Source organism: Eretmochelys imbricata, chromosome 4, assembly GCF_965152235.1.
Source record: "Eretmochelys imbricata isolate rEreImb1 chromosome 4, rEreImb1.hap1, whole genome shotgun sequence".
In the NCBI taxonomy this organism is placed as follows: Eukaryota; Metazoa; Chordata; order Testudines; family Cheloniidae; genus Eretmochelys; species Eretmochelys imbricata.
Genome location: NC_135575.1, coordinates 99,024,776 through 99,095,138, shown reverse-complemented (window position 1 = coordinate 99,095,138; position 70,363 = coordinate 99,024,776). Strand labels below are relative to the sequence as shown.

General features: G+C 41.4%; 1 protein-coding gene across 1 annotated transcript; it reads right to left on the bottom strand.

The window, feature by feature from the left end:
* Positions 1 to 10,662: 10,662 nt before the first annotated feature.
* BEND4 (BEN domain containing 4) lies at positions 10,663 to 45,622 on the bottom strand. The gene is made up of 5 exons (XM_077815718.1): positions 45,143 to 45,622; positions 36,686 to 37,252; positions 22,644 to 22,735; positions 18,223 to 18,463; positions 10,663 to 14,494 (listed from the first exon to the last, which is right to left on the bottom strand). Exons 1-5 carry the CDS (start codon positions 45,555 to 45,557, stop codon positions 14,277 to 14,279), a joined length of 1,533 nt encoding a protein of 510 aa, XP_077671844.1. The 5' UTR covers positions 45,558 to 45,622; the 3' UTR covers positions 10,663 to 14,276.
* Between the last annotated feature and the right edge of the window lie 24,741 nt (positions 45,623 to 70,363).

Genomic DNA, 70,363 nt, shown 5'->3' with positions numbered 1-70,363 from the left:
TACTTATAAATTGCTATTCTGGAAAAAATAAGCAGTTTATTTAATTTAGAAATGTATTGCTTTAAACAATTCCTCTCCCCATCCTGCCATCAACTACATAGTACTAACTTCATGCAGATGTCTGAGATCATTCCAGACAGAAACAGCACCCAAAGAAGTCCATTTGGGTTTTTTTATTAGAGAGGAGCACAGAAGCATGTATGAAGTGACGTGTCTGCTGGTTCTGCAGTATGTGCACGCTTGTAATATAAATAGGAGAGAGTGCTCATTCCGCAAAATCGGGACGGATTCTTTTTATTTAAATTTTTTTGCCTCTGTCTTGGAAATATATTTTTTTCTAAGTGGGGAGAAGTAAATAGCTTAATCAGGGGCTTTGAGTGCTTTGCTTTTTATAGGGTCTTTTGTGCAAGGAAAAGATGCTGCTTAATGGCACTGATGGTGATGTGACTGCTTGCTTTTGAAGGCTGAATTTTCTTATTGTTTTTTATAATGCTTATAATAAAGGAGGCTCATTTTTTCCCCCAAATACTTTTTTTCCTCCTCCTTCAGGTAGACCTTAGATATTGTCTTCTGGGAGTCCATTTTATGTTGAAATTAAATTGTGGATATTATCTATTATTTTTGTATTAGTGTCATTTTAATACAACCTAATGCACAAACCTTCTATCTAGGTACTTACCTGGTGCCCATCACGGTAGTATCGGAGAATTTCCAGTATTTACAAATAGAAATAACACTTTTGATCCCTACTTTTGATCCCAGCCTGTAAGATAAATACATGGTTTGTGTGGGGCGGGGGAGGAGAGAGAAGAAATTATTGAGGGAAAGCTAAATTGAATGGAAGTAGATGCAAAGTTCATTTCTTCAGGTTCCATACTATCTCCTTCACTGAGATACCAGCATGCCTTCTTCAAGTGCATTAAGCAATGTGATTAGCGGTAACACACGTGGATCTGAATGCAGTGAGGCCTGTGGTCATTCTTATTTCTTGCATGAGTGAATTCTATAGTTCAGGTCCAGCTCCTTTGAAAGTTCTGTCTCCTGCACTTGCAAGCCTCCCTGTGTTGTTCAATGGTTCTGTTACACCAGTGGGATGCAACTGTTGCAGGAGGACATTTGCAGAGGGACTGGTGGTCTCTTGAACACAGAGGGCCAGTTCCATGGAAAGTTATTTTAGGGCACTGAATTTTAACTCAAGGGGGAGCCAGTGCAGAGAGCAGAGCACTGAGGTGATGTGTTCACAAGGACCTGTGGTGCTAAACAGAGAGGCTGTTGCATTTTGTACCAGTTGGCGCTTTATTGGGATTTGTTGCTTCATTTCTAAGTCCAAGTTGTAATAACCAAGCCGGGGGGGGGGGGGGGGTCATAAATGCATGGATCACCATGGTGACATCTGTGCCTGATAGGATGGGAGTGACATTTTCCAAGCAGTTACAGATGGAAGTGGGCATCTTTTGATGCCGGGTCTACTTGGGCATCCAATGGCATTGAGGAATCCAAAGGGAGGCTGTAGACTGACCTAACAATCTGAGGGCAGATGCTCTTGATAATGGGGGGAGGTTATAGAGGAGGCAAATTCTTCAAATTGTGTTCCCTCTTCCTGCCTATGTCCCCTTAGCCTTGCCCAAATTCAGCTTTGGCCGGCTGCTGATTTTGGCTCTGCATTGGGAGAGCTGGAAGATATATGGATGATGTCTGCATAGTGTTGGCACTGCAGCCTGTGTTCTCTCACCACCCTTCCTGGTGACTTCTTGTAGATGTTGGGTACTATGGGGCTATTGTTTTTTGCTAGCTTGTTCATCTTTAATGGCACTCATTAGTTGTCAGCATTCTGATTCTGCTAGTGATCCCATCCTTTAGAGCATTGGATGAATTATACCACGTGTTGTGACAGGCGAGTGTAGGATCCAGGGATCTTGAAAGGTGTGTTGTGGGGGGTATTGATCATGTTTTGAATAGACAAGTAAACGAGTTTCTAATTTTCTTGGGGCATCCCTACAGAGACAGTTAAAGTAGCCTGGCTGACTTATTATTTCATTTCCATACTTTAAAAGGTTTGGGATTCTTGTAAATTTAAAATTGATTTGAAGTGCCTGGATTTCTTTCTCTCCTTCTCGTTCTGTTGCCCGAGTACCCCAAATAAGAATTTAGAGCCAATTTGTGCTACGTGGTGTATAAACAAGTAACACAAATTAGTTGCTGCCTCCAAGAGCTCACAGTCTACATGATAGGCAACATATAAAAGATGAATAAACTAACAAATTGGGGTGAGCTGTAAAGAGATGAAGGGATTGTCAGATAAGGAAATAGGTAACAGTAGAGACAGGTAAGAGTAGAGGCCCAGTTGTGTCTGTAGTGATTGCCAGCCTAAATAATGCCAGACAGTGGTGATTTGTAGATCTCCCAGCAAAGGTAGGTTTTAAGGAGAGATTCTTTCAAAGCATAGGGGGCAGAATGGAGAAAAGGTTCTTGAAATTTGCCCCACACTGTACTCTAAAGGCTTTTGTGTGAGAATATCCTAATGTGTGGTGCCCAGCACCCAGAGCGGGACCGAGCTTAGATGTTTCCATTTTAGGGCTTGTCTACACTACAAAATTAAGTCAACTTTACCTAATTCAACCTCAAACCTCTGAATTAATTAAGTCGATTGTGCATGGCCACACCATGCTCATTGTCTCAATGGAGTGCGTTCTCACTAGCAATGCCTGCATCGATGCACAAAGCAGTGCATTGTGGGTAGCTGTCCCAAATTGCAACTTGCAGCAGTGTGTTTTGGGAAGTTTGTGCAATGCTTCGTGGGACCAAAACATTGTCACAGGGGAGAATGGGAATATTGCATCGGCATCCCATGATGCACTGTGCTCCCTCCCTCATATCAACGGCAAACAACCCAGTGGTTTTCATGCTTCTGATCAGTGAAAGTCTGCTGAAAGTCACGCTGAGGGACGCATTTCCAGCTGTCAGTCATGGAAAAAAAAATAAAGGAGTCATTGTACATGAATAAAATGTTTCTATAAAAAAACCAAGCCCCTTATTACACTAGAATCATAGAATCATAGAATATCAGGGTTGGAAGGGACCTCAGGAGGTCATCTAGTCCAACCCCCTGCTCAAAAGCAGGACCAATTCCCCAATTAAATCATCCCAGCCAGGGCTTTGTCAAGCCTGACCTTAAAAACTTCTAAGGAAGGAGATTCCATCACCTCCCTAGGCAACGCATTCCAGTGTTTCACCACCCTCCTAGTGAAAAAGTTTTTCCTAATATCCAACCTAAACCTCCCCCACTGCAACTTGAGACCATTACTCCTTGTCCTGTCCTCTTCTACCACTGAGAATAGTCTAGAACCATCCTCTCTGGAACCACCTCTCAGGTAGTTGAAAGCAGCTATCAAATCCCCCCTCATTCTTCTCTTCTGAAGACTAAACAATCCCAGTTCCCTCAGCCTCTCCTCATAAGTCATGTGTTCCAGACCCCTAATAATTTTTGTTGCCCTTCGCTGGACTCTTTCCAATTTATCCACATCCTTCTTGTAGTGTGGGGCCCAAAACTGGACACAGTACTCCAGATGAGGCCTCACCAATGTCGAATAGAGGGGGACGATCACGTCCCTCGATCTGCTGGCTATGCCCCTACTTATACATCCCAAAATGCCATTGGCCTTCTTGGCAACAAGGGCACACAGCTTCTCGTCCACTGTCACCCCTAGGTCCTTTTCCGCAGAACTGCTGCCTAGCCATTCGGTCCCTAGTCCGTAGCTGTGCATTGGGTTCTTCCGTCCTAAGTGCAGGACCCTGCACTTATCTTTATTGAACCTCATCAGATTTCTTTTGGCCCAATCCTCCAATTTGTCCAGGTCCCTCTGTATCCTATCCCTGCCCTCCAGCGTATCTACCACTCCTCCCAGTTTAGTATCATCCGCAAATTTGCTGAGAGTGCAATCCACACCATCCTCCAGATCATTTATGAAGATATTGAACAAAACCGGCCCCAGGACCGACCCCTGGGGCACTCCACTTGACACCGGCTGCCAACTAGACATGGAGCCATTGATCACTACCCGTTGAGCCCGACAATCTAGCCAACTTTCTACCCACCTTATAGTGCATTCATCCAGCCTGTACTTCTTTAACTTGCTGACAAGAATACTGTGGGAGACCGGTGTCAAACACTTTGCTAAAGTCAAGATACAATACATCCACTGCTTTCCCTTCATCCACAGAACCAGTAATCTCATCATAGAAGGTGAGTAGATTAGTCAGGCACGACCTTCCCTTGGTGAATCCATGCTGACTGTTCCTGATCACTTTCCTCTCATGTAAGTGCTTCAGGATTGATTCTTTGAGGACCTGCTCCATGATTTTTCCGGGGACTGAGGTGAGGCTGACTGGCCTGTAGTTCCCAGGATCCTCCTCCTTCCCTTTTTTTAAAGATTGGCACTACATTAGCCTTTTTCCAGTCATCCGGGACTTCCCCCGTTTGCCACGAGTTTTCAAAGATAATGGCCAATGGCTCTGCAATCACAGCCGCCAGTTCCTTTAGCACTCTCGGATGCAACTTGTCCGGCCCCATGGACTTGTGCACGTCCAGCTTTTCTAAATAATCCCTGACCACCTCTTTCTCCACAGAGGGCTGGCCATCTATTCCCCATGTTGTGATGCCCAGCGCAGCAGTCTGGGAGCTGACCTTGTTCGTGAAGACAGAGGCAAAAAAAAGCATTGAGTACATTAGCTTTTTCCACATCCTCTGTCACTAGGTTGCCTCCCTCATTCATTAAGGGGCCCACACTTTCCTTGGCTTTCTTCTTGTTGCCAACATACCTGAAGAAACCCTTCTTGTTACTCTTAACATCTCTCACTAGCTGCAGCTCCAGGTGCGATTTGGCCCTCCTAATTTCATTCCTACATGCCCGAGCAATATTTTTATACTCTTCCCTGGTCATATGTCCAACCTTCCACTTCTTGTAAGCTTCTTTTTTATGCTTAAGATCCACTAGGATTTCACCGTTAAGCCAAGCTGGTCGCCTGCCATATTTACTATTCTTTCGACATATCGGGATGGTTTGTCCCTGTAACCTCAACAGGGATTCCTTGAAATACAGCCAGCTCTCCTGGACTCTTTCCCCTTCATGTTAGTCCCCCAGGGGATCCTACCCATCCGTTCCCTGAGGGAGTTGAAGTCTGCTTTCCTGAAGTCCAGGGTCCGTATCCTGCTGCTTACCTTTCTTCCCTGTGTCAGGATCCTGAACTCAACCAACTCATGGTCACTGCCTCCCAGATTCCCATCCACTTTTGCTTCCCATACTAATTCTTCCTGGTTTGTGAGCAGCAGGTCAAGAAAAGCTCCCCCTAAGTTGGCTCCTCTAGCACTTGCACCAGGAAATTGTCCCCTACGCTTTCCAAAAACTTCCTGGATTGTCTATGCACCGCTGTATTGCTCTCCCAGCAGATATCAGGAAAATTAAAGTCACCCATGAGAACCAGGGTATGCGATCTAGTAGCTTCCGCGAGCTGCCGGAAGAAAGCCTCATCCACCTCATCCCCCTGGTCCGGTGGTCTATAGCAGACTCCCACCACTACATCACTCTTGTTGCTCACACTTCTAAACTTAATACAGAGACACTCAGGTTTTTCTGCAGTTTCATACCGGAGCTCTGAGCAGTCATTCTGCTCCCTTACATACAGTGCAACTCCCCCACCTTTTCTGCCCTGCCTGTCCTTCCTGAACAGTTTATAACCATCCATGACAGTACTCCAGTCATGTGAGTTATCCCACCAAGTCTCTGTTATTCCAATCACGTCATAATTCCTTGACATCACCAGGACCTCCAGTTCTCTCTGCTTGTTTCCAAGGCTTTGTGCATTCGTATATAAGCACTTGAGATAACCTGCTGATCGCACCTCATTCTCAGTATGAGGCAGGAGCCCTCCCCTCACAGACATTCCTGCCTGTGCTTCCTCCCGGTATCCCGCTTTCCCACTTACCTCAGGGCTTTGGTCTCCTTCCCCCGGTGAACCTAGTTTAAAGCCCTCCTCACTAGGCTAGCCAGCCTGCTCGCAAAGATGCTCTTCCCTCTCTTCGTAAGGTGGAGCCCGTCTCTGCCCAGCACTCCTCCTTCATGGAAGACCATCCCATGGTCAAAGAATCCAAAGCCTTCTCTCCGACACCACCTGCGTAGCCATTCGTTGACTTCCCCGATTCGACGGTCCCTACCCAGGCCTTTTCCTTCCATGGGGAGGATGGACAAGAACACCACTTGCGCCTCAAACTCCTTTATCCTTCTTCCCAGAGCCACGTAGTCCGCAGTGATCCGCTCAAGGTCATTCTTGGCAGTATCATTGGTGCCCACGTGGAGAAGCAGGAAGGGGTAGTGATCCGAGGGCTTGATGAGTCTCGGCAGTCTCTCCATCACAGTCTCTCCGTCACATGCTTATCTAATGGCATGTGCAGTTTCTCTGTAGACATGAACTCTCTTCGCTTCCCCTCCACTCGAAAATTTTAAACACATTTAAAATCACATTTTCATGTAGGCACTCATGGAAATTTTATCCAACCTCTAACTTCAAAAATAAGGACTATGGCTAGAGAGAGGAAAGGGGGTATGTACATAAAGGAAGTGGGATAAAAATTACACTTACATGTTTTACCAAGGGCCAGTGATAAATCAGCATGTTTGTTCAGTTCTCAGATACTCAATCTCCTGCTTCACACAGTATCTTTTGACCATATCAGTCATTTCAAAACCACTGTCGTGTGAATGCATTTTTAGACCTGTCTGCCCATTTAAAGTCCCAAGAGGCAAAAGGAAGCAGTTTACACTTCTGGCTAACAAAGGTTAGGCAAGTGGGAGAGTCTGACCAATGGGCTTAGATTGCCTCATTTAACAGTTAACTTATTCCCCATTTGTGGTTTTTTTTCTACCTCCTCTGTTCCATTATAAGCTAAATTGTCTGCTCTTTGGGGCATGGACTGTCTTTCCAATGGGTGTTTGTACACTGCCTGCTACAATAAAGCCTTAGGCGCTAGCATAGTACAAATAATATCCATCTGCCGAAAATATAAGTATTTGTGATTCAGTCCATATTTTGTTCTTTCTAGATAACAGCTCAAACGTTTATATGAAGACAAGTAAAACAATGCCTGTATACCAATGCAGGGAGTACGGGGAACAAGAAGGATGAACTGGAAGTCATGGTACATGAAGAAAATTATGACTTAATTGGCATTACAGAGACTTGGTGGGACAACTCCCATGACTGGAGTACCAGCGCCGAGGGATATACCTTGTTCCAGAAGGATGAGTATGGGGACAAAGTAGGATGCTCTGCATGGCAAGAATGTATACACCTTCTCCGAAGTTCCAAGAGGCTGTGAGCAGCAGACCTCCTGTGAGTCTCTGGGTGAGGATAATAAGGGAACAGAATAGTAGCGATGTTAGGGTGGAGGTCTATTATAGCCCACCCAATCAAGAAGAGGAAGTGGATGAGGCATACTACAAACAGGTAACAATATTAGTTAACACAACCGAGCTAAAAGAACAGGAGTGCTTGTGGCACCTTAGAGACTAACCAATTTATTTGAACATAAGCTTTCGTGAGCTACAGCTCACTTCATCGGATGCATTATTAATGGGGGATTTTAACTTCCCTGATATCTGTTGGAAGACTATTACAGACTGCCTAGGGAGGTCATAGAAGCTCCTTTGCTGGAGGTTTAAAAAAGGAGGTTGGCTAGCCATCTGTCTTTGATGGTTTAGACTCAACAAATTCTGCCTCTTGGCTGGGGCTTAGACTAGATGATCTTTGCAGTCCCTTCTAACTCTATGGTTCTATGATCTAGGGACTAAGGTCTTGGCTTGGATACCAGCAGCAGAGTCTCATCAGCATAAAGCAGAAATGTATGTTGCTGCTTTCCCCCTTCAATTCTGTGGATGCTGTAATGGCCTCATGTTACTGCAGCAAATGGTTTCACAGCTATATAAAGTAATCACACATACACACATGCAAAAAAAAAAAAACTATGTTAAAAGAAAATTATTAAGGGTGCAAAGTCAAAGTCCAGCACTCACAATTAGGAAATGTCAGGCTTAAGGTTACCTAACTTGTGAGTCCTTGACTTTACAATGTTGATAATGTTAACAGTTTTTTGATGTGTAGAAAACGCAAAGTTAAGGCAGAAATTCCCTTATGTAGCATCATATTGACACCCACATGGGTCGTCAGCAGGGCTGGAACCTTTAGCTGCGCTGCACAGACTCTTTCACTTGAGCCAACGGAGTAACTCACAGCAGTAGTAGGTTGCCATCCTCTGTGGACCAGCACTAGAGGCAGATGAGACACACTTTAGCAGTGGGTTGTACAGATATTTGCTGAAAGCAGAGGGGGAATGGTGAGACTCCGGAATCTTGGATTCCGTTCCAGGCTTTGGAGGGGAATGTGATCTAATGGGAGCAGACTTTTCTGCTGGTTTTCCCTAAGCCTGTTCTTCCTTCTCCCCCATCACCTCCAACCTATCACTGCCCTCATTCTGTCTCTTCCTCAGTCCTGGCTCCTGGACCAATCCCAGGCTCCTTGCCTGTCTGGTCCCAGGCTGCTGCTGTTCTCTTCCAAGTCCCAATCTCTTTGTTTAGCCAGTCCTACTCTCCCCCTCTTAGCTCTTTATCTGAGTCCCAGTCTCCCATCCCATGCCAGTTTCTCTTCCTCCCCCCACAAAGTCCATCTCCTTGCCCAACTGCCAGCCAATCCAAGTGACCTCCTCACAGTTTCTCATCTGATCTCTCTCTTTCTCATTGTCCCCCTTACTGGCTCCCTGTCCTTGGCTCCCTCTCTGGGCTCTCTGTCCTACCCCAATCCCATCTTTGGCTCCCTGTTCCAGACTCTCTGCCCAGCCAGTCCTACTTATTCCCCTGCCCCGCAGCTCCTTCTCAGTTGTCTTCCACCTCTCCCTCACGGATTCCTAGCCCCAGGCTTGTCTACACAGCATGGCAATGGGCACTAGAGGGGTATGTTTTCTAAAGCACACCAACGTGTTGCACGCTAACTGGCTCATGTCGACTCTGCTAGCGCACACCAAAAATTCCCCAGTGTGCATTAGTGTAGTGTGGTCTCCTTGTCCACCAGTTCTAGTCTGTGGCACAAAGCTCCTCATCCAATCTGTTTCCTCCCTGGCCAAATAGCTTCCAGTCCCATTTTCTCTCCCCCGCCCACAGTCCCACTCTTACCAGACTACTTGTCCCAATCTACTCTTTTCTCTCTCCTCGTTCAGCTACTGTCTTCCCTGTATTCAACTCACAGGGCTTCCTCCTCCACACACTGCCTGGATGCCAGCAGGGCGTCACTGAAAACACAGGAAGGAGAGGCTCCCTGTTGCAGGGGCCAGCCTCACCCCAGCCTGAGCCATCATTCCTGAGAAAATCTTTGAGCCCCTCTAGCTCTGGTGTGGAGGGAGCATGCTCAGTTGCTCTGTGGTAATAGTGCAGGTAGAATCTATGAGCGGATGGCGTATGCCCAATCACTTTGTGTGGATGGCACATGCACAGTCCAGTCACCCTTAGGAGCTCTGAAGGGATGGTGCATGCATATGCAGTCTGGTCAACATTAGGAAATCAGAGAGGCTTGAGCATCGCAGGGGAGGGCAAAATCTGGAGATTTAGCGGCTAAAAATTGAAGATGTCTCTATTGAGCATGTCTGAACTGGCTTATAACTTGGCCAAAAGCCTTATAACTGCCAAATTTGGTCAGACTTTCATGGGAACAGCAAAAAATACATCTCCGATACAAATCCCCTGCCAGATTTCAAGTGCTTGCTCCAAAGCATGGGGGTGCTAGAGCTGTTCAAAGAAAAGGTTGCCAGATTTTTTTTAACATGGGCAAAATAATGTATTTCCCCTAATGTCATTCTCTGAAATGGCTGAACTGTGTTAGCTGAACATTTCCAAACAAATTCAGCCTGAAGTAGGCACTTGGCATGGAAAATTTCAGCCCATGCTGTTAAAGCTTGGCAAAGTCATAAGAAACTAAAAATGTGGCACTACAATGGGAAGTTGTTTGGCAATCTTACTCATAAGCTGTGTGCCCAGCCTTGTCTATAATGGCGCAGGTCTCTTCCCCTTCCCCAGTTCAATAGAAGTGTTTGGAGATGTGACCATTTGTTGTCATCAAGGCTGTAACTCCCTTACAGAAAGTAACTTAGGCTGTGATTTTCAAAGGCACATAAGGAGTGACACACCCAACTTCCACTGAACATAAATGCAATTTGGGCTCCTTCTTTTGAAAATCACAGCCTTAATCGAAGAACCAGTTTGCAGTCAGGTTCTCTCTCTACGTTTTCTTCCAACATACAGCGGAGAATAAATGTAAAACGTTTTATGTCATGGTGAATTTTGGCTTTATATTGTACTTGCCTTTGTACTGTTTTCCTATTTAATTGTATTTATTTGTGCTCCCCCACCATGCTTCAAACTATAAAAACACTTAATCAAAAAGACAGCAACACAGCCCTTCATCTATTAATATATTAATATTTACACCAAATAGTGAATACAGTTGTTTTGACTCAATGACCTGTTCAGAAAACCCAGCAAACCATTAACTGACAAATTTTTATTGTGCATTGTTATGCAACAGAACAAATGAAACTAGAAGTACATAATAATAAAACCAATATTCAAATTAGGGATAACACCTGAAATAGCAAACTCTAGTAACAAATGTTTTTTATAATTAAAAATATTGACTTTAAAAAATTGTCTCACATTTTAAAGTTTTTAAAAGAAATGTGTGTTGCCACATAGAAAACAATTCACACATCCTATAGAAATTGTCACAAAAACTTACTAGTCTATATTACACTATGCACTTTGTTGTACAGTATCTGGTATTAGGCTATCCCTAACTTGTATTTACTTTACACAGTACAATCATCAATAGAAAGTATTCATAGAATGAACTACACCTTAACAATAAAAATATTAGGATTAATGGGTTTTTAATCACAGTTTCTCCACAATTATTTGTCATAGAAAATAGAGCAAAGGCAGATTGGCACTAATGGGTATGCAGTACTGCTACACAAAGTTTCAGAGAGGGTAGATACATAAAGGACAGCAAGATTAAAGAATATATAAGACAAAGGATCTATCTTCCAGAACCATTTTAGGACTATTTTCTGAGTGAGGCGACATAACTTCCTTCTGTTCTAATTTTTCCATGTACGTATAGCACTGTAAATTAATACAATACTTTTCAAAACACAGTGCTTTAACATGAATATATAGTTGTGCAATGGCTTATATGCTGTTACTTCTGATCCCTAGTGTTCCCCAGAATTTATTCCTAGTTTCTTGCAGATGTGTTCTCAGTAATACACATGGATTTACAATGCAATGAGAATACATGTCTTGGACTGGTTAGAATAAGTAGCTGTGAAAGGTTATAAATGAAGTGAGTTTGGCCAAGGGGACCATAGTTCATCATAAACCCTGGACTGATTTTGTAATCTGAAACTTTAAAAAATAAAACAAACATCTAAATTCTGTCCTCTGCACATCTGTGTGCTTCAGTGGTAGGTGCACACATGCAGCTGAGGGCAGAATTTTGGCATATATAGGTCTGATCCTGAAAACTCATTTACATAGATAAATAGTCTTTACATACATAAATAGATCAGGCCACAGTTTGGTTTTTTGCACAACAGGAGAGGGCAGTATTGTGAAGTTATACCAGCATTTTAGGACAGAAGACTGACTATCCTTTACACTAAAAATAAAGCTAGGCTTACTGGTTGCTTTACCAAAATCCCTACATTATTATTTGAGAGCGGCCTGCTAATGAAGTGATATTTTTCTCTGTTATTCAAAGTGAAATGTTTTCATTTTTAATTTCATACAATTCAACATTGGAAAGAAGCCATCATAATGTTTACAAAAATACATCATGATACATAATGTCAACAAATTTACAGTACAATGCTGACTCAGGCTGTAAATATTCATTTACAGTATAATGCTGACATGTTTTACAGTTCTGGTAAGTGACACCACATTAAAGACATACCTGCGAGACTTGCACTGTCTGACCAACGTACTATTTTCTACTAATTTTTTTTAAAGTATAAGTTCAATAGTGAAAAGCTGCAACAGAATATTTGTACTGCGGAAGGACACACATGCTGAGCTTCTTCCAAAGGAGACCATCTTGTGCCATTGATCTATCAGCAGAATCTTCTCATGACTAGAGTAAGGGATTCTGTTTAAAAACCGATGGCATGGTTACACCAAATGCAATTAAATTACTACTTAGTTTTTAGAAATTAAATTTGTTATTCTAAGTCAAATGAAGATTTAAAAAACCCTTTAAAAACATTAGAAAAAATAAAATTAAGAGGTATTGGATGTTGATGGGCCTAAAGCCTATATTGTATTAGACTGTATCTACAAAGGTATGTACAGAAGACTGTTTCCTGAAACACCATCCAGGTACAGCCTGTTAGTAGCTTCAAGGACAGCATGATCTTGCTCTATAGATGCACTGTGCTGATGATGTGCTAATTCTGACCGACTGACAGGAGGGACACTACATACAGCAGAAACCATTCACAATGGCAGACAAAGAGGAGACAGATAAGAGGAGGAAATTATTGCATGGGGAATTAGTATTTGAGCAGGTGCCTCACTACTTCACCCTTTGGTCCAGCAGGAGTTATATAGGAGCACCTTGGATCAGAGAGACCCCTGGTGGCTGTTATGGAGAGTGTTGCGTCTAGCTTTCCCCATCCAGTAGTCACCCGTATGGTGGGGAGAAGTGAAGAAATTAGTTGGTAGATCCTCTATAGGCCCACACCCTCTGGTGAGGGATGGGGTGGAAAATATTTAGGAAAACAGGCAAAGATGAGGTAGAGATAAAGGCAATCAGAGATGGAGAAGATTCATCCACGTAGAAAGAGTTCAATATGTCTGTCAAACAGGAAGTGCTGTCTCAGGAAAAAGCTGATTCAAGAATCTAGGAGTGATGGGGAAGGCCTGACTCACCTAAAGCAGGAGGACTTAAATATGCTGAAAATGAGAGGGGAGGGTGTTGTTTCTTTGGTGTTAAATGTTTCTAGAGTGCATCAGTTTTTCAAAACTTTCCTACAGTGACAATGTACCCTAATCCTACTACTGAAAATCTCCAGTAAATTGAGTTTTTTACCTCGGCATCTGCTTCCAATATTGTATTCCATTGTGAATCAGCTTCATTTCTAGCACAAATATCTGTTTACGACTCTCAATCAGTTCTGGAGCCCATGCTTAAGTGCCCAATAGCCAAAAGGATAAATTGGACTTTTATTATAGAATCCCTCCCTCCATGCACCATTGAGTATCTGAGTATTAGGACCAGCTCATTCCTTGAAACAGATCAGGCAATGAGCATAAAACACAAACAATAGCACAAACAAATGCAAATGTAAACCTTTAAAGCCATAAAATACTGCAGCAAAATAAACTCTCCTGAAATGGAAATTCATGGTATAGCAAACTCATTTTTAGGGAAACTGCAGTGATTAGCTCAATACTTTAGATAAACATAGTATCTATCACTTATACACAGAAATTTTTAATGGTTTAGAAAAACCTGTTACTGTTTTGATACCTCCTAACTTAAGGATTTTGTTGCCAATGAGCACTGCCATTTTAGCACGGAAGTTTAATTTCCTGGTATTGCTGGACAAAGGAAGTACTGTTCAGGACTTGAGTACATAACATGAAATGGAATATTCCACATTTTAAGGTAACTTTTATAATTTTTCTATATTACTTTCTAGTAAAAAATAGAAGACTTCTTCCTTTGTCACAAGCCTCTGGGTTTGATTCTAAATCCCTTACTCAGGCAAAACTAATAGTAGTCAGGAATTTTGCCAGAGTTCAGTTCTGCCCAGGAATTCAGAACTGGACCCAGTATCAGCCAGCAGACAAGACAGTGACTTTTTGTTTCTTTAGTCATTTGATACCTTTTTTAAAAATTAACTTTTCTTTAGAACTAGATGAATGGAATTGCAGTTTTCCTTTGAAGATTCTATGAAAGGCTTGCAATTTATACACACCAAGGAATCCCATAGGCAGGCCTTGAAATGAATCATTCTCTGTTAAGTGGAGCACTAGGACAGGCTGGAAAACCTGGAATGTTTACAGTATGAGTTCAAACATGCTTTGGATTCTTAAATGACTTCAAGGAAAGTATTTCTAGTAAAGTATCTTCTAATTAACTGGTTGCTATTGTAGTATGGATTTCCTTCATTGACATCAATCTCCAGAGCCATCTTGGATACCCCTATTGAAGATTTCTTCTTGTGAACCTTGATGGTCTATCCCCTCATAATATGAGTTACCATTATGAAGGAAAGTTCCCACTGCACGTCCTTGACGAGCATGTCCTACTGCATCGCTGAAAACCTTGTTTATCTGTTCTTCAGATGGCATCCACCAATCAGGGTTGGAAGTACAATGCATCCTAATGAACTCTGTGGAAAACAGACAGTGATAAGAAACAGATTATCTTTGTAGCATACATTGTTATTGCCCAACTAGCAAGCGCTTATAGCAAGTAATAAATAGAGCATTATTATGATGACTTAAACAGGAATAAGACCTTATAGGAAATGCCATGATAATGCCAGTTGAACCTATTTTATTTCTAGGCACACTTATTTCACCATATGCAATTGTGTGTGTGTGTGTGTAGGTGTAGTTACAGAGCAATTTCTGCTTGCTGAAATAAAACAATACATTTCATAGATTTTTACGATATTGAACGTGCAATGCATGTAAAGGTTGGTATGAAATAGGAAATGCATTTTATCTGAAACCTGTAATCCTTATACACTTCAATTTTATTGTGCTTACATTCATGAGTCTTTATGGTCTTCCTCTGCTACCTAGTTTAATATATGCAGATTTCAGCAATTTATAACTTAATGTTTCAAACACTATTTCAGATTGGTATCTTTTTTCCTTTCTGGGCTGTCTTAATTTTAAGTTCTAAACTTATGTTGTGTGTTTCTGGATATGATGTTGGTGTTCTAGAGACTATACTGGCCATTGAAATAGCTAAATGAGACAGCAGGGACTAACTTGCCCTTTCACAGCCTAGCACTGGGTTTATCCATGAATGAGAAACCAAGTTGTGCCATGTTTAAGCTGGCTATTTAAATGGGTAATGCTTATGTCGAATGGCTATGTTTGTGTCACATTCTTATTGTCAAAACTACTATTCTTCTTTCACTTTTTTGTATGTGTGAAGTATTTGATTGTTAGAATTACAGAAGTGGTTTTGACAGGTTTTTAACTCTTAATGCTAGTCAGATCTCAAAACCAGAGTACATAGACTTTAAAATGACAAAATATAATTTTAAAAGTGGAAGCACTTTATTTAGTGGATGCACTACATCTTAGTCAGCGGTAGACTTTTATTTATTCTCCACAATTATTTTTTCCCCCAAGCAGCAGGATATTTCTTATTTTACTTTCTAATACTGACAAGCTATTGATACAACAGGCGGTATAAGTTAATTTCATTACTGTCACAACATCCTGAGACCAGGGAATGCTGTTATCAATAGTTGCAAGCTGATCTTTTGTAAAATGGCGACATATGATTTTTGCATCGCTACTCCAGCAATGCCCCTTCAAAAGTGGAATCTATTTCTGTTTTAAATTCCTCTTCCTGTAAATCTGTGCAAGCAATACTGTCCCTGCAGTCTAGTTATGATTGCATGAGGTTTCATAAACTGGGATGTTGCTCAAGATAATGGTTACTTGTGTAGAAACAGTGCTACAGTTTAGGCCTGCTGGGCTTTTTTAAAACTTAAAGATGGTTCCAGAGATCTTTCAATAGAAGAAATAAATCTTTAAAACTTTTATAGATGTTAATGTAAGCTTTCAGTAGTTACCACTTACGAAAGGGACAACCTTTTTAAGGAAAAATATTATTGTTTTCCACTCTTGCTCTCCAAAATGTTCATCTAATCTATTTCAGTAGGGCTACAAGCAGATCTATCCATTTTCTTCCTCCCAAACCCTTATTAATCTCTTTCAAGAAGAAGCATCTACACTGGACTTCTACAGAAGAGATTATCAAGGGATGTGCCATGTAACTTCAGAAGGCTACACTCCCCTGTGCTACAGAATTATGGGCTCAGACTGACTGAAAACATATCTTTCTCTTGGGTGGGTGGAGGAAGAATGACAAACAAGTAATAGTTATAGAATACTAACACTTTTGTTTAGGAATAATCATTTCTTTACCCCCCACCAAAAAGAAACCCTTCAATTCCTCAAGCACTCTTCTGAGCTCTCACAGGTCCTCCCCTTGTGCTGTCAGTAAGGCAGGTTAGAAATGGCTCTCTGAAATCAGTCCCTCTGGCTGCAGACAGATAAGTAGTTCTCACTTCCTGCCATGACCCCTGAGGACAGTCCAACATTATGCAATGCCAAGGATCACTAATACTACCTTCCTTTTAAATGGGTAAGGGCTAGAGAGGCTCAACTGGATCCCTGGCATTGCAGAATGTTGCACTGCCCATACACTGCCTGGCCAACCCGTGGGCATACTAATTTATAAATCTCTACCAAGCAGTTTAACAGGCAAAATGGACCCCAGACATTTTGACCTCCTGTGCAAGATTCTAAATTATTTATGGAAATGCCACTTTTTCCACAGAGGACTACAGGGTACACACATCTATAGCACATGTCTAGTGGTTCAAAAATGATAAAGTTCCAGAGGGCAAAGTCTTGCGCATTGGCTGCCTTGGGACTGGAGAGAGTGCAGTGACAGAAGGGGTGGCCATTAGGTGTATGTGAGATGCCTTTTAAAGCCAATAGGTATAACTGAAGGTGACACCACGGATGCCCCATTGTCTCCTGGTCCTGTCCCTGCTCAAAATCTGGCTTGGCAACTGAGGAAGCATAGAGTGGTGGTAGGGTTTGTATTATATTTCTGCTCCTGTATAAATTACAATTGAATTTAATAAATCTTAGTAAAGCCTGATGCACTTCTGTTCAACTTTTAAGTCCTTAACTTCCAGAGAACTTGACACCTTGAGTCCAGCTCCAAACCTCTCTGCAGCACGCTGCATACACTGAAATGCATTGTCCCCACTTCTTTTAAGCTCTGATAATTCATTTTATGTTGCTTTAACATCTGGTGAATCTTTTGTGTAGCAGAAAATACCATGCCTCAGTCTGAGTTTATGTAAAAATAATACTTTAAATGTATTATGTGATTATGTAAGTATATTACAATTAAAAGTCTGCTCTGCCAGGCCTTGTTAGTTACTTCTAATCTAAATGGATAGAAGTTCAGTCTCAAATGTAACCATTTCTGCTGCTGGTGTTTTCCCTGTATTTTCCTTTTCATTGCTTACTAATAACTTCATAGGTTTTATGTTGTCAATCGCTTTGGAATGACTTTTTGCACATGTAGTGCTATGAAAGTTAGGCTAATTTAAAAGAATGAAATAGATATTATATTTGTGAAGTGGACACATTAAGACTAATGCCAAGGGCTTTTTTTAAACCAAGCTAGTTAAAAAGTTTTATGTGAATCATTATAAACGCTGACAACAAGCCTTAATAAAATATCAGAAAAACAAAATAGGAATTGCCATAGCAGATCAGAGCAGTGGTCCAACTTGTTAGCAACAAACCCCACAGTGAACAATTATGAAATAACCTGCCACAAGAGGAATTTCCTCCTAACCCCTCTGAGTTAATGTTGGCTTACATCCTGAAGAATGATCCCTTATAAAATGTATACACATATACTGTATAAAAATTCTAATTTACATGTGGATGTTCTCTTTATCCATATAAAATGTCCAGTCCTGTTTTGAATGCTACTAAGCTTTTGGCTTAAATGGTATATTGAGGCATTGAGTTCCATGGTTAATTATGTCTTGTGAATGTCCCCCTGTTCTTGTATTATAAGAGGATAAATAGGAGTATTTGATTTACCTTCTCTACACCTTATCATGTAGCCTCTTATTTGACCCCTCTCTAAATTAAACAACCCCAGTCTCTTCAATTTCTCCTCTCATGGAAGTTTTTCCATGTCTCTAACCACTTTTGTCATCTGTCTCGAAAACCCTCTCTATTTCTGCTGCAGTAAGCTGAAAGCTTATATTTAGCCAGAGCCAATGTGGTGAAATGAGATCACATATGGTGGACACTGAGCGAAAAGATGCAGTACCTCTGAGACATGTTACTTTTACTGGATCCAGAGGACGTCTTTCAGGACCTGTCTCTCCTGACTGCACTGACCTTTTCCTTTTTCCAAGGCCGCATGAGTACTTAAGCTCATCAGTTGTGAAAACAAATCTGATGAGATATCGAAGTAGCCGCCTTCCATCTTTCTTTGAAGAATTTACAGCCTCATCCCACTGTTTACTAGTGATGTAGACAGGATAGTTGTTCAGCAACTGCTTGCTTCCCTGGAAAAGTTAAATATTTCTATTATTTATTTTACAAGGCAAATAAGTAAAGACTATGTCAGTTGCAAAGAAAAATGCTTTTAACTAGCTGAGATGCTGACAATGAGATACCTACAGAATGAACAATTGCTCATACTGAGAATGGGGACTTCTAAAATTACATTTGCATTTTCTATAACAAGACCCAGTGAGGTATGAAGGATGCTTTTTGAGAGAGTGCTATTTATATCTTGAACTTTAACAGGTAAGCTAAAAAGTGTGAAGCTCCAATGATTGGGGATACATTTAAATATAACCTTTCCTTCTTAATCTATTAAAATGTGCAAAAATGTCTTTGAAGAGTGTGATCAAACAGGTCTCTTTATGGCAGCCGACAGTTCACTACTTCAGAAGTGACTTTTTACAGTCTATTTTTATAATAAATGTATTACTTTTTGTTGAACACACCTAAAACCTGACATCAGTTGTGTTACTGTGAAAAATATAAGGAAAATAAATAAACCTGAACTGTAAAAAACTAAAAGCTTCATTACTATTAATGAATGCCACATTAACTCAAATGATAGCTTTACACAAATGCCACTATGTCAACTGGAAACAAATCTGACTTTTAGTCTTCATAATTTATTTGCGCTTTAAAATTCCAATTCTAAATAGATGCAGAGGGACTAATTATGGGAATTTCTGTAACCCATACAACATTTATAAGCCAACTTTGGTCAATTGCACCTAAACAAATTTACTTTAGTTCTTGTTGCCTGTAAAATTCTACAGCATAGAACAAATTAATTAACCCAAGATCTCAGTTTTAATGTACTTGTTCAAAAGTAATTAAGCTATTTAAAAAACAATTTCCTAGAGACTCATTCACTTTTACCGCTACATACATTTATTGCAACTTATAAATCTAGCACAGTTTCACCAAATTAGGCCTGCTTCATAAAAGCATTGTTAGAGTAAATACTTTCAATGAGAGTTCATTAAGAAAATGAGTTCAGTGAAATACTGTCTTTTGAATTAGTGGAATCTGGGGTACTCTACTGCAGGTGTCACTTGTGGCCCCTCTCTCCTAATGCAACACTATTTGTTTACAAACAGCTAGTGCACAATGTGAATTTAAGAAAAAATAGTATAAAATTCCCTCCCCTCTCCCCAGCATCACCCACATGTTTATAAAGCCTACTGGGAGATGGTTTGGGGGGTATGTGCCTCAGACACCCATTACTTTTCATTTTTTATAAGTTTGGTAAATCTGTGAAAACCCAGCAAAAGCTCAGAGGGGTCCTGGTGTATGGCCGATCCACACAAATCATAGCTCGGGGTGAGTGTGCAAAGGTAGTTGAAAACTAACCTTGGCATTTTATTAATCCTATTGCTACATGTGATGGGGTGGATTAGGCCCAGAGGCCCCCTGCTGGAGGCCTCAGGGCCCTACCACACCCCATTCCAGAAAGGAACTGTAAAGAAGTCCTCCAGTCTGCCTAGAGTGGCTGTGGGGGAAGCAGCCAATCAGAGAGGCTGCAGGGAAGAAGCCAATCAGGGTCCAGCAGGCTAGTATAAAAAGAGCTGCTGGGGCAGATTAAGGTTAGTTGCTGCCTAGAGCTGGAGGAGTGTGAATGGTATTCCTGGCTGGCTGAAGGAGCTACAGGGCCTCTGACAAGAGCAATTGCTGGCAGGAGAGCAGGACAGAACTCTTGGGTGGCTGCTGGGACTGAGTACAAGACTTCAGCACTATGGGGTTTGTGTTTGTTTTCACAGACAGACTGTGTGTGACTCAGCTAGGGGGCTGAGTTGCTGAAGACCTACTACAATTGTAGAGAAAAAGAGTGCAGGTGCGTGCCCTCAGCCAGGGGCTGCTACCTCTAGTCAGGGCCCTCTGCACCATGTTGCAGCAGCCTGCATTAACTTATGCCATCGGCAAATTGCTCTGAGGGGCTGATATCCTAGTCAAGGAGCTCTGTGGTGCAAGGGCATCCTGGCCACAACCTCTGTTCCCAAGCCTCACTCCCTCTCCTCTGCTCTGCTGGCAGTAGGGAGGGGGAATGGTCTAAGAGTCACTGTGCTAGCTCTGTGTAACTAGAGGATCACTCTTCCTCTGAGATGATCCTCCCTGGGCCAGATCCAACACTGAATGGCCACAGGAGTATCTGACCCACTGTTTTTTTATCAGTAACTTGCTTCTAATCTTTCATGTATAAAGCTAGTTATCCTCCATTTCTAGGCTATTGGAATTTCCTTGTTAAACTATTAGGTGTATATAAAAAATTCTGATAAACTAGAAAGAAAATAAACATTCGGTGTTTGTACTAGCAAAATATACAAACTCAAAGTATGACCTCTGAACCAGAGCAGTGCCCGTTAGGACTGTGGTCTTGTCATCTCTCTCAAGCTAAGCAAGATCTGGCCTGGTTAGTAATTGGATCTGGTCCCACTATGTTCATTGTGGATTAAGCACTTTGCTGAATTGGGGCCTCATTAGGCAGCAAGTTGCCCTAAAAAGTTAGTGTGGAAAGCATTGTGCCGATAGAAGTGCAGCCTTTTCAATGCAATGTAAAAAGGCCCTGATTGCATGTGGTCCTCTAAGAGTTCATGACACTGTACTTGACTTAATTCCAGCTATCCCTAACTATATCCCCTCCCCCCCTGAAAATACAGTCTGTTAGGATATTTTTCTTCATTGCCTGTCTAAAGAGACTGTAGTATTGAGGTGCTCTCTTAAACAGTTGCTATATTTTAATCCAGACATAGCTACGTTAATTCCTGTGTATTTAAAACCCTTTGGGGCAAAAGACTCTTGATAAATGTAAGATGCATTTTGGTGCATCTGACCATAGTTAAAACAAAATAACTAAAAAACAACATCCTAAAGAAATATAACAAGCATATCCTGGAGGAAAGATTCAGAGTACAAATGAATTCATGCTTATACCTATACATGAGTAATCTTTTATTCATAAGTTTAAACTCTTCATATTTTTTTAATTCAATCAAAAATCCTCTCCCATCATAACCCATTATCTCCAATGGATAGTTACAGAACAACCAGTTTTTACAATGGCTTCAAAACTGTGGTTAAGCAAAAAAAGGAGAGAGAAAGGAAAATGAGAGCTTGCAATTCTTACTGTGAATGATCTCTGATAAATACAGCTTTCAATAAAATCAAACCACATGGAATAAAATAAGGTGAGAAGCAAAGTGACACACAGTCTTGGAGGCAGATCCTCAGATAGTGAAATCTGCTATAGCTCCACTTAAGTCAGTTTGGACCAGCTGAGCATCCACTCCTTGCACTGTATCCTCCATGTATATGGGAGAAATCAAAGTCTGAATGGCAGAAGATCAGAATAACTAAGTATCTTCCCTGTAAGTTGCATGGGTGGTGGATAGTCGGTGGAGGTATTTGAAAATATTTACAGGAAGAGAGAGCTGTCAACTTCAGATCTGGACATTCTAAAAAGGCTTACACACCAAAAGCCATCTTCCCCAGACATGTTCTTTCTAGGTCTGGGTTGCAGCATTTTGGGGGAAATATTAGGGAAAATTGCTCTAGAGCTGATACACAAGCCATACTTATTCTTTGGATAAGTGGAGGTTTTAGTCTCCAGGGTTTTCAATACAGTACCTTTCAACACCAAAAACCTTATTTTAACTCCCCCTCTCCCCCCAAACTTAGTGACAAGCATTTATAATGTCCATCCTTTTGTTTTGAATCTATCAGAAACACTAGAGACACTCTAGAGAACAAAGTCTGTAATTGGGATTGTGGGATTGTTTGAGATATGACCCCAAAGTGGGATTGTTTGAGATATGAAGGAAGTCTGATAACCACCTTTCAATTTCAACCATCTTAAGTCTGACTTTAATGGAGATATCTCCGCCTGAGGAAAGATCAGAGAAAACCAATCCATTATGTTACAAGTGTAGTGTGTATGGGGGGAAGGGAACATCGCTGGATGGAGCAGGTTTGGATTAAATTAGTAGTGGCACTATTCCATCATTCTTAGGGTTATGTAAATCCAAAAACTTGTTGCATGTTGGAAATGAGTTTAATGCTGGATTTTATATATATTTTTACTAGTAAATGTAATCTTCCAGTACCTACTGATTTATTGACCTATACATTTCTTTTGAATGAAATTTCAAACGGAAGTATATATATCTCATGTTCATCATATACTACCTCTGATGGATGGTCTGTTGGCTGTGGTATCATAAGTTGGTTGTGATGCTGAAGTACAGTCTTCAAATAATCTAAAACAGTCTGGCAGGGCACTGCATGAAACAAATTGCAATTACTGTATATTAGCTGTCTAGCACAAAATAAAACAGCAAGCTTAAGTTAAGCAGTGGTCTCTCTCCGTTGTGAATGCCTATAATATTTATTTACAATTGGAAATGTCCCTCCTTTTGGTTTGTGCAGCCATTTCATTCAACAAATATATAACAGCTGATGTATTTTTGCGTGTGTTGAGGTATCTGAGGATTCTTTTCTTTTTCTGCCCACTACTTTTCAAAGGTTTTCCATTTAAAGAATATAACGCTTACAAGTCTGAATTAGGTCAGCAGCAATGACAATGGAAAAAAAACTCTGCACCCTGTAAACAGCCCAAACCACATCAGGGAGAAAACATTTCTTGGACTTAAATCATACATTCAGTATTAACATGTAAACATGCTGGAATATGTCTGAAACCGCAGACTCGTTACAGTATGCACATTTAATAATACATAAACATTGGGTTTTTTCTTTCCTAAATTTGTCACAAAACCAGGCATTATGGAAACAGTCTGATCTCTCTTCCCTCCCCCCACCAAACACACTCATCCATTTCAGTTGTGGTATCACCATCCTAATCTCTTCTCCAGAGGTGATGGGTTAATTAGGTCTGATTCAATTATGGGTCTCTCTTAAGCAGATTCTGCCACATCCCTGATTAACTCTGAAGTATTTTTGAGATACAATGCTTTATTCCTGACCTTGAATCATTGTAGGAGAATTAAACTAATAGCATTATGCTTGACTTCTGTAACACTAAATACATACAAAATGGTATGTATTTAATCAGTTTTGTCGGGATTGTTCTTATAACAGTGGTAAAATACTTAAGTCTTTGTAGCTTTGGCTAACAGTCCAAAGCAAGATTTTCAGAAGTTACGAGTGATTTTGTATGGCTCTATTTTTGGTTGTCCAACGTGAGACAAGTGTACTTAGCACTTTCTTAAAATCAGGTCCTTTCAAAGTGTCACAAGCCAGACACCCCAGAACTGAAGCTCTGATGTCCTTGTTCATTCCTGAAGATCTTGGGCCCAGTTTGATGTCTCTGTGGGCTCTGACCTTCTGAAGGAAGACATAATTGTACTTTGTGCTGGGTTTCTTAGAGCTCCCACACACTTACTCGAGCTTCAATTTGTCTTACCTACCCCATATTTTCTTATAAAGTTATGTGATATAGCGGCAATTTTAGAAAGCTAGCTTTCTATCGGCTCAATTTCTGACTTCACTACTCTCTGTTAGCACACCAGCATAGTACCTCGGAAGGGAGTGTGGTGACTACAGATCAATATTGTTGAAGTAACTGAACAAGAAAAGGTGGATGATTATTTATGAGGAAATTTCTACTGGTCCATTCTTGCTAGTTACCAAGATCTTTGTAAGAAATTAAAGTAACTACATGACACTTAGTTGACATGCAAATAACTTTATGAAATTGTTTCAACTTTGGTAATATGCTGAATGCCCCCACCATAGCTAGGCTCCAAAGGGCTTTTGAGAATATTAATTTAACAAATGTGCTGAAGGACCTTTTCAGTCTGGCTACTGGAGTGTAGCATATTGATGAAGCTGAGAAAAAATTGTTACGAAAACATTGTAGTTGATCTTTAAATGCACTCTAAATAGTCCACTCATCACCTCAGAACTGAACAAGGAAGTCTGATGTTAACTTGAGAGAATTAGGAGGCTCTGGATATCTGGAGGACAAAGTGGTAGAGAAGGTTTATTTTTGTGTATGTGAAGGCTAGTTGCAGGGGAAGGGAAAATGACACGGGGTGACTGTTTTTAAAAAGGTGGTTGGGTTGCTTGGAGGGATGAGGTGGTTTCTGGGGATCTCTTCTTACATTATTTGTGAATTCCCAACACAACCTGCTTGGCAAGGGAAAAGGGAGGTTCAGCAACCTCCCTATCTGACTGGGATGAAGCACTGACTCTATGGCAATTGGAGATGTGTGAGTTAGACACACTATTTGGGTGTGGGTTTGATGGGCACTGTAAGGGAAGCCCCCTCTATGGGATTTTATTTTTACCTAGGTGAGGCTTCCAGGTTTAATGTGGTGATCTTTTGGGACTGGTTTGTTTGTATTGTTAGAAAGGGTCTGGTGTTTAGGGTCTGGTGTTTCCTTTTAGGGAAGGAGGGAGGAAGAGAGATGGTGATTTATGGAGCATTTGCACTCTGCCCGTGGAGTTCCTACACCCCTGCTAAGGTGGCTGAGATGGTTGTGCATTGCTGCCAGAGGTTGGGTAAGGAAAAAGGGAGGACTCGTGTTCTCCAATCCCTGTGGGATGGGCCTGAGGAGCTGAGACATGAGGAATCCTTTCTTTAGACCAGCGTTTCTTAAATGCGGCCACCGTGGCTGCATGTGGCCACTGGGGGCTTTTCTGGCAACCACAGCCTCCTGGACTGTGATTGATGGAGTAAAGTAGGGGCATCTCCCCCTCCCTGTTGCTCCTGGATGCACCGCCTTGGTGTTGGTTGCTGGGGCCACCAGCAGGGGTTGGGCCCTGCCCCCCTCTGGAGACACCAGGGGCACAACACTGGAGAAGCAGGCAGTCCGTGAGTTCCCCACCTTCCCAGGGTGGTGGGGCTCAGGCTTTGGGCTTCAGCCCTGGGCTGGCAGGGTGGAAGGCTCTGTCCGTGGGGCTTTGGGCTCCATCCCTAGGCCCCGTCCCCTGGCCATGGGGCTTCAGGCTCTGGGGCTTCAGGCTCCAGCCCCCTGCTGCTTCCCTGGCCCCTGCTGCCTCCCCCAACCTCCTATCTGGGGCTTAATTTGTCCCTACGCTTGTCAGGGCTGAGTATGTCTGCTGTGAAAAGTGATACTTGTATGTTTGTTAATATCACTTTTCACCACAGACTTACACACATCGAAATCATTGTAATTTATTCATTGCTAGCTAGTATGTGCATATTTATTTGTTTTTTCCTAAAGGTAATTAAGTACTTTGGGAAAAAGTGAGAGCAGCCACCAACTCTTGCTGGTGGCTACTGAGGCCACCAAAAAATTTGTTCTGAGAACCCCTGTTCTAGACAATAGCAAAGTGGATTACATTTCTCTATCCTAAAGGCCTTGTTTGGGGTCTTATCTTAGAAGGACAGGCTTCAGTTGATGGGGACTTACTCCTTCAGCTCATACCATTCCATGCAAACTAAATGGCTAATAAAGCCACCATCATCCATGATGTAATCCTGTATAAGGCCTGAAATCCTGGCCGGACAATGTAGCAAGGCCTGGATGGTTTAAAAAAAGTGCTTTCCAAATGGACATTTTGGTTTAGCATGAGTGGAGAGAATAAGGGAGATGCTGTATCTGTGCTACTTCCATCTGACTGCAAGCAGAAAATGTTTCACTCCAAAAATATTTATTTTGTATCTGTTCATTTCATTAGATTCTCAGGACAGGGTTAAATTGGGAACAGCTGTGCAGAGCTGCCCTGCTGAGTTCCTAGACAAGATGAACAAATTATCTAGACTGTTGCTGAAATCACTGAGAATAACTGTCCTGGGCAACTTTAATATCCATGAAGATGACAACTCTCTGGCACTCAGATGCTCTGGTGATGGGATCAGTGTAAATATCTAGATAGAGCTCTTCAACATTGATTGGAAATCTCATGTGACTTGTCTGTTGGGCCTATGATTCTGACAGGAGGTGAAATCAAGCAGGAAGAGGTCAATTATTGCTGATTGCCAGTATTTTATAAAGGAGAAGGTAGATGCTACCTGGATCCAGCTGAATAACTGTTCGGAGCCCCTACTCAAATGACCGTCTCTTGCTACTGAAGATCTTGGTAAATATTGCCCAATCTTATTTTGCAAGCTTACTGAGGAGGTGGTGTTGACAAAGCCAGTGTGGCATTTGGAAGTCATGGAAATTCTTGATACTTATACATTAGGATTCCGGATTGGATGGAGAATGGAGACTGAATTTATTTCTCTGGCTTATTATCTCCTGTTAGCAAAGGGAAAGGATCAGGTGGTCCTGTTGAATCTCTTAGAGCAGTTAGCAGCATTTGATACCATTGAGTGAATTTATGTAGAACCAATGTGGGACCTTAGCAAGGTGGACGGGATCTCATTTGAGTTTCCATTTCTATTTATTGGAGGGAGGGTGTGTGTGTGTGTGTGTGTGTGTGTGTACACGCATGCATGTGCAGTGCTGGATTGCACATCTCTTCTGAGGGATCTCTCCGGAAGTTATGTAGGGTTGTATTTATGCCTCTTATTTAGTGTGTGTATGTATGTAAGGCTATGGGGGCAGCCAGTGAACCCGTTTGGACTGTGGTGTCATCAGTAGGCTGATAATATGCAGTTCTAGATCTTTTTAATGAAACTCAGCTGATGCTATGCTGGTGCTTTCCCATTACCTGCCAGAAATATGAAAGCAAGTGGCTGAAGCTCATGTTTATAAACACACACAAATTCTTCATTTTTCATAAAGGTGGAACTGCTTTTGGTCCCAAATTGGACGTTAATATTGTTAAAATGGTTGGGGCATATTATAACTACTAAAACCATCCTATATCTTGCTGGTACTGTGGGACAAACAGCCTTTCACTTCCCTGACTTCTCAACTGCCAGATGGTACTCCCAAAGCCAAGGTTCCTTGCTTAGTTATGCTGGTTCAGAAAGCAAAGCCCAAAGGTTAACAAAGCTCTAAAAAGCACAGTAGCGCAGTGGGAACACCAAAATTCAAAGCTTTAGTTTTGCATCCACAGTTCAATTTTAAGTTATCTGGGCATTCTATTAGGACTCTAATGGTATGCCTTTAACCACTCCCTTTGCTGAAAGTGGAGCCATTTTCTCTAAACTCCCCACACCAAGAGTTACTTTACTAAGGCTTGGGGTTTCCAACTGAGAGTGTAAAGAATCACTTAAATCAGTCTAATTAAAAATAATTAGATCTCTGGGAGTTAAAAAAGTCATAACCTAAAGATATGATCTTTTGCAGGTTTAAGAAACTATCCACTATGAATGATGGATTAACAGCAGGGACCCCTACTTACTATACCCAATGGGAGAGAAGCTACCATAGAAGCTACAGTTGGTTGCCATGATTTAACATCTGCAATGAATATGTGGGCTGGGATGAATTCCCATTTAAAGGAGACACTGGGGGGGTCTGCTAGCTTCTGCGATGTTGTAATTCTAATTTTCTTGCTCATTAGGAAGATGAAAGATCAACTGTCTTTATTTACCAGCTTGATGTAATGTGCAATGTCAATGATATGGAGGAAGTCCTAAAGGTGGCAAGGCAACCCAGAGAAATAAACTCTCTGGTAAATATCCGACTTCTTCCTGACTATGGGCCAGACCTAGTAGAAGAGCAGAAGGATTTTTGAAGAAACTAAATGTAAATTGAGAGAACTGGGTGATGCATATATTTTTAGTATCTTCAGCAAAACTCCCAGGATGACCGAGAAGTAGACAAGCTTTGTGGAAACAGGATATGCAAAAGGTGATGTTGGAACTTCACTGTTTATTGATCAAAGTAATAAGACTTTGCTGCTACTCTAAGGAACTAGCTGTATTAGTTTGTTTTCTTATGTTGCACAAAATGTTTTGGGCACCGCTTATGATGGTTTTGACTATGTTGTTTTCACATTTTTAAAGAGTGGTTGGCTGGCCCATTGACCACAGGATGAGAGTAATTGGGGGAAAAAAAATCTACTCTAAAAAGATTTTGTGCACACATGCACATATACGCATCATTGATGCCTATTGGTGAAGACTTGTTTCAGCTACAATGAGTATTACAGTGCTGAACATTTAACTGGTGTTCCTCTGCCATTCAGGTTCAAATGATATATGGCATTATTGCCATTTTATGCCTCCCATCATATGGTACTGTCTCTTTTTAAATACTGCCGACACAAAATCAACAGTACCTTCATTTAGATCTTATTCCCAAAAGAGATTTCTCTATTCCATCTTTGGATTCAAATGTATTTTGCAAGTGACTGGTGTCCTTGTTTGCTGGACTTAGAGAGAGTCTTCATTTTAAGACATTTTAAGTTTATTTTAGGGTATGTCTGAATTGGGACTTGACTGTCAAAGATGTAATGAACAATGTTTATAACCCCCCTATTTAGAAAGTACATGGTAGTACAGATTTTTGGTCCTATAAACTGAGTTGCTTTTCACCCTGATATATTTGGACAAATACTCTGAATAACATGGATTGTATTATTTTTGTCCAAAAACACATTTCACTAACAACTTGAATTCACAGAATAATGCAGATCTTGGAGCTGAGATTCAAAGGGGTCTGGGGTAGACAGGAAAGGGCCCATGAAGCAGAGAGAAGCTGAAAGATGGCTGGAGCTGCATGTGTCAGCTTGTGAAGAAAAGTGATGGGGTGCAGTGAGGTGGAGAAAAGGTGATGAGAGGACCCAGAGGTTACAGCAGTAGAGGGAAAAAAGCTGTATATCTGCCAGGAATTTGTGGTTTTCATGTTTGTTTTCAAAACTGCTGACAATTTGGTATTTTTGCAATTTGATGGATGAATGAATAAGAAAACAGCACACTTTACTGAGAACAGCATGTAGAAAGTTTAATACAGAGTAGGGGAATCAACATCAACAGGAAAGGGGCAGAAGATCAGACTAATTGACCTACAGTGGCAGTCAAAAGCCCTATGCTACCAGAGAGACCCAGGAGGACTGGTGGCAAAGCGTCCCCTAACTTGAAATGTCCATGTCCTACTGTTGCTTTCTAGGTGGCTCCTGTATCTGAAAACCCCTTCTTGCTCTTGTTGTCATTCTTGTCCTCTTCTTTTTTTCCCTACTGACTGGTTGTCCCCTCCCCTTAGCCTTTACATCTCCATTTAGACTGTAAGATCTTCAGGGCAGGAGCACTCTCTATAAACCTCCTTACACATTTATATTGCTAATGAATAATAAGGAACCTTGAGCTGATAAAGATGACTAGGTAGAGAGGGGAAGTAGCTACTATAAGTTTAACTAGAAGATTAGGAATTATACCTCAAATTTACTTTTTGGGGGGGCAATTCTCCAAAGGGACTTTATTCTAGCAAGGTTGATCCATCACTTTTTTTTTTTTTTTTTTTTTTTTTTTTACAAATTTTGCTCTGATTTCCATGGCTTGCAACAAAAACTCTCCCACAGCAACTTTCCATAGAATTTACCATGCAAACAAAGGTTAATAAGGCCCACAGCAGCAGAAGTTACTGTAGCATGTATAGTAATAGGAGTATATGGTGTAAGAACTTGTGTATTTAGAACAGATTGTTTTGGTAAACTAAAACAACCATGAAGTTGCAAAGCAAAGCTGAGAGCAGCTATACCCCACAAAGTCAAAGGATATTCTGACACACTAGTCCTTGCAAAACACTCATTAATTTAAATCAAGGTTTGCTTAGTAAAATGACTTCACACTTTGAAGCTGGAAAGCTGATCAGGAGTGGAGAGATCAGATTAAAATGTTCAAAGCGTCAACAGAAACTGAGACAGTGGTTCAAAGTGAACATCAAGGCTTTAAAAAAAAACAGCAATGAAAAAACTTATTTTTCATATCTTCTGTGGCTGCCCAATCTACCCTGCTCACCCTCTGGCTTTTGCGCACAACTTCTCTTGTTAGTCCCCAACCTTTTTAAATTTTTTCATCCACTCCCCCATGAAGAAATAACTGGAGTATTTTCTGTGGCTGGGCAAAAGAAGATGGTTATCACTGTGGTGCCTCCCGAAAACTCTCTGCCCATAAATTGCCTTGTATCACTTTCACACATGCGCATGCTGAGTGGTTTGCCCCAGGTCACACAGCAAGCCAAAGCCAGGAAGAGAACCCTGATCTCTTGACTCCCAGACCTCTTCTTTAACCACTTAGTAATGCCACCTCCCTTTTGGTCACAGTTAGAATGGAAGCAGTGTGTGGATTATTATTAAAGCTGTGAGGCATTCACAATTTGTGAAACTCTATGTAAGAACTGAATCGCTGGGGCACTTAATGTATATCGTGCCTCAGATCCAGGTTGTACATGGATCTATTCTAGTCTGACCTCCTGCATAACATAGGCCACAGGACTTCCCTGAATTAATTCCTGACTCAAATCCAGTAGCTGTGATTGGACTAGAGCACATCTTTTAGATAAAACATCCAATTTTGCTTTAAAACTTGCCAATGATCCATCACAACTCTTGGTACATTGTTCCTGTGGTTAATTACTCTCTGTTAATGTCTTATTTTTCAGTCCTGAATTTGCCTAACTTCAACTTCCACCCATTGGATTGTGTTATGCCTTTGCTAGATTAAGTACCTACATGGGAACAAATATTTGATAATAGGCTTTTCAGAGCTTCACAAATAAGTTGTCCATTTTACCATTGTAATCGTCTCAGTTTTAGCCATATACATGAGTAAATCTTACCTACAGGTAGTACCTTGCCCCATTCTGTATGCCCTCAACTACTTGGTGAACAAATAGCATGTTTCATAACATGCTTTCAGGCAGTCTACCCATGACTGACTCTCTTGGGCACACCACAAGGTGAAAGGATGCCACTAGACTGGGGACCTCTGAAACAACAATGTAGGACCTTAGTGGGTGGAGGAGAGGAGTTGGTGGCAGAAAGTCTTAATTTTTTCCCATCTGTATATAAATGTTCCAGATATAGTTTTTCCTCTGTAAAAATTCTACCAAAGTAACCACTTCATTGCTTTTGTATATCTCCAGAAAACCCGCCCCCACCCCTGTTTTTTGTCAGCAGTGCAAATGTTGTTAACAATGTGCTGCCGCATCCATTTTCACAATGCAAACTCTCCTTGATGCTACATGGGGGAGGTGGAGGTTGCATACCAAAAAGTAGAAAATACTCACTATCTGAAAGAAAGGGAGAGAATTGTTCTGAGACTGCTATAGAAGAGGAGAAGGAGCAGACTGTTGCATTTATCGTTTATTTATAATGTTGCCACCAGGAGTGTCATAGTCCATTTTGAGGACAGACCATTCAAGCCTACTTCAAAAAAATGTATTGTATTGGTCTGTCTTTGGAGGTTAACAGAACCAGTTCGGCTCCATAAAGCATTGAAGGAATAAAGTGTGCAGTCGGATAAGCACTCTTTTAGTGATCTGATAGGACATTATAATGGCCCCTGTCCTGACATAGTGTCCCCTTAAACCACCTCTTCATCTGCGTTACTCTAACAGGTCACCATGGTACACAGACTGCCTGCAACAGATGAAACAGTAAAGAAAAAATTTGGAGCACTGGTGGGGGCGGAGGGTTGTTACAGTATGATACTGTCACAAAGAATTATTGAATCTTGCGATGGTTTCCTAATAAACCCTGCAAAGTCTTGATTCACCACCCAAAAAACTTCTGCTGATCAGAGTTGTCTGCTCAGATACACAGATGAGTGTCTCATGCTGTGAATTTGCTAACTAGTCTGTGGATAAGATCACACTGATTCAGACTAGTCAGTCAGCCTCTGTGCTGGCAGAACCACACTGGAGTGAAGTCAGAATGTGGGACAACAAATGAGACATCCTCTCTATTTGATCTCTAAGCAGACTCATTCCTTGGCGCTTTTGGAACTTTTGAGGCGCTTTGGCCTACAATGTGGACTCGTGTCCTCCATGGTAGCAAAGCAACTGTAGCAGTACCCAAAGTCCTTGGATTTCACTGACTCTTGTCATTTTGATTTTAGGCCTATGTATGTTCTGCAGACAGTGCTGGTTTTATCTGTTGATTAAATGCTAATGATCTATCCATGCACATTTATTCTAGATTCAGTAGCCTTTGATAGATCCTAGATAAGGTGTTTCTGATATGCCTACCATCTCTGGTAGGACTATAAAGAACTACACTTGAGTGACTCTAATTATTTTTTAAAATAAGAAAAGCAAGCCAGATGACTCAGGTAACTATAGGCAAGTTAGCCTGACACCAATCCAGGACAAAATAATGGAAAATTAAATGAGATTTAATTAAGAACTAAGGATAGGAAAAAATTAAAGCCAGCCAACATGGTTTTATGGAAAATAGGTGTTGTCAAAACAAATCTGATTTCAACATTTGATAAGATTACAAGTTTTTGGTTGATAAAGGTAACTTTGTCAATGTAATATGCTTGGATATTTGTAGAGAATTTGACTTAGTACCATACAACATTCCAATTAAAAAATAGTCTTTATAAAATATCCGAGCTCACAAGAAATGGATTAAGAACTGATAAGTGACAGATCTCAAAAAGTAGTTATCAATGAGGAATCCTCATCGAAGGGCATGTTTCTAATGACTTCTGCAGGAATCAATACGAGGCCTGACACTATTCAATATTTTCTTCAATAATTTGGAAGTAAATATAAAATCAAGGCTGATAACATTTGTGGATGACATCATTTACCACTCTGCCAAATTTTTATGAGGGCAGGGCAGTCATACAGTGATCTGGATCACTTAATAACTTGGTCCCATTCAAACAAAATGTGTTTTTAATACAGTCAAATGCAAAGTTATATCTAGGAACAAGGAATGCAGATCACATCTGCAGAATGAGAGAGAGGGGGCCTGTATATTGGAAAGCAATGACTCTCAAAAGGATTTAGGGGTCATGGTAGACAAGCAACTCAACATGAGTGCCGAGTGCAATGCTTTGGCAAAAAGGGCTAATGCAATTCTTGGTGGTATAGACAGGGGAGTAGGGAGGTTATTTTACTGTGTGTGTGTGACACTGGAATACTGTGTCCAGTTCTGGTGTCAACATTTTAAAAAGGATGTTGAAAAATGGAGAGGGTGCAGACAAGAGCCACAGAAATATTTTGAGGGCTGAAGAAACTGCCTTTCAGTGAGATTTAAAGTGATCCATCTGTTTAGCTTCTCAAAAAGAAGAGTGAGAGGTGGAGAGGAGAGTTTGATGCTTGGGGAAGAAAATACTGGGTACTGAAGGGCATAGCAATAACTAATGTCTGGCAGCGGAAGCCACGCAAATTCAAGTAAATTAGGCACATTTTTTAAACAGTGAGGGTGATTAACCTACAAGAAACTATCAAGGGAGGCGGTAGATTCTGTCTCTTGACGTCTTTGGATCCGGACGAGATGCCTCTCTGTAAAATATGCTTTAGCCAAATGCAAGTTATGCTTTAGTCAAAGACAAGAATTTATTAGGCTCAATGCTGAGGTAACTGAATGAAATGTAATAGCCTCTGTGATACACAGGAGATCAGACTAAATGATCTGATCTTTTTCTAGCCTTAAACTCTATGAATCTATGACCTTACAGGTAGTATTGTGAGCTTTGCAGTGAGGATTCTCTCATGTTGTGTACCTGAGTTCAATCTTGTCATCCCTCCTACCCAATGTGGCATATGAAGCTGTTACTAGATATTGAGAGACCGTGTAAGCTGCATTGCCTTTGGAATTTCTCCTGTACTACTGTTTCTGGCTCATCCAACCTGGAGAGTGTAGCTCAGGGGTGGCCAACCTGAGCCTGAGAAGGAGCCAGAATTTAACAATGTGCATTGCCAAAGAGCCACCGTAACACATCAGCAGCCCCCCGTCAGCTTCTCTTTCCACCCCCAGTGTCTCCTACCTGCCAGCAGCACTGCCGATCAGCACCTGACCCTCCATCCCTGCACCTCCCGCCCACCATGATCGGCTGTTTTGTGGTGTGCAGGAGGCTTGGGGGGAGGAGGGGGAAGCAAGGGCTTCCCCCTGGGGGAAGGAGTGGAGTGGGGCTGGGGCCTGGGGCAGAGCCAGGGGTTGAGCAGTGAGCACCCTGTAGCACATTGGAAAGTTGGCGTCTGTAGCTCCAGCCCCGGAGTTGGTGCTTATGCAAGAAGCCGCATATTAACCTCTGAAGAGCCGCATGTGGCTCTGGAGCCACAGGTTGGCCACCCCTGATGTAGCTGATCAGATTTGCCAGTAACTAGCTGCAACGCTGAGCCAGTGAGGGTTAAGCAACCAGCAGGCTGGGTGACCTGGAAGCAACACTTACAGATATATTAGAACATTGAAATGGTGACTATCGGCAAGGAATGGCCCTGTTTATCAAAATCATGTTAAATAGACTAGGGATCCTTAATATGTATGCCTGTATTGTTAGAGAATCAAAGGGTAGATATTAAGTATATTTTGTTAAACTTCTAACAAGATATAGGTAAACACAGACAATGTGATCTAATTACCTTGTAGATGCTAAAATTCTGTTCCTGTCTCACAGTGTTTGATTACTGTATTCTATTGATTCAGAAATCAAAAGGGGATATCCTTTAGATGGGACTTAGGTGTTAATAATATTATTGTCCTTCATTTCCCTTTGAACCTCATAATTCCACATAGCAAACCTCCTGTGACCTGTTTGAATGGTTAATTGTCTTATGCTAAAGAATACAAATAGTTAGCAGTGTATGCCTAGGAAACAGAGATTCGCTTCAAAGCAACAATATGCATTATCCATTCTTCATCTAAGGAAGGCCTGCTAGGACCATTGCTGTCGAGAGGCTTTTATCCATTGGCCTTAAAGTACAAAAGAAGCTTCAGGCCTGATCCTTTTCATCCCAGATCTGCTTAAACTTTGACAGAGAAAGTCCAAGTCTCAAGCCTGAGGTCTCCAGGTTTAAAGGGAACTGTATTTTGGCTTGTTGATAACAAGTGTGGTATTACAGAAGCTGTTTTGTTGCTGAGTTGGTGAATCTAATTATAGAATAGACCACCTGTTTTTGGAATTGTCTGCCCTATTCCTTGCAATTTGTCTTGAGTAGGCATTCTCAGTGTGGCCCCTCCAGGCAGTATGGTCACACTTGCTGAGAGCTCACTGACCTTGAGAGCTTGTTCAGATTTGTAACTTGGAGTCTTGGATCTTCATCAGGATGTTCAAACAACCGGAGGCCAAAGGTACTTTTTTCATTTGTGCTTGGCTAGCAGGTTGTGATATTTTTTTCTTCAGGTGCAGCCCTCTACAGTTATCCATGCCTTTCTCATGTCTGTGGTGGATTACTGTTATGTGCTCTATATGGGGCTACACCTGAAGAACTTTCAAAACCTTTAGCAAATGCAGAATGCTGCAATTCACTAGTTTTATGTGTGTCCAAAAAGGAGCATGTTACATGTGTCCTTTAGTCTTCACTAGCTTCCTATTTGTTTCTGGTACTACTCAAGGTTTTGGTTTTTAACCTATATTTAAGGTCTAAAGGGCTTGGATTCAAGATACTATATTCTTATGTGATACCACAGCTCAAACACCTCAGCTGATCTCAAGTGCTAATAGCCCCAAGGTTTAAAAAAGCGTGGGGAGTGTCTTCAGTGAGGGATTTTCTACTGTGGAACATATATTGGCCTCTTTCTCCCTGCTTTGGTCTGACAGAGTTCAACTTTCAGGGCATATTGCAAAGACACTCTCTTTTCCCATGCTCTTCCTGGAGAAGTGTGGGAAGAGTTGGGGGGAATGTTTAAGTTTGATGGCTTGGGTGTGTTTTTAGGAGGATAAAGATCAACTTAAATTTTGTATCCACTTTGTTGAAAAGATGGGCATGTGTGACCTTTGAATATGTCCTTTTAAGAAAAGAGGAAAATAGGTTTGCAAATTATAATCGCCATTTAAATAACAGCAGAGGCCAGCAATATGAAAGCATGTATTTTAAAGTACCACGACAACCTACTTACAATGACTTAAATACCCCCAAACTAAGCAAATTCAGAGTTATGATTACATTCTATCTAGAACTCACAACGTGTCAAATGTCCATATGAACTGCCAGACTTAATCAGCAGATAATATAGTATATGATGCAAAATTAAGTGTAATAGCTGGCACAACTGTGGAAGTTACGGTTGGAGCCTTAACACGAGTTCCTCTCTTTTGGTAAGTGCTAATGAAACCCCTAATATACCCTTTTAAAAACTAGTTTTAATACTATAATCTAGGTACAGTATATTACATAAAGTAAATTGGATAACATAAATAAAATAGTACATGGCCTGGGAATATTTACCTGGAATGCTTTCCAGTTTTCTCCGGAGTTCCTCATTTTCTTGTTGTAGTGAAATTACCTCCTGCTCTAGCTCTTGACATCGGGGACAGTATCCCTCCTCCTCCTCATCCTCTTCCTCCTCTGGAAGTGTAGATGATGATGGGTGACCATGGGACTCGGAAGTTGCTGGGGATGTCCATCCACCTAAAGTGTGTACTGGAGAGGTTGAAAGTGGATCCACATCTGCCAAATGGCCAAAATCATTTACTGATGAGGTGTTCTGGGATGCAAAGCTCCCAGAAAGCAAATAGTTTTGAAGGGAATCAGTAAAAACCCTCAGAAAGGCTGAGGTTTGTTGTTTCTTTTGAATATACTGCATTTCTACATCTAAATTGTCTGACGTCTGACTATGGACCATTTTCCCCAGCTGACACTGCTCTTGTCTTTCACTATAGCTTGTGCTTTCCTGCTTTACACAAGAAATCATGGACTGAGAGTGATTGTTGTCCAGTAGTTTTCCACCACAATTTAAAAGATTAAGAACCCGGCTGCATTGTTGGGCAAAGGCATCCAGAATCATACGACTCTCTGAAACAGAAGAAAAGATGGATCACAGCAAACTCAAGCAAAAGATGTCAGACAGTACTAGCTAGTCTTTGTCTCTCTCTCTCTCTCTCTCACACACACACACACACACACACACACACACACACACACACACACACACACACACTAATGATTTAGAGCTGTTTACATTGTATTTTGAACATATTAAAATTGTTTCCCACTCTAATACTTTGGTAACATTTGTGATTTAAAATCATCCTTACTTTGCTTCTATTCTGAGAGTACCCTGGTGACCTTGCTGTTAATCAGGAGTGCATTGGGATGATAATCCCTTTGAAAGAGTACTACACTAAACAGTGACTAAGACAAGAAAATGAGGAAGAAAACACATTTCATACAATTTGTTACAGGTGTAAGGCCAAATAAATATTTGTCTTGTAGCAAAACAAGCTGTGAGACAGGGTGAAAGTAAGATAAGACTTACCAGTACAGGGGCCTGGCTCTGCCCCCCCCCTCAGAAAAGGCGGGGCTGGGAGTCAGTTTCCCCAAGCCAGCCCTTCCGTGCTGCCCAGCCTGCGCTGCCTGCGGCTCCGGCAGTGATTAAAAGGACCTGGGGCTACAGCTGCTGCTGTGGTAGCAGCAGTGGCCAGGAGCCCCACGCTCTTTTAAATTGCCACACCCCGGGGCAGCTGCCCCTTTTGCCCCTCTTGTCGGTAGCTTTGGCCGGGGAGTGGGGGGCAGCGATGTTAAAGCACTTCTGTGGCAGCGCTTTAATGTCAGCTATGTACGGGCCGGTACCGGCGGCCACTCCTTACTGGTATGCTGTACCAGCTCACTTTCACCTCTGCCATTAGATGTAGATACTTACTTAATTTTTGTGCTCTATGCTCCCCACTTCCCACCAAACCTTCCAAGCATGAGTTGTTCCTTGCTGTGTTTAGTTTTGTGCTTAGACCTTGCATCTCCTCCTCCCACTCTAGACTCTGAATATGTCCAGATTCCACTGATTCAAGCGTGAGCACTTAACTCATTCCTGAATCTAGAGATGTTAGTCTCCCTTAAATACTACGATGTGTGTCTGTGTTTTGGGAGTCCAGCTTGACACCTTGAAAGTAGCCTGATTTTCAGAAAGTGATGAACACAGCAGGCCCCTTGAAAATCAAGCACCTTTAAGGTGTCTCAAGGTAGGCACCTAACATCCTTAGTTGCTTTTAAAAATCTTGGTCATAATTTTTAAAGAAGGTGACAGGGCCTAACACCACACAGTTAGCATGAAAATACAGACTCCCCCACATGCTTTCAAGAGCTGGTGCGTCTGTTAGCTCCACAAGGCTGTTTATTCGTGGAAAAATCTACTTGCTCCTCATGAGCTTAGTACAACTCTCCCTGAAGAGCATTTGAAATGACATGGGTTAAGATTCTCTTCACCATTCTGACCCCTTTACACAAGGTAAAAGGGACAAGCCAGCATAAGTCTTTAAAATTCCTGGATCCAACTGAGGGAGAAATCTCCTGGCACAGGAACGAGGATGACAGCCATAGGCTGGCTTCTGAGGACCCACAAACAAGCTTCTGTATAGGCTGTGCGCCAGAGGCAGGGCTAGACTAAAACATATATAGTAGCTTTCTCCTACCACCCTTTCTTTATTTTAAAAAGGTAGGAAAACCTCCCACCCCCAGCAACTAATAAAATCAACATTACAAAAGTGCTATTACATACAGGAACACCTGCCCTCTTAAGTCATGGAAGGCACCATGCACTCAGCCTTGTACCCCAGTAGCAACGCTACATAATACTTATATAGGTTTCAGAGTAGCAGCTGTGTTAGTCTGTATTCGCAAAAAGAAAAGGAGTACTTGTGGCACCTTGGAGACTAACCAATTTATTTGAGCGTGAGCTTTCGTGAGCTACGGCTCACTTCATCGGATATACATCACCTATATACTTCAGTGTAATCTCACATTCAGTGTTGTTTACTATCTCTATTAAAACCTTATGTAAGTACTGCTGTCTTTAACCCTTAGAATGATGAACCAGAAACCATATGGTATAGCTCACCAGATACAATGTAAACAAATACCGAGATAAATTCCAGAAATGATAGTGATACTAGTGATACTGGAGCTTTCTAAATATAACTCTTTTATTTTATGTCAGTCAGAATGTAAGCACTAACAGTCTCAAGATGTGGAATCTCTCTAATTTCTTCACTTCCCTTAGCAAAAAAGAAAAAAAATCAAAGGATAATATTGATTGGAATTTTGCAATCCTAATACACAGCAATTTTTTCATTCATTTTAATCCTATAATCCGATTCCAGACCTGAAGTTGTATTTACTGTTTGCATTTTAATCACCATGGTCCCAATTGACGAAGCAGTTACTCACACTTTATGCATCCTTGTTGCAAGGGGACAAAATATGAAAACAACTGAAACAGGATTAAACACGGTACAATTTTTTTCCTAAAAGATAGGAAAATATAAATATAAATGTTGGAATACCGTATTGTACATTAAAATCAGTAAAGATCAAATCTACAATATACTCAAAAACAACAAATTTTTATGAAATTATAGTGCATTTGCCACACTCAATATGACAATTGCTCAAAGTGTAAAGGAAATAAGAGTATTGGCTTAATTTTGAATTTAGTATCTGATCTAGTACAATTTAACACCAAGTATGGAAAAATATTTAAAATTTTCATCCATTCTTAATATTATAAAAATGAAAGTTTAGAAGAGATGAATGAATAATAATGAGTTTTCATTCTAGTATTTTATGATGGAAAAACACACAGGTCTGCCCATTTAGCACATATTGCAGCAATCAGTATTTTAGCTTTTGCAGACTGCAGTTAGAAATGAAAGCACTGTGCAAAGTTTATCATCACTTAGAAATGGATAAGTTTTTTGTTTTTTATATGAACGCTATTGAATAACACCGATCCGTGATTCTTAATTGATGTAATGTGAAATATATATGTATTTCCCAAGAAGTGTTCTGCTGAAATGATTGCACAGAATTAAAATTGGATCAATAGTTATCCTAGTATTACTTTAGCTCTACCTTAAGCCTCACTAACCCTGTAATTCTATTACACCAGATTCTCCCAGTCTTTACTCTTGCAAAGCTCCCTTTGTACTTCAACAGGAGTTTTGTCCACGGTGAGGATATGCCAGATCAGGCCCATAAAATACTAATAGATCATGATCAGACAATTAAAAGAATGACAGTTCCTAGCTGAACTATTTCACTTACGAGTGAGGTGTCTGAAACTCAACAAGACCAGACAGTTCCTTAGACACATAAGCATAACTACTATCTAGATGAGAAGGTGGATGTAATATCTGCTTCCTCTACACCAGAAGTTCCCAAACTTCATTGGTTCATATACCACCTTAAAATTTTTTGTGAAGTGAGTTGGTGGAATATCACTGTCATCACATCCCAAATTGTGTTATGTTTACCCCTAGTGGTAACTTCTGGGGTTTTTCTTCAGTGTAGAGGATGGATGGTCTTAGGATCAAAATACTGAACTGTGACTAAGAAGATCTGGATTTAGTTCCTAGCTCTGCCACAGACCTCCTATGTGACGTTGGCCGAGTTGCTTAGGGTAAGATTTTTCAAAGCTATGGGGGATTTGGATGCCCAATTCCCATTTGGTTCCTATTAACTTCTAATGGTTTTGGGGGGCCAAAACACTTAGTGATTTTGAAATTGCCAACCTTCGTGCTTCGGTTCTCTCATGTACAAAATGGGGATAATGAATATTTTTCTCTTTGTTGGGTACTTAGATTGTAAGATCCCTGCGACAGGGACGGTCGCTTGCAATGTGTTTGTACAATGTTGAGCACAATAAGGAGCTAATGGAGATTGGGTTTCTAATAAATACTAAGCTATTCTTAGATTCTCAGGTAGCAGCAGTGTGCCTTTTTTCTACCTATATCTGGCCAGGAGTTCACGGTGTTCTCAGATAGGGACCTTGCCACAGTTACCTATGCCTGTCTCTCTGACCCAGGGCCTTTGTTACCTCCCAGTTGGATTTGCTGAAAAATGACCTACAAAGCGTCTATTAAAACACAGCTAGTAAAGAGTGCAGCAATCTGCTTGCGTAATAGTGGTCTACATATTGAGCATAGAATATCTATGAATCAGTCAAAAGCCAGGATGATGCAGCTGTAGAGAGGAGGTTTGTAAGTTGATCAGAACCCAAGCCATGTAGGGATATATAGATTAAGATCATCACTTTTAACTTCACCTAAAAACTAACTGGGATGTTCTAGGTAATAATCCTAAATTTTGAACACTAGGTTACTGATAGTATAGTATTCTCACAGTGACAATTGACTCTGCAATTCACTTCGTCTATTGGTCAACAAAACCCTTATACCTTGCAGTGTGCCCTGAAATTCAGTAAATCTATTCACTCAGGAAAGGCCTGAGTAAGTGGGGTGGCGATGATGATTATCTTGTTAGAGTAAGTCTGCCTAAGGATTATTAATACAAATTTTTGGCTTGATTTTGACAGTTTATGGAGGAGAAAACATGATTTTGGCAATTAACTGATCATTAACTATTCATGGTAAATAGGCCCAATGGCCTGTGATGGAATGTTAGATGGGTATCTGGCTGGTGAATCTTGCCCACATGCTCAGGGTTCAACTGATCGCCATATTTGGGATCGGGAAGGAATTTTCCTCCAGAGCAGATTGGAAGGGGCCCTGTGGGTTTTTCGCCTTCCTCTGCAGCATGGGGCACGTGTCACTTGCTGGAGGATTCTCTGCACCTTGAAGTCTTTAAACCATGATTTCAGGACTTCAGTAGCTCAGACATAGGCGAGAGGTTTATTGCAGGAGTGGGTGGGTGAGATTCGATGGCCTGCATTGTGCAGGAGTTCAGACTAGATGATCATAATGGTCCCTTCAGACCTGAATATCTGAGAGTCTATCTATGAGTCTGAGTTGTGACTGACTGGATAAAAGCAACCCAAGGCTCTAGATATAACCCAATACAGGGCCCCACCTCTGTGCAGTGGTCTGGTGACTAGGGTGGAAGGGATCCGCTACTTCCCAAGAGAGGCAAGAATGGCAGCGAAGGGCCATTCTCTTACCCTGGGAGCAGCAGCAGGGCTTTCCCTCTCCTTGGGGCCAGTAGGTGAGAGTGGAACCCCTCACCCCTTGGAATCTGCAGCTTGGCCTCCCCAGTACTCATCCGGCAGCCAGAGTGTATAAACCAGGCCCACTGCACTCTTCTCCTGATGCACTGGTCAAGTCTACCAGGAAAAAAGTGAGTATTTACATGTCAGCCACCTCATTGTAAATGCACACCTTTTTTTACTAGTGTAGCCATAGCTACACAGTCATCTGCCAGGATGGTGCTGGCAGTCCTCACTCTCAGCAGTAGAGCTTGGACTTAACACTACATAGAGATGTGTGGACCAGTTTACATCTTAGAGCTATTTTTTCAGTTTACATCTTAGAGCTATTGTTTCAGGCTATCTGCAAACTCAGGCAGACATCACTGCATTGGTTATACTGTTCATGTTTTCAAGATTTTCTTCAGAGCCATAAGAACTATAGACATTTTTAAATGAAAGTTGAACTTCTAATATAATTTCTCTCCAGGATGCAGGGTCCTAAGCATAGGCCTATAAGGCCTGTGCCTTAATCTGGCCCCACTTGTGACCACCACTCCCTTTGTATTGGGTTCTTCTTGCTTAGCTCATAAAACGTACAACTATGGAGGCTGTGTTCTGCATGCCTGTATGGCGTGGATGAGCAGGCAATGAGGCAAGAGCTCAACAGTGCTGAACTCTGCAAACAGCATTCTTATTCTGTGGGGGTGGGGTGTGTGGAATTGAAGTCAATGGCAAAATTTCAATTCCATACATAAATACTTGTATGATTCAATAATACAGCAGAAAGTCCAAACTTCTGCTTCTCAAAGGATAGGACTTCTGCGCAGAACATTCTATTGTAAATAAGCCCTTGTACATTTATTTACCAAACAGTTATACATATCTTCTAGAGTATTCCACTTCTGTAGAGAAATCATAAGTATCATGTTTGTTAGTAGCTGCTTTACTGTGTTCCATAAGACAGTGAAATAATACTGTTAAATTATTTAAATTCTCTACTTCTTCCTCTATAAAACTATGATCTAGTGGCATGGGTTATGGAGTTTGTTCAAAGTGGTTAATTCTCAGACTATATATAGAGGATTAACCTTGTTTGCTACTTCCCTAAAATCTCTACAAATTTTAGCATATTACCAATGTGTTAGTTAAACTGGAGAGAAAATAGGCATTAAAACATAGCTATATATTCTATTAACTAGACTATCCTGCTGTTTAGTAAAGAAATGTCCTCACATTTGTTACAAAGGCAAACATCAACATACCAAATCAGGATCCAATTTTTTAAAATAAATCAATGATGTGTCAAAAATTACCAGATGAGTGAATATACCCAATGTTATCAAAACCAGATGGTGCTTCCTAATCTTCCTCCTGTTCAGTCACACCCTGAATATTTTCTGGACCATCAGTATATAAAATAGGATGCTGCTATGTGTGATGCCAAACAAAAGCAATCATGCCTGCCAAGCACATACTATAACAGGCAGCATTTCAGCTCTGCTAGACAGAAAGTAATTAGAATGCTTTTAATGTCCAAAAGAATGATGCTGATAGGCTGCCACAGATGTGTAGATTTATGAATATTTATATGGTGGTTTATAGCTGACACTTTTATCAGTTGAAGAAGATAAAATATCTGCCTGACTCAGAAGCCTGACAGTCAGGTTAATAAAATCTCATTAAAGAGAATGACCTATGCAATTATATAGGATTTATTGTAATTCATTTTTGATTGTACTCTGCTTAAAGATGCAATTTCCCATTTCCTGATGCCAAATTTAGGTTGCATATCAAGATCTATGTAGGTTTTAACTCCAAACCACCACTAGAAGAAAGATATGCATTGACATCTTAGTATATTATGCCTTTAGAGGAAAATTATTTTGATCTCCTGTTCCTCTCTACATTGTGTGAAGATAGGGCAAAGAAGCAAGAAATCTATTTTTCTTTTTCTTAATTATAGCCTCTTAACCACTCTATTATCTGCTTTCTATGACAAAAAGCCCAAGACCATTCTCTTTCCCTGATTTGCAAATTTCATTGACTCAAGTCACTGATGTCCTGGGAACCTGGAAGCTTTCTGCCTTGTGGTGTCTCTGTACATTGATGTGCAGAGGCAGAAATCTGAGGTGAGCACTTCTCTAAGACATCAAGATTAGCTTTCGAAAAAGCCCTCCCAGAAAAGGCATCAACAATCTTTGATGCAGCTTTTTCTGAGTGGGTTTCCTTCCAGGAACTAATCCCTGTGATGGCAAAAGGTTTAGGCAAGGCGTGAAAGGTTTGCTTCGCTGTCTTGGAATCAACAAGGGGCCAGAGGGAACCGCCCCTGCTTCCTAGCAGAGAGCGAAGGCTCGCTCTCCTTTCTGGGCAGGTTTCATGTGCGTTAGGTACCACCCTTAACTTCCCAAGGGGTGTGCAGGAACTTTAGTTATTAAGCCTGAGATAATTATGCCTCTGGCACCGCATCCTCCCCATGCTGGCACCACATCCCCTCCGCTTGCTGGGGGAGGCTGAGCCCTTTTCCCATAGGGGAGCAGCCGCCCCAAGTGGTGGGGGTAAAGCCTCATTTTGCAGGGTCTCTTCCCCCCCCCCCACCCTCTTAGGTGCGCTCCCGACCCCCCTGGAAGGGGGCGGCCCCCGTGTAGCCCCACGCTGCAGGGTGACTGTCCCCCGGGAGGGAGCCCCCGCGCTGCCGCCTTCCCCCGGCGCTCGGCAGCCCGCCCGCCCCTCGGAAAGTGCCGCACGAAGTTGCCGAGAAGAGTTGGTACCTGCGCTCAGCTCCAGGCTGCTGCTGATGCCGCCCTCGCCGCTGGCCGCGGCCCCCGGCTGGCCGTGGCCGTAGCGGGCCGAGGAGGAGGAGGCTGCCTGGGGCCCCAGCGGCGCGGCGGGAGTCCTAGGGTGGCCCTGCGAGGCGGCTCGGGCGGGCCCGCCGGGATAGGAGCCGGGCGCCGGCGGGTAGTGGTGCGGCTCGCTGCTGCTGGAGGCGGCGGGCGGGAAGGGCTGCCCCGCCGGCCGGAGGTGGGGGAGCTCCACCATGGTGGGTCTCTCGTAGCGCTTGGGCAGGGCTGGTCTCTTGCTGGGGAAGGTCTTGAGGACGCTGTAGGGGCTCCTCTGCCGGTAGAGCCTGGGGAGGCTGGGCCCCTCCTCTGCCGCCTGCATCTCCTCCTCCATCATCATCAGCATCCCGCCGCTGCGGCGGCGGCTCCCCGGCCCCCTTCCCGCCGGGGCTGCGTCTGCCGCCGCCGCCGCCGCCGCCTGTCTCTGTGGCACGGCGGAGCCCGGTGCGCTGGGGTGCCGGGGTGATTGACAGGCGGCCGCGCCAATGCCTGGAGGGAGACGGGAGGCAAAGAGCAAGTGTTTAGGGTAATCGCTGCTAATGATAATGGAGTAAGGGGGCGGGACTTGGCGCGGCCGCGGAGCCGGCGGCCGCCCCCTGCCCAGCCGCGGGGCGGGCTGCGCCCAGGCAGGTGGGCAAGGGCCGAGCGCGGGAGGCGCCTCCGCCGCGCCGGACCAGCAGCTTCCCAGCCCGGCCCCTGGCACAGCCCTGCTTGGGGCGGGCTGCAGCGCCTCTGGCTGTGCGGCGAGGCGAGCCGCAGAGCAGGAAGGAGAAGCGCCCTGGGGAGGGAGGTCACCGATTCCGCTGTGCCGCTGGGAGGATGCTGCCGCTCGCCCCGCCTCTGGCTCCCCTGCCGTGTAAACGGAACTTTGAGGAGATCCGAAGGGAGGGGCCCCGCAAGTTTGGCAGAGCTCGACAGCGGCTGTGATTGTGGCTGCTGTGCCCGGCTCCCGCTGCCTCTCCCGGCGCTGAGCTCCGCTCCCTTCCCCTCTCTCCGTGCTGCTGGCGGCGTGTGGCTCAGGTTTGCACGCACAGGCACCTTGCAGGCTACCTCGGTGTCTAATTGCCATTCACCCCCCATCCCCGGGTGGCTCCCTCCCTCGCGCAGGCTGCCATCGCAGCCCGTGTTCCCATTTATTAGAGTTGAAATAAATAACGCCATAAATAAAAGTATTTGGGAGTTCAGGGACTGTCAGAGCTGATTAGGGCACAGAGGACATTTTCTTTCTTATTATGCAAAAGCATTTCATGGCGAAATAAAAGCGGTTTCACTGTAACTCATGCATGTCAGATTTCTAGGAATCCGAGTGATTAATTACCTTTAACATTATTTGCAACACCCCTCTGTGTCTGCTTTTTGCAAACTGCTCAAAGGAGCCGGACACGTGGGTGACTACCATCTCCTCTCAGCCCCAAACCGTTAGAGGGACAGTTAAGAAAGAACGATTTACCGGTGAAAGACAGGAAGAGAATGAGATGCCAGAGATAGACGTTTCTGAGAAATGGTGGGGATCTGGTTGAGAGGAGAGGCAGCTGAAATTGAATGATATGTTGGAGAAAAATGAACGATAACGAACCGCTCATTCTTTCATGCGAGGCAATTTCATCTTTTGCATTAACATTTCCCTTCTTCTGTCCCACTCCTCTCCGGCTTCTGCTGCTCCAATTTCTCAGGATAACAAAAAACCCACTGGTTTTTTAGAGTAAAATTACAGAGCACTTTACTTAGATTTAAGGGAGGGATCAGTTCCCTGTCATCACGTGGCTTTTGCTGCTACTTATTGTGGTCATCGCTCCCCCATTTCAGCCCTATTTATTTATTTTATTTATATCGCTCTCAGTGAAATGAGAAATAATCCTCCTTACTGAAGTAATTAAAGCCTAAAATCTTAAGCCAATCTCATTTCTAAAAGTAGAGTAAACTTCTTAAAGCTGGACTTTTTATAGAGATGATAGGTTTTTTGACTAGCAGAATGACTCCATTCTTTGGGGCAGCCAGAAATGTCTAAATAAGGCTGCAGTTACAGTTGTTGCTGTTTTATTGCGTCAAAGTCAATCATATTTTGTTGTTTTCTGATAGACTGTGTTTTTGACCAAGTGTTTTTTAATTTTTTTTATTTTTAATTCATTTTAATATAATAGAAATAAAGCAATAGGAATAAAGTTTTGTAAGAATACTGATCTTCCACTTGGAAATGAAATGTTTTGATATCAAACTTCACCATTTCCGTGCTGAAGCAAGATTAAAGGAGGGGCATGAACATGATCATTTGATAGAAAATCTATAATCTGTGTGGTTAGCATCCTCCCTCCTCCCCTTTGCCTTGTCCCTTCTGACTGGCCTAAAATGCAGCCCTGATTTAAACACAGATCTTGAAAGCTGACAGTCTAGTACATTTGGGCCCTGATCCAATACTAATTGAAGTTAGTTGGGCCTTCTAATGAATTTAATAGGAGATGGTCTTGAACTGCTGAGCCACAGACCTTCAAAAAGGATGTTGATACATTGGAGAGGGTTCAGAGAAGAGCCATGCGAATGATTAAAAGGTTAGAAAACATGCCCTATAGTGAGAGACTCAGAGAGCTCAATCTGTTTAGCTTAACAAAGACAAACAGAAGGGGTGACTTGATTAGTCTATAAATATCTACATGGGGAACAAATATTTGATAATGGGCTCTTCAATCTGGCAGAAAAAGGTCTAACACAATCCAATGGCTGGAAGTTGAAGCTAGACAAATTCAGTCTGGAAACAAGGTGTAACTTTTTAACAGTGAGGGTAGTTAACCATTGGAATAATTTACCAACAGTCATGGTGGATTCTCCATCACTGGCAATTTTAAAATCAAGATTGGATGTTTTTCTAGAAGATCTTCTGTAGGGACTTTTTGGAGGAAGTTCTAGGACCTGTGTTATACAGCAGGTCAGATTAGATGATCACAATGGTCCCTTCTGGCCTTGGAATCTAGGATTGCTGCCAACCTCTCCTCCCACAGCACCAGGAAGGTTTCTGAGTCACCACAATTCTCCTGGGTGCCCAGCCGCTGTCTCTTCGCTTTACGCAGCTATGTCTGGAGCTTTTAATATTTAAGGAGTATTTCAATGTCCAATGGGTATTTTCGTGCTCCTCTTCACCCCTCATGGTCTTTCTTGCACAGACGGCTGTGTGAAATTACAGGGTCACTGAAGTGGTCTGGTGTTGCCTACCAGTACACAGTGGTAACAAACTCTCACATATGAGCTTTTTAATTTACAGTTTCTTTTCTCCCCAAGATGTGCTTGTTTAGTTCATGGGTTTATTATTATTAATTATTATGACATTAACATTACCAACTGGAATTTTTTCCAGTTGATGTGGTGTTGGTGAAATGTGCTGGACTGTGAGCCTTTGGGAATGAAGTGCTTGCTCTCTTTAGCCCAGAAGAGGTATAGCACTAGTAACTTCAGTTCAAGTTTCCCCACATTCATGAACATGCCTCAGCTCTGATCTGGAGAGAGCACCTCTGGATGGAAGAATTTTCCATGTTCATTCATCTTCAGTGTCCATTTGAGTCTCGGCTTTTCTGTTAAATTTAATAAAGAGGGGTGACAATTAGTGCCAGTTGTGATTCTATTGATCTCATTTTATAGATTAATACTAATTTGCACCCATGTAAGGCCATTACAATAATTAAAATATACAATATCATATGAACTCAATAGCTAGGTTCAAATAAACACAGGCAGCCAACAGAGATGATGGAACAGTAGTGTTATGTGCTGTATTTATCTGTCTTTCCTGTAGTGCCCATCATGGTAGGATCAAAGTGCTTCCTCTGTACATCAGAAATGCATGCTGAGGTCCTTCCTGGTCTTCATGGAGCATTCTGTTTTTTATCCCTTCTCTCATATAGGATATTCATCTGTATGTTCTGTTGTCATTATTTTATCCCTTTCCCTCTGGTTATGGTGCAAAAGCTGCTCAAAGAGAAGGATGGATGTAGGACCTTAAGTGTTACTTTGGATTAGTCTAACCTCACAAAGCTCCTTCCACAGCGGAAGCCCCTGGAGTGACCTCCAGCTATCACAATCTTTGCCCAGAGCTTTGTGAACTGTATGGGTCCAGAGGAACACAGTTAGGTCATATAGGAGATATGGTCACTGATATAGCTGCACTGACCCAACTTTGAAGTTTAGGACCAAAGAGCTGAACTGACAACAGAAGCAGACTGGGTGTCACTGGTGGGATCAGAGTAAAAGGGTGATGTGCTTGTATCAGTCTATCAAGGATGTGGGTTGCTGCATTCTATGCAGGCTGTCAAGGTTCCTCCCCCACTCTGAACTCTAGGGTACAGATGTGGGGACCTGCATGAAAAACCTCCTAAGCTTATCTTTACCAGCTTAGGTCAAAACTTCCCCAAGGTACAAAATATTCCACCCGTCGTCCTTGGATTGGCCGCTACCACCACCAAACTAATACTGGTTACTGGGGAAGAGCTGTTTGGACGCGTCTTTCCCCCCAAAATACTTCCCAAAACCTTGTACCCCACTTTCTGGACAAGGTTTGGTAAAAAGCCTCACCAATTTGCCTAGGTGACTACAGACCCAGACCCTTGGATCTTAAGAACAATGAACAATCCTCCCAACACTTGCACCCCCCCTTTCCTGGGAAATGTTGGATAAAAAGCCTCACCAATTTGCATAGGTGACCACAGACCCAAACCCTTGGATCTGAGAACAATGAAAAAGCTTTCAGTTTCTTACAAGAAGACTTTTAATAAAAAATAGAAGTAAATAGAAATAAAGAAATCCCCCCTGTAAAATCAGGAGGGTAGATATCTTACAGGGTAATTAGATTCAAAAACATAGAGAACCCCTCTAGGCAAAACCTTAAGTTACAAAAAAGATACACAGACAGAAATAGTTATTCTATTCAGCACAATTCTTTTCTCAGCCATTTAAAGAAATCATAATCTAACACATACCTAGCTAGATTACTTACTAAAAGTTCTAAGACTCCATTCCTGGTCTATCCCCAGCAGAAAACAGCATATAGACAGACACACAGACCCTTTGTTTCTCTCCCTCCTCCCAGCTTTTGAAAGTATCTTGTCTCCTCATTGGTCATTTTGGTCAGGTGCCAGTGAGGTTACCTTTAGCTTCTTAACCCTTTACAGGTGAGAGGAGCTTTCCCCTGGCCAGGAGGGATTTCAAAGGGGTTTACCCTTCCCTTTATATTTATGACACAGGCTAATGCTGGAGCCTCCCACTCTTGTAATAAACCCCTAACCTCTGGTTGAGTTACTGAAGTCTTCAAATCATGAGTTAAAGACTTCAAGTTACAGAGAATCTACCATTTATACTAGTTTAAACCTGCAAGTGATCCATGCCCCATGTTGCAGAGGAAGGTGAAACCCCCCAGGGTCTCTGCCAGTCTGACCTGGGGCAAAAATTCCTTCCCAACTCCAAATATGGTGATCAGTTAGACCTTGAGCATGTAGGTAAGACCCACCACCCAGGGACCTTGGAAATAATTCTCTGTAATAACTCAGAGCTCTCCCCATCTAGTGTCCCATCATTGGCTATTGAAAATATTTGCTGCTAGCAGTTGCAGATCATGTAGTCTTTGGATTATTATTATTATTATTTAATATTTATGTTATATATCTGCATCACAGCCCCATTTTCTAAGACACTGTGTTAATACATTTGAAGACATGGTTCTTGCCCTGATGCTCTTACAACATAAGAAATGATGAGTGCTTTCCAGGAGAAACAGAACGGACACAACCAACTAATTTCACATACATCTCCAAGCAGCCTTCATACAATAATGACTTTCTGTCACTGTCATTTGGAGCAGACCTAGAAGTGAAAGGTTATGTATTCCATTACCAAACCATTGAAGCATGCTTTCCGCTATTTACTAACGGTGAGGATTTGGAATAGGTAACAGGAGTGATATTTTGAATGCGGGTATATGGAGGCCCTCATTACAGCAGCTTCTAATTAAGAAAAAGAGAAAAGATGGAAAGAAAGATTCCAGGAAAAAAAACACCAACACTGCAATGTATACCTTCCTCCTCGAAAATATTGTGAGGAGCATATTTGTCAGCAGATAGAAAAATACCCACTTTAGACATGGGCTATCAATCATCAACTACCCCTTCTTTAAAGCTGTTTAAAAGCACAGTACTCAAAGAGCAAGTCTGATTCATCTCCACCTTCTGAAGCCAGGGCTAAATCTTTTTCCTCCTACTCAAAGGAGCTGTTCTAATGCTAAGCAAGATTTGGGTCCCAAATGCCAGTGCTGCTCCACACATTTGGAGCCCTGATGAGCAGAGATTGGCAACTCTCCCTTGTAATCGAAACCACTCTGCAAGCAGAGTAGCCAAAATTTGCTTCACTAAATATTTAGCTGTAGCTAGTTAGTTTAAGTTCAGCTCAGTTGCTCATGTTTATGAATAAAGAAACAAAATAGTGAAGCTCAAAAGGAAAAGATGACTGGGATTCAATATTTCAGCAGCTGTTGACAGGTAAATGTTATTTGAAGTGTGGGCATTCAAAACCAAAGGCCTGTGTTTATAAAAATGATCTTAACAAGGAAATGAGATTGACACAGCAATTCTCTGTTTTTGTTGTCCCCTGAGGTTAGAGATTATGCAGTGCATGGTTCTGTTTTTAGCCTGTTTGGTGATTCAAACTGTGAGAGACTACACTGTGCATATTTGTCAAGGTTACACTCTGATCAAGTGACTCAGGAGTTTTTTGAGGGAGAACATGAACTGCTGTTCTCAGTTAAACCTTGAGCCGCGTCGTGTGTCAGAGACCGATTAGCCAAACTAAGTGTTGTCAGTCACTGCTTTTCCTGGGTTCCACCTGGAAATGTTAGGTAGTAATGGAGATATATTATCTTGGTTATATTTTATTTTGAGACTGTAACCGTGGTACCGTGAGGTGCCACACTGAGAATGCTTACTCAGGGCAAACTGCAAGGAATAGGGCAGACAAACCCCCAAACTTGTGGTTTATTCTATAATTAGATTCACCAAACCACTAACCAAACAGCTTCTGTAATACCACACTGGTTACCAAAAAGTCAAAATGCAGTCCCGTTTAAGCAATCCAGACAGCCAAGCTGAATATAGTGAGAGATTACTAAAAACCTTATTTGCCATATATAAAATTCTACCAATCTCAAGGGACTGGACAAACTGGCCACCAGATCAATGAATATTTCAGATCTCCCCCAAATACATGCTTATTAACTAAATACTTATTAATTAAATTTAAGATTTATTAATCAAAAGAAAGAAGAGAGTTGCTATGGTTAAAAGATCAATATACATACAGATATGAGTAAAGTTCTTAGGTCAGTTTCATAGCAGAGATGATGAGGCTGCTGATTTGTAAAAAGTCCTTCTAGAGTCAATTTAAAAGGGTATAGTCCAATAGGCAGCCAATGTGCAGAGTTGGTTCAAGTTCTTCCATGAGTATTCAGTGGATCCAGAGTAAACCCGGAGACCTCAGTCTTGAGACTTAGACTTTCCCTGTCAAAGTTTAAGCAGATCTGCAATAAAAAAGGATCAGGCCCAGGGCTTCCTTTACAGCTGAAGCAAAGGGGGTGCTGACAGGTAATTCCACCACGAGGGCTTTGATGAAAGCAAGCGGACAGTTTGAGCTCTATTCAAGCTGTCCAAATTACTAAAAAAGTTCACTATGTAGAATTACAAGGTTCAAAGAGAAATGAGGGCAACAGAATACAGTAGTGAAGCATTATGAGAGAAACAGAAGCTTAGCATCTACAAGCTAATTAGATCACATTATTAAACTTCTAACAAGATATAGGTAAACATGGACAAAATATATTTAGTATCTACCCTTTGATTCTCTAACAATACAGGCATACATATTAAAATTTCTAGTCTACTTAACATGAATTTGATAACTATCTATGAGGAATGGCCCTTTTTATCATATCATACTCTTCTAATATGTCGTTAAGGGTTGTTTTCAGGTCACTCAGCCTCCTGGTTGTTTAACCCTCATTGGCTCAGCGTTAGAGAGACCTATTGGAATAATTCTTAATGTCTGATTGGCTTCAAAATATTTTGTTTGTTTCTAATTCGTGTAAGATTGCTGAGGGGATTGGAGGCATAAAGAAGTAAATATTTCCATGCTATATGTGTGCCTTAACAAAACTGTAACTCACTGAATACTTGGGTTGAGTAAATAAAAGGAGGGAAGAATAATGGAGGGGAAGTATCATATATATTAAAAAGGGCCATATTGTGTAAAATGAAAAGTACAGTGCTCTCTGAGGACTGGAAGATGGATAAATGAATTATTTAAAAATAGTCAAGTGAGATACAGGAAAAAGTAATGGCTTTGACACCAAATGTGGGGAAAATATTAATATTTTAAGGAATCAAATTGCGAACACATGGAAAAGCTGATTTTAATTGAAGACAGCTAACTTAAAGCAGGTTGGAAAAAGGAGAAAATAGTATCTCATGCTCAGCTCTTGGAATTTTTGATAGTTTATATCATGGAAAAATAACAGGGATACAAGTAGGATAATATACTCAGATCTTCAGCGAGCATTTAAAAAGTATCACTATCAGGGTTGAAGTGGCTCTGTGAGTTAATACTCTAGCTTTATCTGTGGAAGCTTAGGTTCGCCTGTTGATTAGACCACAGGTTTGGTCATGAAAACCAGAGTTATTGCCTTCATTATCAGAGATGAATAAAAAGGGTTCAGTTCTAGAACAGGAAAAAATGGTCATGGTGCATTAAAACTTGCTAAAGAGTAGAGAACAAAAGTTTAAAACTATATAGATGTTTTGATATTTTGCAGTGAAGTGTTACATTAAACTTAAATCTTATACATAACAGTACTTGTGCAGAACTAGTCAGATTTCGTCAAGCAAACTGTGCAAGCTAATTGCAGTTAAGACCCAGGAGGAAGGGGGGAAAAAATTGCTTCCCTAAACTCATTTAGGGGAGGAATTTGAATGGTGCCTCAAACTCTACAATAGATAGATGATCATCCATCCACTCCACATTCAGAAAATGGAACCTCAATGATAATTAACAATGAAATGAAAGAACTAGGTCTGATACATGCCTGGAGAGTCACCAATGCCAAAAGCACAGGAATGATAGCTTCTTCTTTATTTTAGATGCACTTTACTCCAGAATAGACCTCTTTCTCAGCCTTAAATAAGACCAACTAGATGTTCAAGAATGTAACATCTTGCTTTTGTTTCCCATAGATCACTCTTCCATTTTCCTATCACTGCAACCAACCATTGAACCATACACTAAATCATGACAATATAACAGCTTATTCTTAGATGTACATTTCACAGAGATGAAATAAAAGACTTCCTGTATATCAATAACCCTGTAGAAGTAACATGGGTAATCCTGTGGGAAACCTAAAACTATCCTCAGGGGCACAATAATTGCCTTCACTTCAGAAAAGAAAAAGCAATAGACAAAAAACAGTTAAATCTCTGAAGGCCATAGTTGTACACAGAAGTACAGCACAAAATGACCCAGTCAGGAGAGGTGCTAAAAATCTCTAGCACACACGAGAACTGAACAATACATTAAAATAAAAAACATAAGCTGACAGTACAAAAATGTGAAACCACATGGGAATAGGGCAAGAAGACAACTGTGGGTCCAAATGAGGAACAAATGCTGTCACCCTGCAAATATTGACATCCTGCAAACTGAGGCCTATAAACATGGCCATAACAAGTTTCACAAGATTAAACAAAGATGTAAAATCTTGTTTGTTCATTGGTGAGCACATAGATAGTCTTCTCGCAGAAGAGTCTGAGCCCTCTGGACAGGGGTGAATTTAATCCAGGGGAAATACAACTATTATGATGAAACGATACTATTAATAATTATATACTATGAATTTTATTATCATTTTACTTAAATATAAATAACATGACAGAAAAACTGTAATATGTGTCTTTATGGATGTCTCAGGATTCTAACAATATCATAAACATTCAGGCTTCCCTCTTGTGGTTACTATACTATCATTGGAACCTCTTGATGTTGCTGGAATTATCCAGTGTCTTAATTACTTTTCTATTATATTCTGTTTCTTAGCTAAATGGCAGTTGGTTTAAGCTTTAAAATGGAGGGACAGATCCTTGTTCACTGAAGTCAGTGGAGCTGACAATTTCTTTGCCACAGAGTATCTTTAATTTTAAAAGGAAATCATACATTATTTTCACCTTTAAGATGACAGAAGAAATCTGCTATCCTTGGTCCAGAGTCTGCAACTCTTATTTGGAGCAAAAGGCATTAGAATCTGGGTCACTTATATTGGTGTAAATCAGGAGTAATATTTAAAGGTGGTCCATCAAAACATTTTTTCAAACAAATGTCTTTTCAAGTAAACTTAATTCCCCCTAAAAATTAATTTTCATAAAAAATTGTTTAAGATTAATTTTCCTTTTTTTGATTGAAAACTCCAAAATTCTGACAAAAAACTAAGTTATCATAATTTTGTGGTGGGATCAGATCTATTAACAATGTTTTCAGTCGAATTATTCCTGATTTATACCCATTTAACAGAGAGCAGAATTTTTTCTAAAATCTTTAAGATGATGTTGGGCAAATTATGATGAGATATTTCAGGACAAATGTTTGAATCCCTTCTCCCAGTTTGAGAACCTTTGACCTAGACAAAATAGTAATTGTCAGTAAATGGGTAAGAAGTGTTAGTAAATATATATGGCTAGAACAAGTTTATATATATTCCACAAATTTATTTGCTTAATTTTTCCATTTTTCATTGAATAATTAATTCATCAGATCAATTTTCTAGTATTCAGTCAGATCTCTAGCTGGTCAAATACTATTAGCCACCTACACTATTTGATTCTTTTTGCCATTTTATTGTCAAATAATTTATTAGAATAATACATTTTGGGGGGATTTGATCAGCCATTGTGTACCGGATAGACAGAGATGATATCTGTAATGGTAGCCACTGAAGTTAGTGAATATTGACTTCTGTTATGTATCAGGGATATTATAATCCTGACCCATGTCAGGTGGCTTTGACCAGGAAATAAAGACCAGTCTCTTACCAGCACTCTGTTGTGTTACACCTTAACAACAATACTCATATAATACATTGCATTCACTATTTAATTATTATTTATTGATTTATTTAGATTAATTAAGAGAAGCACTTATCCCACATGCTAGTGCCTCTGAGTCTCTGTCCTGCACCTAACCCATCTCTGCCAGGAGCACTTCTAACACTTCAAAGCTCTAAGCAGCTGCAAACACGACCCCTACTTTACATTAGGCTGAGGCACAGAGTGGACAATATTCAGTTCTACAGAAGCCAGCATTGAGGTAAATTATCTCATAGCTCCTCACAGCTAGAAAAGGGATTCAAGAAATATACCACTGGAAAACAGAGACGCCTGCTTTCTACTTATTATTATTAGTCATATTATCATAGTGCCTAGGAGCCCTACTCATTGGCCAGGACCCCACTGTGCTAGGTACTATACTAATACTGAACAAAAAGACAGTCCCTACCCTAAAGAACCTACACTTTAACTATAAGACAAAAGACAACAGATGGATACGCACAGATAGATGGGGTTGGGGTACAAGGAATCAGTGAGACACTATTGGTCAGCACAACAGCCAGCAGTTTCAGTACAGCAGCAGCTTAATTGTTGTCAAGTGTTTGTGTAGGGATCATGACAAAGGAGAGTTTTGAGGAGGGTTTTGCAAGAGGATAGGTTAGTTTTGTGGATGTTTTTGGGGAGTATCTCCAAGCATGAGGAGCAGCATGGCAGAAAATACAAAGATGCTTGTTTGAAAATGTAACAAGTTGTACCTTATTTACATGCTGGAAAGCTTATGTTTGGAAAAGTTATTTTAGGTCATTTTTTAGAAATAATTTCTCTGCTGTTGGGGCCTGAAAGGTTGAATTTGCAGTAACCAAGGCTGCCTGGATTTATAAGCAGAGGGTTGCAAAAATCAGTACCCATAAATGTTTTTAAAACTCTTTAAAATATTTCTTAAATAGCATCTCTGTAAAATATATAGCATATAGAGAATATACAATGGGGTGATGTTGTATAAAGGTTTCACTGGAACTGATATGAGATGACCTGCATAACCAACTTGTGCCTTCACCATTCAAGAGTAAGGCAGTTCATGCTACAGTATAATCTTTGTACTACAGTGTAATTTATTCCCTATTTAAATATATATCTTGTATATCTATCCTATATGCATATGTAATAGACTATATGATGTTCTGTACAAAAATTATATTAAGAAAACATTAAATTTAGCTAGCTAAGCATTTAAGTCAGGAAATAACAAAATTAAGGCTGTACATGCAACATTAACTCTACCCACTCATGCATATGCCTTATGTTAAAGTCTATAATTACATTATAAAATATAATTTTTCAGATTATACAGTGCAATATATAGGGTTTTTTATATAGTTTGGTAAGATTCATTTTGCAAGGTGTACAATTAATTAGGCAGGTCCTAGGAGGATTAATAACTATATATGTACATTGTTTATACAAACAACTTTCGTGAACTCAGTCTTGCATACCCAGGAGGAGAAAATCCTGTAAATTAATAATAGTAAATATTTTCCATACAATGACCCCCCACTAAAACAGCAGGAAAACATTTCATGATTCTTCCCCCTTTTATTCCCACAAACACCATCTAGCCATAAAGAAAGAGAATGTGTTTGTGATCACCTGGAATTTGCTTGTACCCAGCTAATTGAGATCTCATACCGAAAACTTTTACTTACAAGAGTATCTTTATGCACATAAGTAATCCCAATGATAGTAAACTCTTAATAATTTGCAGGATTGCCCGCTAAAGCCCTGTAAATTGCTCCATATAGAGGTGTCTGTGCCCAGGCAGAGCCCTACTGCAGGTTTTATAGACAAACTTTTACGAGAAGATAGTGTATTATTTGGGAAACAGCATGTGACTAAGTAGTTAAGGATTGTATCATAAAACATACATGCAAGGGGGCAAACTTAAGGGTCTACAGGCAACCTTAATGTCATTGTTTCTGACTTTTTGAGTACATAGGACAAAATTAATGTTCTCTTAGCATAGCTTTTGTAGGGAATTTTTCAGATAGATAGTTTGTGCACAGTGGGTATAAAATATGTGATGATGATGATAACCATGTGATAAATTTCAATCCTAATACATTTAATTTACCTTGCACATATTATTTTACTGCCTCACCTGCACTCTGCCTGCTAATACATTTTAGGTGGGATACCTTTTATCTCATACTAATGAGGAACTTCAAAGAATTGCCACTAAAACTAACTAAACTGTTAGAGGAATGTTGTTCCTTTCCCCAAAATCTGGAATATGCCTTCCAAATTACAGTGGCCCAAAGTCTAGGACAGACAGTGTCCACTGCTGTTCCAGTGACAGTTTTAGGGTGTGATATTTCATTATTCATCAGGGCTAAGAACCACTGTTTTATACTGTTAGACATCAAGAAATCTCTTTCCCATGGCATAAGGATTTGTTGAAAGCCTTGACAGATAGTTAGATAATGGACCCTTATAATTAAGATATGTACAAAAAAAGGTACTTTAGGTAAATTGCATAAAATATAGTACTGATCATTTTTATCTGGCTATGAGGCCTGTACAGTTGGACTCTTGGTAGTAATGATATTTGGCTTTACAGATAGCAGGATGCAAAAGTAGCACTAATCTTTTATTGAATAAATCGCTAAAATAACTTTAGAAACAATTTTCTGTAAAATATGTAGCACATGCAGAAAATGTGATGGGCTGTAGCTGTATAAAGGTTTGATTGGCACTCCTTTGGGATGCCCTACATAACTCTCATGATTTCACCACCCATGAGAACTGTGGCCAAATCAAACTCATAAAATCTTTATACCAGCATTTATTCTACATTTTTGTTCTTTCTGTCTGTAATATCTAAAGAGCACAATTGGGTGAGGTACCATATCAAAATCAATCTGTTTTTATTGCCTAAAGAGTAATGGCACATTCTTTTTTCACATTTCAGAAGAAGACCCTCTTTCCAGTACCTGATGTTTGCAAACTCCAAGTTGTACTTGTCGTATGTGAGGTTTCCAGTGATGTTTAATAAAGGAAGAGAAGGGGAAATGAAAGAGGAGGGACAACCTTGTGATTAGGAGACATGACTGGGAATCAGGAGACTAGTGTTCAGTCTTGACTTCCTGCGTGACATTGGGAAAGTGTAAAACACTAGCTTTCTGATGTGGCAGCATTTGACCCCCACTTTGCACTGGTATAAAGGACTAGACCATGTGCACAGCATTGGAGAAATAGGCTCAGTCCATCTCAGTTCCCCACTAGTAAAGTGGGGATAATCGTTCCTTTCTCCCACCCTGTGCCTGTCTGGTTTATTTAGATTGTAAGATCTTTTGGACAGGGATTGTACGTTGCATAGTACAATGAGACCCTGATCTTGGCTGGGCCAGAGAGAGGGATCCAGATGACATTGCCACCCTTACCAGCCCCAGCTGAATCCCAAACACCACTTGAGATGAAACAGCATCCGACTTTAACAACAACAGCAGCAGCAGCAACTCCTTCAGCCCATCTCAACTAATCTCTCTTTTATCCAAAAGGACAGTTATTACCATCGTTGATACCATGTAAGAGATGGTCACATGGAGGGGGGGTTTCCTTCGAAAACTCTCTCCAGCTAATGGGAAAGGGAACAAAGGATGTTGTTAATATGAAAGCTGTATTTAATACCTTACATTTCAAATTCTTTAACCATTTCCCCTTCTTTATCTTTAAAAACATTAAAAGGATTTTTGATGGTGTGTTTGCTATGGTGCTAAGCAGGCTGAGGTCTCTGTATACCAATCTCCATCCTTATTTAACACTATTTAATATTGGACAGTGACTGGGTTATGTTAACGGCTTTTGCCCCTATTTTCCATCTAAATTAATACAACAGTATTACTGTGATACTAATAGTAATAATAATGAATAATAAATTAAGATTAATTATGCAGATCATCTGTTTTTCATTAGCTTACAAAGGCGTTTTCAGACTTTAGACTGGGCCTTACAATATACATCCTCTCTCTCCTTCTGACTCATAGACATGAAATATTATTTATAAAAAAATATATATAAATAAATTATAGTACTTTTTACTTAAAGTATTTATGACATTTAGTATTTTTCTGATACAAGGAAATGTATTCACTAGTATCAGAGACACAAATATAGTTGGATACGTCTGAAACCTGCTGTCAGTCACTTTGGACTTTTACTGAAACTAAGTAGATCTAATACTAACTAGCAACTACCCCAAGGTTCCAAACTGCGATCCACTAATGCACTCATCAGTGAAATTCTGAATCAGATTCCGTGGCCTGCTCATAAACACTAAGAGTAAAATGCAAGTTTAAAATACTCAATGCCATCTTCTCTTCTAAAGCCCCTTTCATTGTAATCCATAAGTAAAAAAATAAATAACCAAACTCTCTACTGAACTAGATAGCTTGTAGAAAGCCAATATCTCTTCAGCTTAGATATAAGAAGAAAAATTGTATCTAACTCTTGGATCAAAGAAGCAAAGAAGTTCCCAATCCAAGGGCCCAAAACTGAATTCCAAGAAGATGAATGAAGCCTATTTTTGTTTGAATCTTCTGCCTCTTATTTTACTGTATTTCAGTATCTATAAAGTAGGGGTGGCTGGCTTCCTATTAAGGAAAGAGAGACTCCAAAATCTTGAACCTGTATCTAGGATAAACTAGAAACTTTGCATTGCTAGATCTTAGAAACTGAACTGGTATTTTAGGAGGCAGAAGTTCTCTGATATACATTTGTACAGACCGATAAAAACTATTAAAATGTTTACAAAGCAGTTTTCCCCTCTAACATTAAATTTTATGGGAAGAAATCAGTTGAAAGACCTGATTGTAAAAACCCTAACAGCAGGATTTTACATGAGCTGAAAACTACAAACTCTGCAATTCCATGCAGCAAAGACGTATTAATTTATAATTTCTATAGCATCAGATGTATACATTTAGCAAATATAAGAAGACATGGTTCTTGCCTTATGGAGCAACCTTAGGTTAGATGATGTACAGGAAAAGTTGAGATGCAACACTGAGCCTCAAGAATTGGTATTGTTGGGGGCTAGCATGCGTTTTGTAGATTACAATTTTTATTTCAAAAAGGAAGTGATTGGGAGAGGATGGCTATAGTAATTCAGTCGCAGTAATGCAGCTGAAAGGTATAATTACCACATCAAAAAGAGTGAAGATGGGCCAAATGCTAGTGCTACTTCTAAGAAAATAAAAGGAAGTTTTTGTAACAGCATTAATATGACATTCACAGAAAGAACCAGAAAAAGGACAATGCTCACACACTGATAGCAGCAGTCAGACTCAAAACTGATATCCAGAAAGGCTGTAATACTTCATATCTGAGAAGTCAACTCCCATAAATTCTGTCTTAGAAATAGTCACTGTTAGAATATGATCTGACATCCAGTTATGGCCTGTAGCAGGAAAGAAATGCTTCTGTTACTGAGCACTTACACACAGCATTTTCTGTTGTTTGATACACTTTACAAACATTAATTATTCTTTACATCACACATGCAAGGCAGGCATTATCCCCCTTTTAGAGTTGGGGAAATGGAGGCAAACACATTAATTGCTTGCTTTTCAAAAGTAGTGGGTATCTTGCAGTGCCCTTTGACTGCAGTGGGCTTTGAGGGTGCTCAGCACTTCTGAAAAATCAGGATTTACATGATTTGTGGAAGACCACACAGCAAAGCAGTGGCAGAGACAGGATTGCAATTTAGGATCAGCTGACTCCTGATACGGTACTCACTCCTTCAGACCATGCCGCCTTCCAATAGCACTGAGACAGTCTCAGCTTTAGTAACACAGATAGAAAGAGCAGCTGATTATCATCAGCATGGTAATGACACCTCAAGCCACAATGACAAGTAATTGAAACAACAGAGGTATTATAGGTACTTAAAAGCAGAGATCTTAAAATATACAGAAACCTGCACAGATAAATGGAATGTGTTACTAATAAATTTGCAATTATCTGCAATATAATATTTGACCCAAGATACAGTCATTCCTGACAGTTCCATAATATCCACTTCCTGCTCTTAACATGGTAGCTCCTCACCCAAGAGGGGGCTTAAATAATAACAATTAGTAATTCATACTTATGGTAATTTTCACCTGTAAATCCTAACCAGGGTGAAGACGGCCAATTCCACACAGGTAGGACAGCAGTCACATCCATTAAGGACCTAACAGCAGGTCGGACCGAATGCCAAAACCTGATACCCATGAGGCATCAATGGCCAAATAAATAAATACTATTTATAGCTGTTGTTGGCCAGTAATGTATTTTTTATACTGGCCTAAACATGAAAAGACTGTTAAATGGTGTGTTCTTCATGGTTATATTAGCCTCTGTAGATGTTAAGGAGTCCTTTGTTATAAGCTCTCAGGGGAACATGAAAACCATCTCCAGTGTAATTCACCTGAGCTAACTTCTAATGAGGCTTGTTTCTCAGTTATCGTTATTATATGAGCTAATATTTTATTTTTTTCAGTAGGCCTTATGGCTTATTAATGATACTTTACCTATCAACCATTCTGTATTTCCTACATTACTTTACCTTCACTTTTAGGATGTTTTTAGTATTTATATTCATATTCTTTGTATTATGTGTTTTGGGCATATATTTTATACATTCAGGATCTATAGTACTTAACAGGAAGTTTTGCAAAATCATAGAATCACACTGTGATGATATACAAAGAGATTAAGACCATTTAAGTACTTGGGTACTGGATGGCAGATGAAGGTCACAATAATTAAATGCAAGGTAGAACTGTAAGCAAAATGATAAAAACAGTCAAGTGCATGAAGTAGCTTCTGTCAGGGGTTATTCTCATTTGTCATGTAAATGTTGCCTGTAATAATGTATTTACCAAAACCAAAGTTTGCAATTTTGCACCTAATACTTCTCCATTTGTACAGCTTTCATCTAACATTATATTCATTGTATTTGGAGGAATCAAAGAAATGGGAGAAGTCATAAAAAATAGTCTCCCTAAACCACTTGTTGACCTGATTTTATTACTTATTTACAGTAGCATTCACTATATTTTAGGTGCTTATATTTCCAATAATGGAGTCTTAGAATCCCTGAGCTGCAGTTCACTGCATTGTGAAAGAGCCTGTAATATCTGTTCTGAGGATGGCAGTATGCAGAGAATGGAGAACTGAACACAGGGTAGAGTCACAAGGGGGACTTAGGTACCTAATTGCCACTTTAGAGCCCTAAATCAAAAAATTAGATTCTCCAAAGCCCTGCTCAGCTGCCACCTAATCTTGTTGACACCTAAATTCCCTAGATACCTAAGTTTCTACAAGCAAAGTACCCTAGGTCAGTGTTTCTCAATCTTTTAGGTACCAGGGACCGGCTTGCTGCCTTCCTAAACTGTGTCAGGGAGATCTCAGGTCTGGTGCTGGTCCACGGAGAAACACTGCCCTTAGTGACTCACTTTCTGCTGGTGGGCTTACACACAGCCATCTCGGGCTTGCACCAGTGAACCGTGCAGAACCTAAATAACCTCTAAACCCGACAGGATTCACAAATCAGGTGTTCCTCTGCCTGTCTTGCCTGAAGGGCTCAGTGTGGTAGATGTAGTCAGAGGTTGCCTTAACGTACTTCTACTGGATCAGGCCCCACACAAAGCATAGCTGGAGAAGGCACTGCCACCATTCTAGACACCCTTTTATCCAATAGCCCAGTGGTCAGGGCACTCACCCAGCGTGTGGGACACCTAGCTTCAAATCGCCACTCTGAGAAAAGCAGTGACTTTAACTCATGTCACCCGCCTACCAGCTAAGTGCCCTAACCACTAGGATATACAGGTTTTCTCTCTCTCTGGGCCAATGAGCATATGCAGATTTATACAAAGTGGAACAGCTTCAATAGGAGAGATTGAGAGAGCCCCATACTGCCTAGGCCAGTGGTTAGGCCACTTATCTGGGAGATGGGTTCATGTTACTGCTCTTTCCCGGCAGAGGGGGGATTTGAGCCTTGGTCTCCACATCCAGGATGAGTGCTTGAACCACTGGGCTATAGGGTCAAAGGCAGAAGTTTAGTTTTTCTTGAGAAAGGGCTGACCTTTCCTTGGACACCTAACTCCAGCTGAGGGTTCACAGCTGTGAATCTGTGAATCCCAGATTGAGGGAGGTGCCTCCTTGTGGCCCAAATTAGGCACTTAACTCCCTTTTCACGGTTTAGGCCACACCCTTCTCCAGCATTTCGTCCTGGAATGCTGAGCCTAAGTCCCCCTTGTAAATCCCACCTTCAATGCTGTCTGCTCTAATAATCATTGTACTAAAAAGGTAGTGCCCATTACTAGCTGTTGTCTGCAATGGTGAAGCAGCATCAGTTCTAAGCCACCATAACAGAGGAGTCTCAGACATTTTACTGTTTTGTCAAATACATTTGTTCAGAGAAAGTTTTTGTGATATGGTGGTAAAGACAGCAGAGCCCTGTTCACACTAACCATTGGTGGCATTAGCTGTAATGAGGATACTAATCTTCCTACTGCAGACAGGGCCTAAGAGAAGAAGGCAGCAGAGGCCTTAACAAAACTAAACACCTATCTGAACTGGACTAGATAGAGAAAAGAGGGATAAACATCAAATCCTGACTACTCAGAATGAGTTGCTTGAATAATATTATAGAGCGAGAATCATTTGCAGAAATTATTTGGCCAGTGATTTCTGACAATGAGTAAATCTGAGAAAATTGTGATCTGTTCACAAACAATTCGCAAACAGAAAAAGATAAACTAATTGAATATGTTTTCTTATGAACAATTTGTCTAGCATTAATAGATATAGGAATGAGCTATATCCCATGACTCATTCAAACAGGCAGTTGAGATAATTAGAAGGGGGAAGCATTATTGTTCTAATTCAGTATTCCCCAAATTCCCAGTGAGGTCTGTAAAGGATTGGATCATTAATAAGAGACAGAGGATTTCATTCTCATAGTTCTCCTGATAGCCGGTCACTTCCACCCAGCAAGATCCCAGACTTGACTGCCTCTCATAGATTGTATGGGAATTTCTGAGACACATTATGGCTGTATTATATATGTGTAAGGATAATAGAATTACAGATATAAAAATCTGATCTTTCCATCTCTGTAATTTGTTCCTATGTTTACATATTGTTGTATTGCCAATTATACCCTCTTACATATGAATTGTAAATTCAAAATTAGAGAGCGAATGATGTCTCAAACCCCAGTTTACTGAATAGAAAAAAGCAAAATTGCTGCCAGAAATGATTCAAGATGCTTCAGAGTTCTGTAGTGCTATCATTATACGATCAGCAAAAATCAGTACTGAAAATGAGGGAAGACGTGAGAGAGGAGATATCATTGGAGTGTGGGGGTCCCATTTGAAATAAGTTATCGTTTGAAAATATGCTCACTGATCTCCAAAATGGTATCAGGAGCAGAGACAGTGAGTGAACGTATATATAGATGATCTATGTCCTATGCTTCATTCAATCAGGCAATCAAGATAATTAGAGAGTACGGGAAAGATTGATTAATGGCCGAGACAGACATTGAGTTGACCTTTTCTTTATTACTACAGCAGTGAATTTAACTAGTCTCCATTTAGTGGCATTTGAAATAGAGAAGTGAGCTGTTATAGATATACTAAGTGTGTAACTAACAATGGATGATCTGAGACCCCTCTGTTCTGGTAGTTGTGAGTACCACCTTATAGTGCCACACCATGTTATATACTTGTGAATAGATTGCTTCATGAACCCATTCTCCATCACCAGGGTCAAATGGATTGCCATTTTTGGGGGGTCAGAAAGGAAATTCTCCAGGTCAGATTGGCAGGGAATTTAGGGTTTTTTTTCACCTTCGTCTGCAGAATGGATCCCCAGCTGGGATAACCTGCGCATATCTCACCTAATAAAATATCTTCCATTGCCTGGGCCTCAATCACTGATGATCCCTTAGTCTCTCCTGTTCTCTACCTGACACATGCACCTGTTTAGTCCTGAGGACTGAAATGCTTTAGTCTAATTGAAGCAATTGGACTCAATATAGAGATACCTGGGTGAAATGTAATGCCTGTGATATACAGGCAGTCAGACTACATGAGTGAGTGGTCCCTTTGGGCCTTAAATTCTATGAAATCCTCAGGTAGTGTAAACTGGCTTATCTTCACTGACTGGCTTCAATGAAACGACACTGAATTACAACAGCAGCGGAGCTAAACCAGTTATTTTATTTTACTGAATAACTGGTGTGTGCTTTAATGTATGGTTTCAAATTTAGCCCCAGCTCTGCATGGACAGACCCCTGTGCCAGCATAGACATCTGTTGAAATCAATGAGGCTCCATTGGGGTGCAGCGAGGTCACAGGAGGTAACTTGCAGCATTGGCATCGTATTGAATTCCAACTGGGAGTAATTCTAGAGCTTCTGTGGAACAATTATTGGCCCAGTTCAATCAAAATGTCTTTGAAGCGGCAAGGTAGGTGGTTTTATTAGATCCTCAGACACATGGGGCCTGATCCACTGGCTTCAAAGGGCGCTCCATCAGTTCCATGAGTATTAGTTTCAAACTCAGTGCTAACCATTATATGAATCTAGGCCCTGGTCTACACTATGGGGTTAGGTTGAATTTAGCCACGTTAGGTTGATTTAAAAATGAATACGTCTACACAACCAACCCCGTTCCGTCGACCTAAAGGGATCTTAAAATCGACTTCTGTACTCCTCCCCGGTGAGGGGAGTAGCGCTAAATTCGACCTTGCTGGGTCAAATTTGGGGTAGTGCAGATGCAATTTGATGGTATTGGCCTCTGGGAGATATCCCAGAGTGCTCCAGTGTGACCGCTCTGGACAGCACTTTGAACTCCGATGCACTAGCCAGGTACACAGGAAAAGCCCTGGGAACTTTTGAATTTCATTTCCTGTTTGGTCAGCGTGGCGAGCTCAGCAGCACAGGTGACCATACAGTCCCCCCAGAATCGCAAACCAGCTCCAGCTTGGACTAAAAGGGAGACACTGGATCTGATTGCTGTATGGGGAGAAGAATCTGTGCAGGCTGAACTCAGATCAAAAAGAAGAAATGCTAATATATATGCCAAAATCGCACAGGGCATGGTGGAGAGAGGCTACAACAGGGACACACAGCAGTGTCGGTTGAAAGTTAAGGAGCTCAGGCAAGCCTATCAAAAGAAAAGGAGGCAAATGGTCACTCCGGGTCAGAGCCCCATACATGCCGCTTCTATGATCAGCAGCATGGCATTCTAGGGTGGAACCCTACCAGTACCTCATCACTGTCCATAGCCACCTGCAAGGGGGGAGTCTCACGCAAGAGGGAGGAGGATTTTGTGGATGAGGAAGAGGAGGAGGAGGAGAATGCGCAGCAGGCAAGCAGTGAAACTGTTCTCCCCAGCAGCCAGGACCTTTTCATCACCCTGGAGCCAATACCCTCCCAAGGTGGGATTCCCAATCCTGAATCCAGAGTAGGCAGCTCTGGTGAGTGCACATGTGTAACTACAGTACAGGGTTTAAAAGCAATAGTGTTTAATGTTTGATTTGCCCTGAAGAATTGGGATGCATTCGCGGCCAGTACAGCTACTGGAAAAGTCTGTTAACGTGTCTGGGGATGGAGCGGGAATCCTCCAGGGACATCTCCATGAAGCTCTCTTGGAGGTACTCTGAAAGCCTCTGCAGAAGGTTTCTGGGGAGGGCTGCCTTATTTCGTCCTCAACGGTAGGACACTTTACCATGCCAAGCCAGTCGCAAGTAGTCTGGAATCATTGCAGCACAAAGCATGGCAGCAAATGGTCCTGGGTTTTGGTCGCATTCAAGCAACATTCGGTTGTTATCTTTCTGTGTTAGCCTCAGGAGAGAGATATCATTCATGGTCACCTGGTTGAAACGGGAATTTTTGTAAGGGAACAGTAAAAGGACCCCGTTCATGCTGGGTTGTTTGCATTTATCTAAAAGGGATCATCCCAGAGAATAGCCACGTGGTGGGGGGAGGGGTGAAGGGATCATCCCGGAGAATAAGCACGCGGGGAGGTGTGTGCTGCACATCCACCCGAAAACCGCAGCGTCTCCTTTTAAATGTGAAACCCAGCCGGCATTGCTTGCTATGGGAAAGGGTGGCGCTGCAGGTTGAAAGCATTCCCACATGTTATGAAGGTGGAAGAAGCCAGTCCCTTGTACCAGCAGGCTTCCCATGGCTGCCTGGAAATTGAATTCTGTTGCCCAGACGTGTGTGATGTGTCACCATACCGGCAGGCGCTCAATATAAAAGACAAAATGAGACCTTGTACCTAAAGCACATGTGCTGTCTGCTGTGAATTGCTAGACTCACTGTGAAAGAGTCTCCCTTTTGTTCTCAGAAACGTATCATCTTAAATTTTATTCTCCCTTTTTATCTCCCCCGAGGTGCAAATGTTTCTATGCTCCCCCTATCATCTCCGTCCCTGAGGTTATCGCAGATTAGAAGGCGAAAAAAACGCACTTGCGATGACATGTTTTCCGAGCTCATGCAATCCTTCTGCACTGATAGAGCACAACTTAATGCATGGAAGCATTCAGTGGCAGAGGCCAGGAAAGCATTAAGCGAGAGTGAAGAGCAGAGGCAGGAGGCGATGCTGAGGCTAATGGGGGAGCAAACGGACATGATGAAGCATCTGTTGGAGCTGCAGGAAAGCCAACAAGAGCACAGCCCCCTGCTGCATCCATTGTATAATTGCTCTCCTCCCCAAATTCCATATCCTCCTCACCCAGACACCCAAGAACGCCGGGGGCGGGGGCGGAGGCTCCGGGCACCCAGCCACTCCACTCCAGAGGATGGCCCAAGCAACAGAAAGCTGTCATTTAAACAGTTTTGATTTTTAGTGTGGCTACAATAAGCAATGTGGCCTTGTCCTTCCCTCCTCCTGCACCCCACCCCACCTGGGCTACCTTGTCAGTTATCTCACTTTTGTTTTAATTAATAAAGAAAGAATGCATGGTTTCAAAACAATAGTGACTTTATTTCCTTTGCCAGCTGTGATAGAAGGGGGGAGGGTGGTTGGCTTACAGGGAATTAAAATCAACAAAGGGGGAGGGTTTGCAGCAAGGAGAAACACACAACTGTCACACCGTAGCCTGGCCAGTCATGAAACTGGTTTTCAAAGTCTTTTTGATGCACAACATACCTAGCTGTGCTCTTCTAATCGCCCTGGTGTCTGCCTGCTCAAAATCAGCCACCAGGCGATTTGCCTCAACCTCCCACCCTGCCATAAACGTCTCCCCCTTACTCCCACAGATATTATAGAGCACACAGCAAGCAGCAATAACAATGGGAATGTTGGTTCCGCTGAGGTCTGACCTGGTCAGCAAACAGCACCAGCGAGCATTTAAACGTCCAAAGGCACATTCTACCACCATTTTGCACTTGTTCAGCCTGTAGTTGAACTGCTCCTTACTACTGTCCAGGCTTCATGAGCAATGGGAGCAAGGGGTAGGCTGGGTCCCCAAGGATAACTACTGACATTTCAACATCCCCAACAGTAATTTTCTGGTCTGGGAAGTAAGTCCCTTCTTGCAACTGCTCGAATAGCCCTTTCCCGGCCATCCCACATTGATGTCGATGAAACATCCCACCAGTGCTTGCAGTACCATTGAGAAGTACCCCTTGTGGTTTATATACTGGTTGGCAAGGTGCTCCGGTGCCAAGATAGGGATATGTGTTCAGTCTATTGCCCCACCACAGTTAGGGAACCCCATTGCAGCAACGCCATCCAGTATGACCTGCACATTTCCCAGAGTCACTACCCTTGATAGCAGAATGTCAGTGATTGCATTGGCTACTTGGATCACAGCAGTCCCCACAGTAGAGTTGCCCACTCCAAGTTGATTCCCGACTGACTGGTAGCAGTCAGGCGTTGCAAGCTTTCACAGGGCTATCGCCACTCGCTTCTCAACTGTCAGGGCAGCTCTCATCTTGGTATTCCTGCACTTCAGGGCAGGGGAAAGCAACTCACAAA

What these genes read in the sequence shown, in the direction of transcription:
- BEND4 (XM_077815718.1), bottom strand. Translation starts at nt 45,557, where the DNA reads ATGCTGATGATGATGGAGGAGGAGATGCAGGCGGCAGAGGAGGGGCCC. An exon ending in CAGCCTGGAGCTGAGCGCAG is followed by an intron (nt 37,253 to 45,142) that starts GTACCAACTCTT and finishes CTTCTGTTTCAG; the next exon opens with AGAGTCGTATGATTCTGGAT. An exon ending in AAAACTGGAAAGCATTCCAG is followed by an intron (nt 22,736 to 36,685) that starts GTAAATATTCCC and finishes TGTTTCATGCAG; the next exon opens with TGCCCTGCCAGACTGTTTTA.